We start from the raw sequence: 72089 nt of genomic DNA on the forward strand, positions 1-72089 counted from the left end.
TCTAATGTGCACTTTGTGGTGAAGGGTTTCTGTTACCATGTGTTAAGATGAGAATGAGTTGTAAGTTAGGATTTCCAAAAGCCTCAAGGACTAGCTAAGAGGATTTTCTGTTTTAGCCTCTGACCAACTGTCACAAATAGTCCGTCACATGTGTGTGTGTGTGTGTGTGTGTGTGTGTGTGTGTGTGTGTGTGTGTGTGTGGAGGGAAATTGTTTTTTTTTTACAAAAGCAGAAGTCTCCCAAAAAACAACAACAAATGATCATTTCCAGTTTCATACATTGTATGCATCCCATGAAATGAGTTGAGTTTCTCCCTCCCCTGAGTAAACAGAACAAATTTGACTAGATGTGACGAAAGTTCTTGCAACCATGTGGGATATTATTTTTTGTGAACAAAATTTTTCAGAAACCATTTAGAGAGTTTGTGTAACACTCACACTTTGATGCAACATTTTCTCTGCAGTGCCAAAGCACAAATACAAATGGATGTGAGGGGCTGAATTTAGGTCTGGACATGCTGCGTGCTCACTGGCACAAATAAACAGAGTGATGATGGTTGAGTTAAGTCTGTAAATGTGTGCTGCTCTCTTTGCAGAGCTTGTTCTGTCTAGTGCTGTTCATTCTAATACTGAAATCCTCTTTGTGCAAATGACGTGGTGCCACCGATAGAAAGCAGGATTAACCCATGCATAGGGAGCAAGACATAAAGAGAGCTTCATGGTGCACTCAGCAGGACTGTACCACTTACTCTATTCAGCTCATATTCAGTCCTCTGGGCAAAGAGTCCCTTATCCCACCTGTGAGCAGTTCACAAAAACATTTCCTCCAAGATTTCAGAGACATCAGCACAACAACTTCTCCAAAACAACACTTTGCTGCTGGCACCATTACCACGGTGACACCCCCTCAGTGGGAGAATCTCCTAGGTTACGCCCTCTGTACATACGCCTTAAGGTGGCTGGTGTCCTTTCTGCAGGTGCATCCTGTGCACAGGCAGAAGGCTTTGTCTGACGCAGGTTTTTTCTGTTTTCCAGCTTTACTACTAGTTTTGACAGCAGCAGAAGAGTCAACAGAGCACACGCTGCTTTTCAGATTAGAATGTTTGAAAACAAAGGCAGAGTTTACAATTTGCAAAGCAAATGTCAATAGTGCAAAGCAAATTGTAAACTCCCTAACTTTTACTGAACATGAGTTATGACTTTCACATGGATTCAAGCTCTCAAGAAGTCAGTCTCTGTTTATTTTTTCCCCTAAGGTAACCTTCAGCTTTTGGATATCGTAAGTTATTTTATAAACTTAGTCTAAAGACACATTCCTGTTGCTGTGACTGGCTGCACAACAAGGCTGAGGGGCCACTGGCTTCAGTCTGACTCTGGGCAGACGATGGAAGGATTTGGATATGAACACTTCGGAGATGGAGCAAGAGAGAGCCAGCAGGTGGACTATAGAAGGGTTGTAGGGGACACGCAGCCATCACATACAAATGTCTCATCCAAGGAAGGGCAACATTATGTCCGGCAAACCTCTCACAGCCATGGTCATGAAACTGCAGCCCAGCGCTACAGTGCTACACGGATTCAGGCAGGTTTTGGCCCAGAGAGGTGAGTTACTGGAACATTAAACGTACAATACCTTTAGGTACTGGATGAAAAAAATCAATTTATTACACTTTCAAGGTGTGTACAAGAAAAATTTTAAATCCGCATAAACCTGCTCCAGAATTAAAGATAGAGTTTGGTTATAAATAGCAAAACTGAAAATCCTCTGTGTGATTGTGAGATAAAGCATTTATGTGAGCTCAGTTCTCTGACTGTCGTGCTTTTACTGGGTGTCCCTCTATATAGTCACACACGTAAATTAACTCCCTTATGCCTGATCGGTTTGCATGCCCGCACACTTAAAGATCAGTTTACAAATCCACTGCTTTAACTTTAGCACATGATGTAAAGGTAGACTGAAGTCCATGCACATGAAATTTCTGACTTAGGAGGGGCATTCACACAACAAAAAATGGCTTATCTTTTGTTGACAGATGTTATTTTTAACCTAACCCCTCTGGCTCTCATGCATGCTGCCTGCTCTGTGGTGCACCATCAAGAAAAGAGTGAGCAGCAAGCTGTAGGGAGGCCAAACAAGGGTGATCAAGTGTTCAGAATAGCTACAGTGCATAAAGCAACCACTGACCCATATCTGCAATGACCCACATTTAATATCACACAAACGCGGAGTGGGACACAGATCCCCCTGAGTCACCTTGGCAGACATCTACCAACGCCAACCTAATATCAATAAAGCAGTTGTATCGGGTTATAGGGAAGTCCATGTTTGTGGTTAACATTTGAAACATTTACAAAAAAAAAAGTAGTTTCTGAATGTTATCAAGAAAAATTGTTTAAAGTAGTTCCAGCTGAATTGTACGGATTAAATCTAATAATCAGAGCACAGGACAAAGCTGTGATTGGCAGTAAAACGTTTGATCGCGCCCTGTCTGAGCTGTGACATAGTGATAATGTCATGCCAACTCTTAAGGCTACCAGCTGTTTGATGACAACAGGAGTGTGTGAAGTAAGACGAATGGGCATGTGGGTGTACTTGATGATGGAAACACTCCTCTCCTGCAGTCATAACGGGGTTCTCACCGAGCAGTTTTTGAATTTATCCTCCTCACTGGATTATCCTTTAACTAGTTAAATACCCTTTAATTTGTGCTCTTATCACCTAAAATTGAAATGTCCTTTCTCTCAGACTGAATAAACTACTACGACTCTTGTAAATGGCTAAAGCGCACAACATTTATGCAACATTAATTTATTTCACATAAGGTAGCCTTTTAGGAAAAAAGATGGAAATGTCTTTGATCGTAATTGGGATTCTACATTCCTACCAATAGAAAAATACAGGATCAGAAGTGAGTAGCTAGAACATAAGACCCTTCTTTATGTCTGCATAGCCAACCTTAGCTACCGTACAGTCCATTATAGTGCATGCTGCTTCTTAGCACAATTTGTCCAACTGTTATCATGTGAATAAAATGTGGTTGGTGGTGACCTCTGTGTATATTTAATCCAGTTAAGATAATTTACATGTGACTAAAATTCAGACAGTGTTGCTTAACTTCAGGATGTTTCACGAAGTTAAAAGAAATTAGTTTGAGCATGACAGTTTGAACTTTAGGAAGCAATCAAAAGACTCATTTGTGCTTGATAATACATCTGAGAGAAGTGTTCAGCCATGTGATTTTCCCCGTTCAAGATCACTTTAACATTCATGCCGGTTTGACTGGTTCACTCTACCTTTCACTGCATCTGAAACTAGGTATTTGTAACTGACAAAAACTCAAGTGAAAACAGAGAAGAAATGCAGATATAACACTCAAACAAAAAGTAACTAAAAATAGTAAAAGGCTACAGGCTACAGGTTTTTTAAAAAGTTTTAATTTTTGTCAAATAAAAGACTTATTATTTTGAACTCTTAACGCTTATCTCAATGACAATAAACACACTACAAGAAAGAAAATATTACACATATTTACAACCATGACATTCGATTCAATTAAAAAATTGAGGCCAGAGAAATTGAGGAAAAAGACAACACTTGGAGAACTGGAAACTATATCACTTATTAGGCCAATAATAATCATCATTACCATATCTGACCTGCTATGAGGAGATAAATTCACTAAATAAAAACTAGTATGGAAGCATACCAGGGAAACTGAAACTAAGCCAGTTTTTGTTGCTCAGTAACCCTTGTTGCTATTGGTTCATCAGGATGCAGGGGGTTAACGCGTTTTTCCGGGGGTGTGGGGGGGCTATGTGACGCTGCTGCTAGTACATAACACCAACACTGTGCTGAAAGCGACAGGCAATCATTCCTGATTCACCTCACTACAGACCAGCATTTTCACATCTTGGAGCCGCAAACTACAAGTGCTTTCATCTTGTTTTTTTTTTCTACGAGGTAATGGGGATTTGTGCATCGGTGGTGGCTTTCGGAGTGTTATGGTTTGGCTCACAGCAGGAAAGTTGCTCCCTTTTAGTCAACGTGGGCATCCCCTCTCTGGGGTTGCTAGCTCACGTTACTCAGGAAAATATGCTAAACTTTGCTCTGGGGGAAAAGTCACACAGGTCGAAACGCTTCTGGGTCTGTGAAACAATATAAAAGCTTACCTTAAAGTTTCAGGAGCCTTAAATGTTGGCGAACCAAGCTGCTAATGCTAAATGCTAACTATCGCTCCGCACATGTCTGCAAGGAGTCTGGACGCTGCTCCAGTATGGTTTACCACAAGTTCATTCTTATTATGACATTGGTACATGACATTTTTGTTGTATCGTTAACAGCATAGACTTACTAATAATTTATTTTGAACGTTTTAACGAGTTATCGTTGAATGTATTTCATAACGTTAGCTCCATCACGTCTCAAAGCTGAAAACTACTCGTGAAAACAGTTATTTTTGTTAAACATTGACCCACGATGAAAACGAGGTCTTCGTTAACTTTCATGTTAATTTGTTACTAATATCAATGGACGATAGTTGGATCAAGTGCCAGCAGTATTGCTTGCTGGTGCTGATAACGTTACATATAATCCTCTGGATGGGTAACTGATGATATCAGAAATGATTACTCTAAGCTAATAACGTTAATGATTGAACCAGCTAACCTCGTTATTGTGGTGACAGCAAATGTATTTATGCAGTTTTTCTTGTTTTTAAGTTCAATCTATTCGCATGAATTTAAAAGTAGCTTGGGTGAGTGACTTAATTTGTATATTGTTAACGAGGAACGACATTATGTATGTACCCGGTTTTCAGTTCGGCACTGCTTAAACACCTAAGCTACAACTTGTCGTTGTAAGGTTTCCACATTTACAGTTTGTTCACCTGTTATACCCACATTATTCCCATAAATCATTCTCGATAACGTTTGCTAAACCCCAATTGAGTGCTCAAACCAACTCAAAAACAAAACAAGCAGGAGACAGAAAGTGCTTTTAGGTTTGTGGTTGATATCCTGGTTCCCAAAACGCAGTGATAAGAGATAACAGGACATGAGCTTCTGAAAATAAGATAGGCTAGCATGGACACTGTAACACCGATCACAGCGGCACGGATGCTGCGTTTCAGCGTCTCTGCAGAAACAACAAAGACAGGTCTGAAGTACCATATTTATTTATAGATTTTTTTTAATCAACGAGTTCGCAGTCCAAGCAGCTAATGTTTGCTAGCTTTGATAATTTAATCTAGGTCAGAAGGGCAGTTAATGTTACAGCTCAGGGGGAGATACAAGGCAGTTTTGGTTTGTAGCTTTTGGCGTGCAGTGTTTAATTTGACGTACTTTCATCCGGCGTTTTGAAACGGAAGGCACCATTATTTACAGCGGTGCGGTTATTATGTGTTAGTGGGTCACTCGGCCATGTTTTGCTTCACACGCGTTCGTCTGGGGCCAGCCTACCGTTGTCATTTTAGCCATTTCGCGGTTCTTAATTTTTCTGGTTTTAACAGCGGACTAATTTTTTTTTTTTTTTTATGCAGAGGGAGGAAAATTGCCCCCCGTCCCACTCACCAAGCTTAAAATCACGGTAGGGTTGACAGCGGTTTGTTTTTGTTTTAACTGCTCTGGTCTGTTAGTTTTGTTCGACTATTCTTTGGTCTTATTGTGGGGTTTTTAATCGAGAATAATCAGAATTTAGAAGGGACTTTTTGTTCAATGAGTACAGCAAGGTTTCACGTTTTATGAGGAAGCTTTATTTATGGAGGAAGCGGATGCATTTCGCAAAGAACACGCAGGCGCACTGACCTGAAACTGACGGGGGATGTTGATGTTGCCATGGTTATGTCTTCCTGTGAAAAGGTCATCAGCGCTGCCTGCAAAGTGGATGTTTGGTGTTCTTGCAGAGCATCATTACACCGTGTGCAGATAAACATCTTTATGTTGAGTGTTAGGCAGCACAGTTGATTGAAGTTGCCTTTTTATCATTTGGCAGCATGGCGGATTACTTAATCAGTGGTGGCACAGGCTACGTCCCCGATGATGGACTCTCAGCACAGCAGCTCTTCTCAATCGGTGACGGCCTTACGTACAAGTAAGTTTCTCAGCATTACCAACTTTGATTTGTTTCCGAAAATCTACGTAAATGAATAACAGTATATCAAAGTAAGGTAACCTGATTTTTAAAGCCTCACTTGGGTGGGTGAAGAATGGTGGGTGAAGTTTACACACTAGTACTTTGTAATGGCCAACACATTTTGAACCAGCAGATCTGACCAACAGTGTGTTGTCTCGGATGGTCAAACGGCTGAAGAGCTATGCTCTAAAGGAGATGGGTTGACTTACAAGTGAGTAAACCAGTCATCTTCAAATTATTAAAAATCCTCTGTCTCTCCAAATAGCGAATTCAAAAGGGGGAAGCAAATGATAACCTCTTTAAAACAACTCTACGTTGATTAGAAAACCTCAGTTATTGTCATGTAGTGAAGTGCATGAATGCAGGAGGTAAATATAGGCCTGGTTTGAATGATTAACTTGATCTTGGTCATGGGAATTAAATTTGCTTCCACTGGACATAACTTCATTGTTAACTCTAACCAATCAGCAAAGTGCACGACTTGTCCTGAAAACACTAAATGCATGACATTACATCTCGTGGCCTTTCTCACATATGCTTTGACTACAAATTAGGCCAGATTTCTCACGCTCCTCTCCTCTTATCATGCTGATGGTGCACGCTTTTTAGATCGGCTCATCATAAACTTTGAAAGAACCTACCTGTAATATGTAATCGCCCTTTTATTTTGATTACCGTGAATAAAAATCTAATCATTGCACAACTCGGATGGTGTAATCTGGCATTAGGCTGCATGTATGTCTTCTTTCTTTGCATTTGCACAAATAAAAATGCTCCTAAATCCTTCCCAGTGTTTTACCTTTTGAAAACATTTGCCACAGGCCCTAACAGCCACTACACTCATTCACTACACTTCTAACAGCAATGCCTAAGATGCCTTCAAAGCCTCTAAAGGGTCTCTACTCATCAGCTGAAAGTCCTTGAATTCTGCTTGGCAGCAGCTAATTGAGGAGAAAACATTTCTGTGTTTTAGTGTGTCTGCGTGGTTTTTAATCAAGTACATCACGACTGAAGCAAAAGTTTGCACGTGGCCACCTCAACTGGCATCGTGTGGTAGCGGAGGGCTTGAGGTGAATGGGGTTGGTTTGAGGATGGGGAAAGCCATCCCTTTATTATATATATTTTTTTCTTCATCCTGTTCACGGTCGGTCGGGGGTTTACACCCCAGACAGGTCGCCAGTGCATCACAGGGCCAACATAGAGACATGAAAGGCAAATAACTATGCATGCTCTCACTCATCCCTGTGGTCAGTTTTGAAGAGGATGAAGAAACTGATCTAATCTCTGCCTTCTGTTTCATGTTATTTTTCATTTTTATTTAAACATTTCAAATATGTAATTGTGAAATTTCTTCATTTGTTATTTTGCTCTCAATGGATGTCAGACAAACAAAAGTGTTAGGCAGACACAGGAAAACAGAAACGGCTTTGTGAGCATAGCGACTTCCTGCCCTGTCGTGACCTTGGAAAACCACGTGTACAAAATTTGCACTCCACATTTCTGTTTGTACTCGTGGTGCACTAGCACATTTGCCCAATTTTTAGACTGTCTGTCTACTCTGTTAAAAGCACACAACACTGCAAAGTAGGTTTCAAATTAAGACGCTGCTCCTCATTCAAGACAGAGAATTTAGACTTTAAATTTTGATTATTGAAGTAAAATACTTCAAAGCTAAATACCTTGTAGGTAATCTGTGTTGCACTGTTGAAAGCTGCACACCCATTACAAATTGTAATTACCACAGTGTCTTTAGTTATGCTTTTTAAAGCCTTCCTGCTAGATTCTGGATGCAGCTACTTTGCACTCCACCAGCACCCTGGTTGCAAGAGTGTATTGCAAGCACTCAAGACATTACTTGCGATTTTACACACGGCATATTTTTTTGGGGGTGAAGATCACAGAAATGCGTTATTTTGCGCTAATGAATCTATCATTTACAGTAGCGCAGACAAAAACATCGACTTTTAAAATGCTGCTGGTGTCATGTGCCGCCATGTGGAGGATTGAACTAAGCCACGTCGCTTAGGACACAACGTAGAGCAGCTCCCTGTGGAATGCCTGCCTTAGGATCAAATTACATAGCAGAAGCAGTTCCTGTAAATCATAAAAAGTGGAGTAACAGGGGTCACAGGTAATTACCTCAGGCATTGGGTTGACAGGTTAAAAGCATAGCTTTGTGATTGGCAGGTTGACTGATGATTTTAGTTAGTTTGGAATGTCGACTCTTGGATTCTTTGGCACCCAAACTAAAAAATTGAGCTTGATGTCTGGGGTCTGTTCTCCCAGCTGCTTTGGTGTTTTCTTTTATTTTTATAAAGTGTTTGTACAACGCTGCAGATTCCCTTTATGCCTAAGACAGAAATCGGCTGGTGAACGTGAGTTGTGGCCTTTGGTTTTACTTCGAAACACTCCCACTTAGCATAATACATTTGTCTATATTTAAAATTCAAATTTAAACCAAAATCAGGTCATGAGGGAGCCACTGTTTTTCTTAAGGATTGAAAGCCAGTACAGCAGGCTGTCGTCCTCTGCTCACTCTGAGTCACTTTAGCCTGTGAGCTGCAGCTGAGGTTTGGGGCTCCTGCTAAATGCTAGCAGATGTATATTCTTGCTTTATGTTTGTGGGTGTTTGCGCTCTAAATAAGGGGACGCAAACACGACTCCTCCCTTGTTGTGTCCCATCCAGTGCATCTATTTTGGACCTTTAATTTATTTATTTATTTTGTCCCCACCCAGACTGAAGCAGAGAAGATGGGGATAATCTGCCTGCAGATCAGATCTCTCTTCTTACCTCATTTTGATTCTTGTTTAGACTAGTCCTATATGCCAGTGGAGCTCATTTAGCTTTATTCAGACCGTGGAGTTTCCTAAACCATCCACTTCGAATATAAAGCCCTCCTTATTCCTGTGTCTTTCCATCCATCCTCTGCTTGTTTTCACACCCATCTGCAGAAACCACTAAATACATACAGACTCTGCCAGAAAAACAAACACACCATTCTTGTGTCTAGCTCTTTCTCCCCAACTTATCTCATTCTACCTCATGTTGTGTTTATTCAGGCCGAGAGCTGAAAGAGGTCAACTGTAGTTTTTAACTAGGTACTGGCGGAAGCCGGCTGCCCTCAGCTGTGCTCAGCCTCTACGCCGCTTTTTATATTTTCTGGAAAACTATGAGCAGACATGTATACGAGAATTGAATCCAATTGTGGGTTCTGAGCTACAGCATTTCTGTGGGCTCTTTAAAAACATTAGTCAGAAAAGTCATCCGCTGAAAACAAAGTCTGGCAAATTTTAGTATGGTTGGAAAATGGCTCATGACCTCAGAAGTTCATTCACACCGAGTGATCATTTAGTAAGTTTTACATGCCAGATTCGGATCTGTATCTGTCCATCAGTAACACTTCTTGACATTTTTAAGTTTAAGTTTTTGACCTTATTTTTGCCATGACCCATCAGTGGCATGTTTATCATTGCTGTGTTCATGTTTTAGACATCAGTGATGCAAAGTCGTGATCAACTTTTCCCTTTGTTTGTCTTTCAGTGACTTCCTGATTTTACCTGGCTTCATCGACTTCACCTCAGATGATGTGGTGAGTACACACGGACGTGTGAGGGTCATATTTGGGAGCACAAAAGGGCATGCAAGGTCTTCTTTTTTTTTTTTAAACTGTTGCAACTAAGTGTAACATTTGAGTAGAAAGTTTCTCTCTCTTATGCAAGCCAATCATTTCTTCAGCGCGGTCTACTCCCCTCACGATGACAAATGTGTTATGTGGCCCACACAGCAGACGGACTGTTCTTGGCAGAGCATCTCCAAAACCATAAACTTTGTTACAGTGAAGACTTTTATATTTCTTAGACAAGCCTCTTGACTCCAGACCTCGGCTCAATTTTATAATTACAGCTGTTACAAAAATAGTGTTTTTCTCCATTTCCCGTCTGCATAGTTCCTGCTATTTATATATACCTGACGCGCTCACCCACTGGTTGCTCCCACACCCTTGTGTTTGCGTCTGCTCATCCGTCTCTCACTGTGGATGAGTCCATGTCTGGGCGTTAGATGAAATCCCCCTGTTCTGTTCAGTCCCATCTCTGAGAGTTTTCATTTGATTTATCTGGGATCTCTTTCTGTCTTCTTCAGAGATAGGGAGAGGCTGATTTGTAGTGTAAGAGTTTTGCTTGGTATGTTTTCAGGAGTTGGTTGTCTTCTGAGAGTTGTGGACTTCCCTGGTTTTTCCCACCGATTAGAAAGCAGAGTCAAACAGAAAATTAAAAAAAAACCAAAATAAACACAGTTGGCCACAGTCACAATTTTTGAAATGTAAAAAAAGTTGGGATACTTTTGGGGGACGGTGTTAGAAACATGACATATGTGCACTGTGCTATTGTAGTTCATTCTTCAGGGTCACAATGTTCCCGGCATGTTTCTGTAGCGCTCAGTTGAATTTGGCAGGTTGGTGTGGTGTCACTCTTTGGACAAAGACCTGGGGCTAGGTGTTTTTTTTTTTTTTCCATTGCATTCACCATGACCCCCTGAGAAACACAGTAAGCAGAGTCCGTAGTTTATATCTGTGCCTGATAAAGAGTAAATCTTAGACGATAGTAGGTCTAAGTTTCTGGTTTCCCATGTGCAAAGAATGTCGTTATTTTCTTTGAACCATTGGAAGAAAACAAAACATGCCAGCTCTTGTGGGAATCTGTGATAAGTGAAAGAAATGTTTGGACAAATGGAAATGAGCTCTGTTGCAGTTTCTAAAGACAGTGCCAGGTTTTTGCCTCTGAGGAAGATGTTTTTTTTTATTTTATTTACAGGTCTCTCAGATCCCATACGGCCACTTAGTAACACAATGGAAGTGAAAGTTCTTCTGTTTTTAAAGAGCTCTCAACATGTCACTCCTCTGCAAGGCTGCTTTAAGCGGCTTCATTGTCTTCCTCTCATTTGAGGTCAGGATCTTTGTGTTGTTAGATTTAGAAACCTCAATCATAAAAAGACACAGCAGTATGGTGTCATATAGCTGTTAGTGCATTCTGCCCCCTGGTGGATTATGTGTGAATCGTAAAAGATCCCTCTCTTTTTTTTTTTTTGTCTCTCAGGACCTGACATCGGCACTAACGAGGAAGATCACCCTGAAGACACCTCTCATCTCCTCCCCCATGGACACCGTCACAGAGTCAGCCATGGCAATTGCTATGGCGGTGAGAGACTGCAGATATTTTTTATACAGAGCACTGATTGTTATTTTGCCCCCTAATGTGCTTCATTTTAAAGTTGAAATTCTTTCCTTTGTCAATTTGGTAGCTAATGGGAGGAATCGGTATTATTCATCATAACTGCACACCGGAATTCCAAGCTAATGAAGCCCGGAAGGTCAAGGTAATCCATGATTTACAAATGTATTTCCCAGCGTTTTCTAGTTGACACATTTGTTGATAGTAGAGGTGAATGTAGTGCTGCCTGCATGTAAGATGTTTGTCGGTTGTTGCTGGCAATGTCACATCAAGGCAAATCAAAGGGACTATAATACTTATCTTGAGCGACTTAGTTAAATTCTTATGACCGCAGTCTTGACTATTCTTATTTTGTCTCATCTTGTCCATATATAGGATATGGTAATTGTCTTGCTTGTGTGTTTGTTGCTTTTTATTTGTTATTGTTCTAGTTGTTTTCTTGTTATGTGTGTATTGGTGTTTATTTGCTGTGTTAATCCTCTGTGTGGAGTTTGGGTTTGTGGTGTTTATGCTGCCTAACACACACACACACACACACACAAAAAACTCTTATGTTTTTATGTTAATCACATTTATCGTTGTTGTTGTCGTCTTCTGATTTTCAGAGGTTTGAGCAGGGTTTTATCACAGATCCAGTGGTAATGAGTCCACGCCACACAGTCGGGGATGTGATTGAGGCCAAAGTAAGACACGGTTTCTCTGGTATCCCTGTCACAGAGACAGGAAAAATGGGCAGCAAACTGGTGGGCATCGTCACCTCCAGAGATATTGACTTCTTCTCTGAGAAGGACCATACCAAACCTCTGGAGGAGGTATGTTGTTCTGTCCACATACTGTACATTCATCAGTTTAAAAACAATCCATTTAGTTTAATTTTGAACATGCTGCGATGTTCCAGGCTATGACTAAGAGGGAGGAGCTGGTGGTGGCTCCAGCTGGTGTTACACTGAAAGAAGCCAATGATATTCTGCAGCGCAGCAAAAAAGGTCAATAAGAGTTTGTTTGTGTAACGGCTTTTATTTCTGACTGGATTTTCATGTGATATAATGGCAAGATTGAAATAAATTAATACTTTTTCTTTTTTTTTTTTTTTACTCTTTCGAACCAGGCAAGCTTCCCATCGTAAATGATAATGACGAGCTCGTGGCCATTATTGCAAGGACGGATCTAAAGAAGAACAGAGACTACCCTTTAGCCTCAAAAGATTCACGCAAACAGCTTTTGTGTGGTGCCGCCATCGGCACAAGGGAGGACGACAAGTACAGACTGGACCTGCTGGTGCAAGCTGGAGTGGATGTCGTCGTACTGGTGGGTGTTTTCAATTGTTTGATTACTTCATAGTTGAGTTCCTGTGTTCCTAAAAGGAAAGTGGGAGAGTGCGGGATGACAGTACATTACAGGTGATTCTCTGCGACTGTGCTAAATTATTCGGAGCATTTTGACCAGGCAGTTTAAAGGACTCCTGACAGACAACCGCCGTGGACCCAGAAGTTTCAAACAAACTTCTTTACACCGTCTAAATTGCAACAAAGGCACAAGATTGTCACATGACTAAAAGAGCTTTTTTTTTTTTTTTTTTTTTGCAAGTTGGAGTGTGGAAGTCTGATTCCAACTTTGGATCTTTCAGCACATGTCCCCTGAAATAAAAGCAGTGCTCCCATGTTGTGACCACAGTTAGTGCCTCACAGAGTCGATAATCTGTATTAATTCTCGAGATCAGTTATTAAACCATGTATTTCACCATGAGACTAAGTCTGTGTGCACTGTGCCTATGCAATTCTGCATTGTCCAATGTTGTTTTCCTGACTCGTATGTTTTTATCTTGTAGTGACATTTTACCTCAACCATAAATGTTTTGTATTTCTAGGACTCTTCACAAGGCAACTCAGTATATCAGATCAGCATGATAAATTATATCAAACAGAAGTATCCAGACTTACAAGTTGTTGGAGGAAATGGTGAGTTTGTTGCAGTAAGAAACATTTGAGCATAAAGGTGAACTGAAGCACCAATCCCCTGATAGGCTTTGCTGCAATTTCTCCAAAATCTGACACTGATTTTTGAGACATTAACTGAGACTTTTTTTCGTGTTTTCTCATCCCTTTTCCTTTTCAGTGGTAACTGCAGCCCAGGCAAAGAATCTGATCGATGCTGGTGTCGACGCTCTGAGAGTTGGAATGGGCTGCGGCTCCATCTGCATCACACAGGAAGGTACATGACTTAATGAATTAATTAAGGAATAATGTGACCAACTGACAGATGGCTGAAAACATTTAGACGTAAGAGAAAGACTAAATTGGAATAAAGAAACAAATCCTTGCAGTTTAGCACACCCTTGCTTACTACATCTAATCTGTATCTGGCAACAATGAGAAGTAAAGGCTATCAGCCTCTACTGGTAACATACCCTGAGACCACTCCTAGTTGTCATGGTGATTTACCAAGGCCTCTATTCTCTGTTGCCATGGAGACGTGTATCTTGCTCACACTGGGTCACAGTTACTAACTAGAATAGAAGACAGGAGTTGTAGCAGAACCCAGAATATCACCCACGATCATTTCTGACCCTGTTTCTACCCTGCATTACCCGAGTTTGTTTCTCTTCCATGACGGTTACATCAGATATGTTTTCTGCCTTCTAGTGATGGCGTGTGGGCGACCCCAGGGAACCTCTGTGTACAAGGTAGCAGAGTACGCCAGACGTTTCGGTGTGCCAGTCATCGCTGACGGTGGCATTCAGACTGTAGGCCATGTAGTGAAGGCTCTGTCTTTGGGAGCATCGACGGGTGAGACCTGCGACGTTAAAACTGCGTAACACGTTTGGAAAAAGCCTCATCTGATTCTTAACATTTCACACGGCTTGTTAAACAAACTTGAGAACAACAAATCTGTTCATCACAGCGGCGATGGAGTTGGGTTATGTAACACAAGAACACAGTTAACCCTATACCATCTCCTTCTTCAGTTATGATGGGCTCGTTGCTAGCGGCAACCACTGAGGCTCCCGGAGAGTACTTCTTCTCAGATGGTGTGAGGCTGAAAAAATATCGGGGCATGGGCTCCCTGGACGCTATGGAGAAAAGCACCAGCAGTCAGAAACGCTACTTTAGGTATGTAGGAGCTCACCAGTCTCCAAAACCAATGTTTTGATTAAACAGAACGAATATTAAGTGGTTGATGTCTCATCCACAGTGAGGGTGACAATGTGAAGGTAGCCCAGGGTGTGTCGGGCTCAGTCCAGGACAAGGGCTCCATCCACAAGTTTGTACCTTACCTTATAGCAGGTATCCAACATGGCTGCCAAGACATCGGGGCAAAGAGTCTCTCTGTCCTCCGGTGAGTTGTGTGTGTGTGTATAAATGTTTACTTATATGTGCATCATATTTGACTGTGTTGCCATGTGTTTCAGTTCAATGATGTACTCTGGGGAGTTGAAGTTTGAGAAGCGCACAATGTCTGCACAGGTTGAAGGAGGTGTTCATGGACTTCATTCGTAAGTACAAGAAGCCACACGGAAGATGTCTTTGCTGCTTTAAATCGTCCAAATGAAATCATATTTGGATCCCTCTGAAATAACAAATTTTAGACCTCTAAAACTATTCACTTTCTTTGACTCGCTTCTACAAAACAGTTTCCCAAAAAATGTAAAATTAAATTAGAATGCATAGATTTCCAAATAAATCCACCCCTAAAGTTCTTGTGTTAAACTGGCTAACAGTTGGTTTCTAAAGGGGCAAATGCTGATCTCTTGTTTCTTTGCCTCCACAGTTTTGAGAAGCGACTCTACTGAGTGGGACGTGCAGATCAAACCCAATCTATCAGTGACCAAATGTAAATTCACCACCTCTGCCAAAATGTGCACCACCCACAACCCCCTTGTATCCACACTCTCTCTCTCTGATCCCAACCGGCTGATTTGGGGAGAAGTGGAACATCGTAGCGAAGTGAGACTCTTCAAACTAACACCCGACTCTCTGAACACCTTAGACTTTGCACTCAAGAAGTGGCACATCAGGGTCTTTTGGAATGACATACACACCTGTATCTTAAGTATGCAGCCCTGTCCTAGTTGCGTGTGTTGATAGCAGCGAGAGAATGAACAATGTGAGTTGAGGGTTGTGTGTGTGATACAGTATAGTTGAGTCAAAGTGAGCGTGGGCCTGAGTCGATTTGTCCTGTCCGAAATGGCCATAGTGCAGATCAGCAGCTTCTCTTCTCTTTTTTTGCTCCCAGTTCAACACACTAGTGCATATGTGCAGAATATAAGACATAATGCCTGTCTCTCTATGTGCAGTGTGCCAGTATGCCACAGCAAACTTTAGTTTTTTTACTTTTGGTCATCACAGGTGTATGCGACTTGAGACGTAGCTGCTTAGAATACTGAATATTGTTTATTAGATCTAGTCTGCGTTCTTAGGTATGAGACACTCGCCATCTTTGTTCATCATGTCAACTTGAATGTCACCTGCAGTCAGCGGACACAACCCAGACCCACAGTTCGTACCACAGTGGACTTTGATTAACCCTTCAGACACAAAGAGCCAAATAATCAGTGTCCCATTTTGGATCTCAGTGTGCGATTGTTATGTATAGCATGGGAGGGACCAAAAGCAGAAGGATCATGTTTAAGACAATTAAAAAAGTACAACTAAAATATAGTTTAAGAAAACAAACAAGAACGACTTGTTTGCCCATAATTTGAATACTTTTAGATAAAACCTCTTTATATTTAACCTGTTCAGTCAAGGGGGGCTTTGAATTGAGTATGAAGGTTTTTTTTGATATGCATGTTTGTTTTTTCACGAAGCCAAAAGTGGCTATATTTATATTCTGCTTTAATTGCGTACATACTGCCAAGTGTATTTACACCTCTTTGGACTCTTTTTTTTTTGTAACCTAAAACCAAAACTGGTGCAACTAGTCGCTTGTTATCTGGTCTCCTGTTACTTCCTTTGCTTTCACGGTGCGGCATAAGTTCTCTGTAGAAAGTTTTATTTTTTTTCACCAGAGATATGCCTTGAAATGGAGATGGATAAAAGCTACACACAACAGCTCAGTGAAAATGCGTTCAAATGCATACAGGCTTTCCTGCCTCCTTTTTTTTTTTTTTACTTCAGTATCAGTGTTTATCTTTCAGCTTATGTAGGAGTAGGCTTTTCTAATATTTTCATTTGGACCTTCTTGCCATGTATGTTTTTTTTTCCTTTCTTTTCTCTCTCTATCCTGCTAGTGTAACACTTCATTCTGCACAGGGTTCACTTGACTAACAGGTCTTGCAGCTGGACTGAATTGCAAGAGAACGTACATGAAAATATATGGAGAAATGTATACCTATATTCAGTCATAAGTGACTGCTGCTTATGTTCAGTTCCCGACTTAAAGAGGTTATTCAGGTTTTAAAATGTCTTAATTGTTTAGCCCTGAGTCCTGTTTGTTCATCCTGAAAGCACAACTGTAGTGACATTAACCCCACCCCAACCCCTTCAAGTGTTGCTCTTGTATGATTTCAGCCTCTCAACAGTTGCCGTTACATTGGGAGGTTCTGCAATCAACAACCAAAACCTTAAAAAAATAAAAATAAAAAATCCCTTTTTCTAGATGGATGGGGAAAAGACTCAGTATTTAGTGAATCCTTGAGGGGTTTTTTGAGGAATATAATTTCAAACCATGTTTACAGTGAAACACTCATCAAAGGAAAGTTGCATTTTTTTTTTCCTGTTTAATATGTCAAAGATGAATAAATGCATAATACTGTGTTTGGACTGCTGTCTGTTTTTGGCACGAGCTGCAAACTCATGTCACCCCATGTCTCTTGGAATCGTAAGGTAAATAAGCCAAATACTATAAAACAAACTTTATTAAGCAGTGTGTAGAGGAAAGTTATATTCAAACATAAATAAATTAGTATGCCTGTCATAGAAGATGCTGTCTGGTCCATTTTAAACGAAGCAGATGATAAATATAATGTGCCTTTTACCAGTAGAGGGCACTGCTGCACAATAACTGAAAAAGATGTTGATAATGGGGCAGAGTTTATATTTTTGACAAACTGTCAACCCCATTCAATCAACATTAGATTTGATAACCATGTGATTGGAAAGGTTATGACTTCAGTAGTATTTAAGTACTTGATTCAGTCACAGTAGTATCTGTTGGAATGTTGAAATGCAGTAAAAACATTTACACAAATCAGCTCTTGTTATATCACCACTCAGTAAAATGTTACTCTTAATTTGACTTTTACAAACTTAACCTGCTTTTATCAAACATGTAAAATTTACAAACCTTGGCATTTGACAGTCTTGGCACTTGAGACCCGCAGTGACATCCACTAACCACACATAGAAATCTCATCAAACTTCCAAAATCCTTTAGGCAGTTTTAGGTTATTTATGGTGTATGTTAAGCTGACATGCACCATCAAATACTCTGGATTTCTACAGTCAACTTGCAGCACAAAGCAGACACTCGCTTTGGGTCCTCAGTGTGATCACAAGTTTCTTTATAAATCAATAGTCTCACTACAGACACTTAAAGCGTCGATTTGTCTGCAAACACTGATGAATTCTTCCTGCACTGATCGATCCGTCTCAATCGACAAGTCCAGGCTCTCCTGTGAGGCAGCTCCCAGAGTTTGGTATTGCCTCTGTGGGTCAGAGGACACCACTTGGCCTGTGCCTCTTTCCTGAAGACGCTGCCTCGCGTGTCTTTCTGGGCTCGGACAGAGGACCAATGAAGAGCCTCCAAGAGATTCTCGGTAGAGGGAGCATGATGAGGAGCTTCCTCTCCAACGTTCAGGTGAGGAGCAGCTTGAGGATGAGCCCATGGAGGAAGATGCTGGTGCACCTTCAGTGGCATCACCATGAGACTGGGAACAAGGAGGCTGGAGTTGTGAGGCCATCTCCATGCAGGAAGATGTCCGATAAAGACCGGGGTCAGTTGAGATGGGATCACAGAGGCCTTTGCTGGGAAGAGTCCAGTGATTGTTTACAGACATGTCACTGCAGCAGATAGGGCTGAAGAGGCTCATGGGAAACAAGGCCTCACTGAAGAGGGCTTCATCTATGCTGCGACGCAGGTTTATAGGTGAAGGTGGCCGCAGATCTGCAGTGGAGTCACTGGTAAATGAGGATCCACCCGAGGTCTCTCTGCCTCCCCCATCCTCAGGTTTTTCAGAACCTCGTAAATCCATATCCAAGTCTAGGTCTCGGTATGCTAAGGCGCGGTTGCTGTGGTAGAGCAGATCCAGGCCGTTCAGGCTGCTACCAAGCCTCTCATCCATTAGCGTGTACAGAGGAAGATTCTCTGCCTCTCCAAGCCCAACAGTGTCGACAATAGCAAGCTTCTCTTGTTGGCTTAGCGTCCACTGGTAGCTCCCAGGCAGGATAGGCGACTTGGATGCTAGGAGTTCAGTCCAGCAACTTCCGGCATCAGGAAGCTGGTCGGAACAATAAACAGGTTGTGCAACCACCAAGCCTAAGGTGAAACAAACCCCAAGCTCACACAATCTGCAGCTAAACTGAAAAGCCCACCAGGGCCATGGGTGGAAGACCTCTTCTCCACCTGCAAGACCCATAGCATTGAGCATTGCATATAACTGAAGTCCTGCACATGCCAAAGAAAACAATGCTGAAAGACAAACGGTTACAGCTGCACGGTTCCAGTCCCGGCTCTCAGCAAAGGGACAGCGGTTGTATCGCTCAGCTGGAGTTGGAGATGTGTTATTCAGGTGGTAGATGTGCTTTGAGTCTGCTCGAACATAGATGTAGAACACAAAATAGGCAGCAGATAGAAATGTCGCCAGCCCCACAAAGGCTCCACGGGAGATCAGTGACAGGGAGAGGCACAGGGGAGGCTTTAGCTTGTAGAACTTCAGTAATGTTATTGGACCGAAGGCAGCAGCAAAGTGCAAGAACACCAGACAGGCCAGGAAACACGGTCTCTGGAAGGCTGAGTAGGAGAGCTGCATTCTTGAGCGCATTGAGAGGAGAAGGAAAACCAGACCGAAAGCTGCAGTGAGGCAAGGAAAAGGTGCTTCATACAGCATCAGTGAGGCTTCTGTGGAGGGTATGCGGTCCTGGTGGCCGTAGGCATCATACAGGAGTGAGAAGGACCTGGTGCAACCAGCAGCAAGGAGGAACATGCTGACCAGAGCGAAGTAGCCACAGCCTGAAGGGCATCGCAGAGGCAAGCAGAGCAGATTGAGTGCAGAGGCCAGTGTCAGCATCGCAAAACCACAGCCAGCACCATAGACATGTGCCTCCCAGGCCAAGCCCCAGGCTGCCATGGCACTGTTCCAGTCTGTGTACAAGGGCACCAACATGGGTGGAGCTGGGATCATGAAAAGGTTGTTGGACTGGTTTGTGGCACTGATGTTTTGTGTGGGCTTGATGTCCAAGACAGTTGTGGCATCCCACGTGTAGGAGAAATTGCAGATTCCAGAGAGTTCTTTATTGCAGTCTGGAAGTAAGGTCACATCACTGTTTGCCTGGTTAGACATCCAGTCGTCAGTATATGCAAGTACAGATAGGGTTTCAGGGGGGATTCCTGCAAAGAGAGAACATGATTTTGATGAAATTTACACAGCATAACTCGTAGGATAAACAAGATTACTACCTGACTAAACATGGAGAAGCAGCATTTAGCTGTTATGCTGCAAACAATTGGAACAAACTGCCAATGGAGATTAAACTTTCACCAAATGTAGACATTTTTAAATCCAGGTTAAAGACATTTCTTTTCTCATGTTACTATGCATGAAATCTGCACGCTTGTTTTTAAATTCATTTATATTATTTTATTTGTTTCTCTTTATATTCTTTTATGTATTTTAATGCTTCTTCCACTCCCTGCTGCAATGCTTTTATTCTATGTAAAGCACTTTGAATTGTTTTGTACATGAAATGTGCTATACAAATAAATTTGATTTGATCAGAATAAGTCAGGGAAGACAGAAAACAAGAAAATGTCCCCACTTCAAGACTTGAATAGCTGTAAAATATTATTTTTTAACCACTTAAAAGCATGTATAGTGTTTAACTACCTGAGCTGGAAACAAATTGGCTTTGATCCAAGATACTGAAAGAGTGTTGTTCCTCTAATGGGCTAATCCTCTGTAAAGCTGGGCCCAAAGAGGAGGCATTTGTGTGTGTGTGTGTGTGTGTGTGTGTTCGTGTGTGTGTGTAAGATCAACCCACTCAGAACCACAGAGCTAGCTGTTCTTGCATTACGTAAGCCATCTGGAGTTTCCATGCAAGTTCCTTATGATTGTGTTTGACATGTTTTAGCTCTAGAAAGGAAGTGTTTCAGTTTAGAGAATTAAGGCGTAACCTTATGTTTTTGTGTAATTCACAGAGAAGCCTGCAAAGCTCATTTTAGCTGTACATGTTAATCTAGTTAAATAAGTGGACACAGAAAAGTCACTTCACACAGCATAATGCATCACAGATGGGGTAAAAAGACAAACTCTCTTTGCCTCCTGGTGCTTGTTCTTTGTCATAAAACAAAACCACTATCGTGTGCATGCAAGCAAAAAAACCAAAAAACATATTTTACAGACAGTGGCAGCTTAAAAAAAGTTGTTCTTACAAAGACGAGCTATGCCAATGCAAAAGAAAGGAGAGAAGCAGCCTCTGATTTGCACACACAAGTTCATTGGTCATTCTTCTGCAGGCTTATCAGAGACAATAACTCCTCCATAACAAGTCTGAAGCTATAGTGACAGGGACAAATGGCCAGGATATACTGACAACACTATACTGACATCACACAACAGGCAGGTTTAGTGATGTGTAGCCTAAATGCATTTTCTGTAACACAATCAATGACTTCTTTCTGATTAGAAATATAGCCAAGCATGAGCAAAGTGCACTGCCATGAGTTTGTTTGAAACGGTGTCAAACGGTGGTTAAACTGCATCTAGCAATACCTGGAAAGTACATTAAATCTGGTGGCGATTTTATGCGCCGGTTTTAGACCATAAATGTGCAGACACGAGTACCACAAAACCCCCAAATCTTTGCGTATAAGTTGAATATGTCTAATTGACTTCCTACACAAGTCGAAAAGCAGAATTTGTGTGGTTGTGCCTTTTTGTTTAAGTCCTCCTCGCTTGTCTTTTATGGGCTTTATTCTTGTATTTTCCATCCCACCCTGTCCTGGTCTCCTAGTTGGCACTTTTGTTGGTGATTTCTCTTTAACACATGCCTTCAAAAATGGGAAACTCCCATAGGTGGGTTCTGTTATTTTTAAACGGGCAGTTTTCTTTAGCAAACGTCACTACTCTGTCTGACTGCCCTGAAATTTAATGGTCTCTTCCCATGCTGTATGTTTCTACTTTTGCCAGTCGTTGCCTCTTTTTAAGTGTCGGTAACCAATGTATGCCAGCTGCTATTTCTGTTAGGCTTATGTCTGGTTCTGCAGCTGGAGTGGGGAGATAGAACAGTAAGTTTTTGTTTTCATTTTGATGTTGCTTACATGAAAACTCCCCCTGCCAAAAATGTAGTTTCACATGTTTTCTATAATGTCTTTGTAGTATTTTTGGGGGGTATGTATATATTAGTGTATTTACATGAACCCCCTGTAAAGAAAACTAAGTTTTGCTTTTGCTACAGATCTTCACAGATACGGACAACATTCAAAAGTGCTTGAGCATCTCTTTGCCGTCTGCTTGCTGTTTTTTCTTCATCATTTCCCTCGTGCGTCTTTTGACCTCAGCGTTAAGTCACAGTGCCAGGCTGTGATGAAAACGACAAGCTTGAGGAAATATGAGCCCATGCTCGTGCATTTCTCAGTGTGACGCAGCAGTTCAGCTTCATCATGTCCCCAGGAGGAGCAAAAACAACTATCCACCTTTTTGTTAGGCTTTGTGTTTGAGCTGCTGCACTGCTTTCTGTTTTTTTTTTCTTCTCATTAAAGCCTCATGATTCGTTACCAGCAAAATGCGGTCTTGATTGCTCCCTTGCCTGCTTCTCTCTCATAATGATCAGTTTTGCTTAGCGCTGTATTGTTAAGTCAGACGGGGTGTGTATCAGTCAGAGCAGTTGTGTGTCTCACTTTCATCCCATTCAGCTCAGACAGGAAAGTATGAACGGTACAGCCATTAAGTCAGCAAGGCGAATGGACCAAACATCCTGTTTCACGCTGACATATGATTTGCAAGGAGGGTGTGAGAAAAATGTAAACACTATCCTGGCATGTGTGGTACACCCAGAACATTACTTTTCATATTCTAAACAGTCCCCAAACTATTTATTTGTATAAATCAATGAACAGTTAAAGAAAATTAACCACAGTCTGAAGCCTGTTTGGTAGCATTTTGATGCAAAAGATGTGGATTTGCATTCCTAGATATTATTAACATGATTTATAGGCAAAAGACAGACCCAACCAGTAGACAAGAAATCCAGCCTATAGCAACGCTTCAAATGTAGCCAGATTCTATATAAATAGACAAACTGGAAACCCTGACATGCTCATGCTAATACTCTGTCAAGCAGGTGATATCTGCTCACTATTAGCATGCCAATTAGCACTAAAAATGTCATTGTATGTGGCCAGAAAGTTCTTGATGAATAACCTAAAACTTTGTCTCAGACTGCAAGTTGATCCATCAAGCAATTAGAATAAAGCCAAAATCCAACATTTCATTGTAATCCACCCAGCAGTGACTAATATTTTTGTCTGGAGCAAAACGGTGGATTGATCAAACAATCAGCGATAAATCCCTGATGCTTTACAGATGAACAGATAAATCAGTGACTGTAATCAGTATTCAGTGCACTACGCTGAAATAATAAATCCGCATTCAAATTTACAACTAAATAGGAGCTTGAAATCTATAATCTCACAGATACCAAAGTAAGAACATAAAAATGAATAAGGTCTGTTTTTAATCTTGTTAAAAGCTTTAAATGATGACTAAATATATGTTACCTTCATATATGATTGTTCCAGTAATGTTATCTCAACCTAACAGACAACTCTGTCGGGGAAATGTGGCTCGAGTGTAAAACAAACACGGAGCTGCGGGCATAAACTGCGGGATAGAATAGGTGGGGTTGAGCACAGTGTCAGGTCAGTGACTTGTCTGTCCATTTGTTTACTTTCCAGGGCGATCACTTGGATGCCAGTGAGTCAGGCTGAGTGGAAAACATGATGGGTGTTGAATTAGTGCCGTGTTTTTTGCCTCGCTCATGTCAGTTTGCGTCCCATCTGAGCTGTCAGGCCGACTGAGCGGCCTTGCACAGGGATTGGTATGTGCTGGTGGCTACAGTATAATGATGGATGAGAGTGTTACTTTCCACTGCGTGCTGTCTGGTCATCTGACAAATTCCTGTGTGAACAAGTCCCTCGTGCTAAGATGTAGGCAGAAAACAAAATCTTCTGTGCAAACCGACCGAGAAGCTATAAATAGAAGGACTGACTTAATTAAATATTTTAAAGACTTGGTTTAAAATCTACAATTTTACAACATTTTTGTTCCCCTATTTACATCTTTCTGAGGCAGCTGGTGCAAGCTTGGAACAGCAAGAGGGACATTTTTTGTTTTCCTGTCAGGCAACCATTGAAGGTCTTGGAAAAAAAAGCAGCAGCTAAATATGTCAGTTGTGGACTTGGTTAAGTTGCACGTTTAAAGTTCTTTTCAGCAGCTTTGCTTTCTTTATTAGTTTAAAAAAAAAAACCTGAGTTGAGATTTCATACCCTTATTGAAATAAATTGTGGTTTCAACGGGTCTTTGTATCCGTCAAAAATTAATGTGCCAATATGCTCTGTAAAAATTAAAAAATGATACAGTCCTGATGTTTGGTTTGCTCAACCAACTGCCCATCAAAATGACTGTGCTTTTGTGCAGTTGTTAGAGGTAGGGTAAGTTTGCAGATAGCCTGTTACTCTTGGTCGGGTCTGCCATCACAGCTACTGATTCAATAAGAGCATGTGGCAGACATGTGTCTGCAAAGAGCTTCACACACACCCCCTGATGATGACGTCCAAATAAATGTTCATGACGTCCGCAGTTGTCAGCAAGCACCTCTGCAAGCCAGTACAACTGGGCCCTGGTTGGGCATGTGCACTTAATAGAGAATGCTGCGGATGCTGTGGCAGCCATCATCAGGTGTTTGATTGCACTGCCTCTCACAGCCTACTTATGCGTTTAGACTATCGCAGCCTCAGCAAACTGAATTTCTCTGTTTCACTTACTATACGTTTTCTGTCTATTTTGAATTTTGTTAAAGTTCAATAACTGTGATGTCCTCACAAAACGTCCTGGGGATCACCAGGTCCATAGGATTCAGTCTCTGTGGAGTACAGATATTGTCATTTAATATCAAACCCGACGATTCAACCTGAACCATATTGTAGGGCTGACCAATGTGAATAATGTTCCTACTCAATCAGTTTGGTCAAATTTCGGGTCTAAATATCTGCAGCACTTTCAGATGGTTAACTTCAAGCTGCCTCAAGACAATTTAGTCCATCATTAATGGAGGGTGATGGCAGATTGAGTGATGAGAATCCCCAGTAGAAACACTTTTAGTGAGCAGGGCTACATTTATGTCTTCATTTCTTTCAATTTCACTAGTAAATCTTCAAAGGTCTCACTCGAGGCACCTAACCAGAGAGCAGCTGAGTTAATAAAGCAACTGAAGCAACCCCACATCGATCCTTAATTGGCTGCAAGTTCCTTCTGCATCATGGACCTGAGGGCTTCGAGCAGTTTTGATCTGATTGCCTTCGTTTTCAATTAGGCTCACCTTAGAAAAAGCAATTTTGTAGGAGCTCTGTGAAATCCCGCATTTTGAGGAGGAGACAGTTGTGCGTGTGGGGAATAATTAAACCGCTTCTTGAACAGTTGGTGTGATGTAAAAAGAAAAGTCAAAGGGTTTGTTTAATAGCTGTAAGTGTTTGCTTTAGGAGAGCTCAAACATTTGGCAGATGCAAAGAGTAATAACATTGTTGCTTCACTGCCTTGATTTTAACACACAGAACTACATAGACCTGCAGCGTTCCATCATTAGTGCATGGCACATTTGACAAGTCTACTTTTGAAAATCATTTGACATCACCTGCTATTCTTGGCGAGGTAATGTGGGTTACATCTGCTCCTGTGAACTGGGCCAAAATCTTTTTATAAACACATCCGACCAGAAATCAGCCTCATGAGGAATATTCACAATCCACTAATGTGTAAGAGGGGCATTATGAGAATCTCATTGATTTTACAATATGTAAACATAACTTACACTGTTGCATAGAGGGAGATGCTCTTTTCTTGCAGGTTTGATTTCATGGTCTTTTCGTTTGTGTATTTTGGTTTCTGGATATTTCTATGTTTTGCTTTTGTTGGATTATCTATAGGTTGCTTATGTTCTTTACCTTAGTTCAGCTGCCCTTGTATATTTAGTTAGTATCCACTTAAGTTCTTGTCGATTCTGTCTGGCTTTTAGTCATTGTTCTGGTCAGTTTAACAGTTTGGTTTTCTCTGCTGTTACCCACCACTATCCCCAGATGTCCTCAGCTGCCTCTTGTCTCTTCATCACAGTGTTACCATCTGTTCCCTGTTTTTGTTTCTCACCTGCATCCACCCACCAAATCACCCACCCCAGTATATATGCTCCTTGGTTTTCTTTGATCAGTGCCAGATCCTTATCATTTTCTTGTCAGGCTGTTATGGGCTGTCATTATTTTCTTGTCACAGCTTTTGCCCATCAGTCAGTCAGTCAGTCAGTCTGTCATGTTGTCTCCTAAGTTTTTGTTTCTCATTAGTTTTCAGTTCGTTGCTTTTCCAGCCTCGGCAGCTCCTTTTGTTGTACAAGTAAAGTCGTTGTTGATCGTGCCGTAAGTCCTTCATTTGGGGTCATTGTCATGATGGGCTTTTTCTCGTTGGCCTCCGTAACACAACAAGCCAACTGTGCATTAATATATAGATGGATTTTAGCCCCTCTAAATAATTTTTGAGCTACTTGCACAAAATTAAACTTTAAACTTTAGCGATCCATATCATTGATGAAAGTCAAGGAGGTTTGGACGTTTACGTCGAATGTCTTGTACTTCTTTTCATTTTTGCAGCATCATTTTCTAATTTGCCTGAGTTGGGACCACTTTGAGAAAGTCTTTTTCATTTCAGTTTGCAGAACCTTTTATCTAGTACAGCTCTCTTCTAGTACCTCTGCGCTTCTGTGTTTATACGGAAAGCCTGGGGCAGAAAGAACAGCGAAGACTCCCTTTTTTCTGGAGCAGAGGAAAGCAGGCATCAGTTGGTTCATGACATGATTTTAGCAAAAATATAATTATTGTGTTAATCTGAATAAAACCAGCCTTTGAAATGCATGTAAGCATTTAGACCCATTTAAGAACAATTCAAAATTAAATTTTTCAAAGTCAGACTGACATTAGTGGGACAAGGCTCCATCTTTCATACGTGCTCCACAGTTCCTGTCCCAGCCTTTGACCTGGAGGCAACATAACAAGCAAGAAGTGGAGTCTAACTAAATGTAGCTGAGCTGTAACCATAGCTTGACTTAACTATGCATGAAAACGTACTGATTGACAACAAACATGGCATTGATACACGTCACACACAGCTTGACAAGGAAGAGGGGGAAAGGGGTGGATCACAGTGGCTTGAAGGGGAGCCGGCAAGTTTAGTCTAACTAAAACAGATTAAATAGTGCACCCTGTTTAAAATTTGCCAAAAGATGACTCAAAAGAGAAACAGCGGATTTAGACTGGCATAAAAAGCACCTGCAACCAGCTAATTTTCTTGGATAATGGTGGCCTGCCTGAACTAAAGTTATTCTCAGTTTGCAGATACATTATCTTTGCAGACGTTTCTATGCCAGCCAACCAAAATTCTTTGGTGTAAAGTGTAAACTGATCTGACTGACCAACTGAGGAACTTATAATTTATAACTTGTGTGTGTTTTCTGTTCTTTAAAGGAAGCTGCGGTCATTGGACCAGTAATTACTAATCTGAGAGACAGTGCAGAGACAAATTTGTTCGGTGGGTGGGCACCGTTCACTATCTTTTCTGCTCTCAGGAGTTCTCTAAAAGAACAGCTTCAATGAGCAGTTTTTTCTCTCCCGCTTGTAGCAATTAGGAGCTTCAGGCAAAGTATGCAGGGTAATTGTTTCTCTTTGTCTAATAACAGATTTGGAGGTATCAAAACAGCAACAGTATAGCTTATGAAGCAAGCAATATGCAGTCTTTTTATAATTGTCCCCATAACATTATAAAAGTGCACACTCATGCTTCATATGGATTGGATCTTAACTACAGTGACTTGTTTACATGTTTGCTCACCTGTGCTCTGTGGCGGAGATGTTGTAAGCAGTTTAGCGAATGGTGTGGAACCGTCTGCCAAACTTGTGTCAGAATCCCAATCTGCAGCAGAAGTAACCACACCTTCCTCTTCCTCTTTATCCTCTTTGCCTGGCAGCTCTGGGAAGACACATGCAGTTTCACCTCTGAGTGATCTCAAAGCAAGCAGGAATATAATTCAATTTGCAGAGCACTGCATCTCCAAAATGGTCTGAGTTAAACAGATTAGTAAACCTGGAGCTTGCCAAAGGACAGTTTAACCCTCTCTGTTCACTGCTCACAGCACATCTGAGACTCAACTCTGTAGGAAATGAAAGAACTATATTTCTTAACCCAGTTCTGTCAGAGATGGGCCCATCATCCACTTAGTTGTAGCCAGTCATCCATAGTGCTGTGTCTCTGTGGTCTAATTACATTGACATGCTTATGCGTATTTGGATGGGTGCGTACACTCTGCTCCATCACAAATAGACAAGTGCAACAAAGTAGAGTAAAAGAAAAAACATCTCATAAGAAGTACAAAAAGAAAAAGTAAATCAGAGTCCAAGAAAAATTACAAGAGCTAGAAAAACACATTACCATTACCTTTTGTTTGAATTCAAGTCAATCACAAAATATGTTTTCACATTAGATTAAGTTAATCATTGTTTCTGGATGTTGCCTCAAATGTTGTCATTAATGGCTGTTGTAATCATGCTGATTAAGATACAAAAATATTCAATAAGATCTTGACATAGAAAAAAAAAAATCTAAATTCCTATAAAATGCTGCAAGCCACAGGCAATAATCTTTATTCATCCTCATGGCATTTAAATAATTATGAGTCTTTTACAACTCTAAAGGCAAATGAGCTCAATAATTAACTTCATCGTTGGCTTCCACACATCATGAGGAATGAGAAATACTGCATATGTATACACCTGAACATAGTTATTGGTCATAATGCCTTTCAAAAAAGTTGTTCTGCTCATTGTTTATCATTCTGATTACAACTTGAACAATTAAAAACTCGAGGCATAAGGTTCAGCTCTAATTTCACAAACTGTGTGTAGAGTTTCTGTCGAGGTGTGTGTACAAGACAAGATCAGTGCTGCCTAGATCTGCGGTAAAGACAGAAATACACAGGCCTGTGACAGTAGATTCAATTACGCCTAATAAAATCGGCCACAAATGGTTTAATAAGAGTAAACATGCGCTCCAACTCACTCACTCACTTACATAAGAACAGTGGTAACCATCTTTTTAGCACATCAGAAGCAACATTTCTGACGATCAGCTATTTGTAAAGAATGCTGAAAGAGCAAAATTAAAAACAAAAAGGGATGTGAAGGAGGCAGGCACGAGTTAAATCTCCATTTTACTTACTGAGCAGCTAAACCCACATGAGTGCTGAATTATCATTTTAGCTTCTACCTAATCAGTACACACATAATGCCCTTTCATGATGTCCTTGTGGCCTCAAAGAGGTCATACGATGCTTTTGGGAATTTGGGAGAAGACACTACTCCTGAACTGACTGAAATATCTAAATTGTAGCCTAGGCCCTCACTTTCTCTAATGTAATACAGGACATGAGAAGGTATGCAGGCCTAACTCAATTATTTTTTAGTCAGAAACAAGCATACCCACTTCTAAATCCCCTCTGATTTGAATCACATCATGTTTTAGGCATCACACTTAGGCATGATGCTTGATAATCAGATAGTTGGTCTAAGATAATCACAGACAGTGTAGGTCATGCCCTACTCAAGTCACCTACTGATTACCTGTTGTATTATTTTGTATGTAATATTGCAACGAATAAGTCTCATGGTCCATTTTTTTGTGTGTGTGTGTGTTTTGTTTTTCTGTCTTTTGGTTTCTTTATCCTTCTCTGCTCTTGTTTAGTTATTTACTTAGTGTGGTGGTTTAGTCTGTGTTTTGTGTTCATGTTTGCGTTTTGGCATTTTGAGCTTTATTTCTTTTTATTCCCTTTTCAATCCTCAGTGTTAGAATCTGTTCCTTGTCTTTACCCCTAGAGGTCCTCAGTTTTCTTGGTCTTGTCCCTCTGGTCTCATTCACCTGCCTTTTGCCAGATCATTGTTGTTTGTTAGCCTGTGAATTTACGTCGTCGTTCATGGTGTCAGTCAATAAGTCAGTAAGTCGGTCCATCTGTCCATCTGTCTTTGCACCTTTTTAGCTCTGCTCTTGCAGTTTTCTGAAATTCTGAAATGTATATATTTTTTGTTTTGTTTTACACCATTTTAGATAAAACAACTGACCAGCCAGAGCAGACTGGACCTTTCAGTACATGAACTGTAGAAAAACAGGGGCTAAGATTAAGGTGACAAGAGGCGCTGCTACAGCTTTGAAGCCTGATATGAAATCCACTGTTTCTCAGGCAATGGCAAAGGTTTTTGTGTTTTGCTTATTTACCACGCAATGCGAAATGATGAATCAGTTTCTTCACAGGCACCACCACATAGTAAGGGCATCAGATATTCATGTCACAAGTTCTCTGTGTTAAGTAAATCCATTTCCATAATCAATCTAGTCGTTACCGGCTACGCTTTATCTGTTTAGTGCTCGGATCGCAGAGGCCATATATTCTTGCAGGTATTAATGGAGTGTGCTAAGGGTCTTGTCTCGCCACTGCCTGTTAGTACATGGAAATGGTGGGAGGAGGGGAACAAGTACAGGATGAAGAAAAGCTTTTCAGGGGAAAATTTACAGCATTGGATCCACATTTCCAACCTACGGGTCTCTTCACCTTCATTTTTCTCCCTTGCTTCTTAAAATTGCCCGTGCTATCTTATGTTGCATGGTCTCTTAATAGATGATCTGACACAGATGCAGGGCATTGCTGTTTCTTTTATACCTGACAGCCTCCTCAAGGGTAAGGCCACATAGCAAATGCTCTCCAGATCCATAATAAGTCCTCTGCTTTTTTGCACCAATGATGTTCACCACCTCCAGGGGAAATTATTCACTTTGTGCAGATATTGCAAGTTCATATTAGGGATAATGTATGATAATACAAGGATGCCCTGCTTACATTTTCATATTGTTCTCCACCTGTGTCCTTTGGCAAGAATAAAATCATTTAAGTACTGCAAGACTCCAGTTCAATAAGCACAAGCACCCAGGGAAAAAGAAAAGCAATATTTGTTACCATTTCTAATTCATTACCAGAAGCATCTGTCAGCCCTGTCTCGATGTTTTCAACCGTCAAAAAAGCCAGACCTGACATGTGTGTCCACAGACAAAGTGACAGGGATTTGTGTGGGTACAGAAGACAAAAAATATTGTAGAGAGGGAGGGAGGATAGGGGGGGGGGGGGGCTTAATGGCAAATGGCAAGAAGTCTGTTCACCATCCAAAACTGCGAGTGGTGACCGGGGGGTCCCACAGGAGAGCTGGGTTTCGCTGAGTGTGCGCTTAGAATACTGATACATGAACACAGCAGCCCTCCCCTCACCTGTGACCCCCCCTCTCCTCTGTTTGCCACCGGTGTACAGCTGAAAACAAGAGCAACACTAATCGCCCCCAGACAAAACATCCACCAGATTCAGTACAGACTGGGAGATTAGAGCCTGGAATGGTTGAATTCCAACACAGATAATGTAAAAGCAAAAAACGTTCACTTTTAAATGAATGAAAGAAGCGTAAAAAAAATCAACATATTTAGACTTAAAATCCATTCTTCAATTTGTAGCTGATTTTGACCTTATGGCTTTGAACATAGAGCTAAGAAAAATTGAACTATAGACACAATTATGAGCCAAATTCTAGAAGAACCTGTCTAACAGTTAAGAAAGCTTCAGAACTGCAAATAAAGTAACCTTGAGTGGTGTTTCTGTCCAAAATCCAAAAGTTGTTGAAAGCCAAAACTTATTTGCCATAAATGTTTTATTTGATCTTATATTATTTTTTATTAGGCAGCAAAAATATGAAAACAAACTTCTCTAAATGATTTGGTATTTGTAAAATTAAAATATTGTGATTCTTCATACTGTAATTTTCTAATGGCAGATGTTTTTATGTAGTATCATCCTTCCATCCAGCTGTAACGGCTTTGTCTTCTTCAGGGTCGAGGGGTGGCCAAAGCCTCTCCCAAATGCCACTGGCCAGCAGATCGGTTCCGCAATGAACAGGTCAGCAGTCTGTTGCAAGGCAAACTCACAGTCATACCTAAAGCTTAAATTGCTTGTTTAAAGTGATCTTTTCAAATAAGAAGCATGATTTTGGACTACGGGAGGAAACGCTTACAGGCACAGTGAGGGAAAAGGGAAACAGGAGCCTTTGAGCTGTGAGGTGGCAGCGTAAACCACAGTAGCAACATGCTGACTATCATATATTGTAAAAAAGAAGGAAAAAGATGTTATGTTAGATAATGTTATGTTTTATGTTCTGAAGACAATATTGTAAAGACAATATTAATGGACATTTGGTGGAATGAAAGATTGGAAAATCATCTGTCATGATTTTATCAGATGGATTCCTAACCCTCCCCCTGCCGGAGAATAATCAACTAATCATTTTCTGGCCCAACCTTTGACCCTACATGATGAATGTGTCTGTACCTGGAGGAGTATCTCCTTCTGAAAGCTCATTAGACATACAGACACCAGACTACCATCGCTGTTGGGGGATGGGTCGGTTGAATAGGGGTATTGGTTCAATGTCACCTTAGGATCTGCTGAAACATACAGCCTACCAGTTGTTTGTTTTAGTTGATAATCTTTCACATTCCATGCAACTGGAAAGCATGCACATTAAATTTCAATCAAACTGTCTTTCCGTCCATTCTCAAAGGTAATGGCTCATGCAGTGTTGAAGTATTATCACTGCTAATAAACTCATTATAGATGGTTCAAAGGGTGGTTAGAGGGATGGATAGATTTCTAAAAAAAGGGTGGTGTAAATCATTTTTTGGTAGCGATTGTGCAAAATTAGCTGATGATATACAGTCAATGGTGCGAGTAAATAACATAACACTGAGTCTTTTTAATCACCTACAACATGTTGCTCAAGGGATTCCGATGTTTTATTCTCAGAGATGGGTGCATTGGAAATTTAATAATGATGTGTCATTCAACTGCTGCGCTTGTGCAGCCTCCCATTCCCTTACTGAGAGCAGCCGTATTGCTGGCAGTCATATCGTCACAGGTTTAGCAGCCTGATGCTTTTGCTTTTTGACTACTGAAGATCACCATGTCACACTACAAAATCTTCCCTGCCTTTTCAAGATACCCTGCTTATTTAAAGAGTCAAAGATCTCATTGCATTACTCATCCCTGTATAATTGAAGTTCGATTCTTCAGTTTTACTTTCAGCAGGAACTGGTTTTCATGCAAATCTCAGGCCTTTCACCACTCTCTGTGGCAGAAATGTTATTGATCAAAGCCGAACTGTCTGCAGCCTTTGACAGGCCTTTATTGAATTCTAAAAACCTGCCTGCACATGATTGATCACATCTATTGACTCAATCCAGCCTTTATTGATTTTCTTAACTTTGCTTACCTTCTGCTATTTGGACGTTAGCCCTTTGGCTCTGAGTTGTGCTTGTTATGGATTCGAGGACTAGTTTATGATCGATCCTGGAGGGAGTGGAGATGACCCCTAGCTGTTCCTCTCCAATCCCAGTTCTGTTCTCTGAGAAATCCATGTCTGCCTGGCTTTGAGTGGGCTGAGTCTCTGATATCTTAGCTTCTACTGTAAGAAGGGCAACACTGACAGTTGAATCTCCTGGTCCTCTAACAAATGTGCTGTCTGAAGGGGTAGGATGAGTAACAGACCTCAGAACATGTGTGCTGGTCAGTCCTGGGTTTGATGTTGTTGTTTGGGCTGCCGCCCATGTCAGAGTGGTGGGAGCTGTAGTTTGTAGCGGTATTGTTGAAGAAATCCTTTCTAGAGACTCACCAGTCTCTGCATAAACACTGTGTTCCTTTAGAAGGTGAGGAGTAGTGGCCCCCATGCTGGGTTCAGTTACTGCGGTGCCCCATGGTGGGTGGATATGTGTTGCATTTTGTTCAGGAGTGTTAGTGCTGGTGGGACTGTTGGTGAACAGAGCGTTTCTGATAAAGCTGCTGGTGGGAGAAACAAGAGCATCTTTGTCGCTCTGAGCTATGCGGCTGTGTGGAGAATCTGATGTCCCTGTGGGAAGCGATTCAGTTCTTATCTTTGTCACGCTTGTAAGGAGCTCCTGAGTTAACGTGGTCGGCTGTTGAGATTCTTCAGAAATGCTCCCTTCTCCTGATCCTGTGTGGTATTGTAAGTGTTCGATTGGTTCTGTCAGCCCTTTGGCGGGTGTGGTCAGAGTAACGGCAGCGACATCATCATCTGAGCTCCCATAAAAAGGGATCCTGAACGGAAGAGAGGGGATGGAGGGAAGCTTTGGCAGGGATGGGGTCCACCAATAAGTACTGGGTTTTTTCTCAAGAGGGTTTTTATTTGATGCTGTAGGTCCCCAGAGGGCCTCTTCATCAGCAAGAGCCTGCCTCTGGAGTATCAAAAAATACCAGAAGAAAAGAGCTAAGGTCCGGTGGAGGCAAAGCATGCTGTCGACAGTGTTGCACGGATCGTCACATGTTGTTCTCCATTCTCCTGCTCCCAGGCGGGTTTGTCTGGCTCGCCTATGAAATGGCCTAGAAGACAAGAACACACAGGACACTTGGTGACACACTTTTCCTCTTTTGGTGGACAGCTACATTTGGGATGATGTAAACTTGATAGAATTAACATCTGTTCGTTTTTCTTTCTATCAAACATTTCTGGAAGGCAGAGTTTTAGTAAACCAAGCATAGAAATTATGACACCCATAATGAGCGACAGCCAATGTTACCAGGTTACAAAATATGTTACCTACCACAAATCACAACAAGAGCTTAAGTAATATGGGCACCCTGCAGTTAGTGGTGTTCTGTTAGATGTGGTCAGTCAGTATTCATGTCATGCTGTTGCTGACATGCATACTGTCGTAATGGTTTGGCTGCTTCACTGACTGACTGAGGAGAGAAAAAAACTTCCGTCCACATGTGTCCCATTCAGTTAGGAGTGGTCAAAAAATAATGTCCGAGAGTTCAATAGGAGCAGGCTAGTAAAGAATTGGGGTCCGGCTTTCCAGCAAAAGAATAGAGGGACCTCTTATTCTTTTGTGGGGCACCAAATGGTTGAAAGTCACAAGCCTGTTGCCTCAGTGAAAAGACTGGAGCACCAAAGGAATTCCCCCTGCGAGAACAACAACCTGTATACTTTAGCTGTACTTAGCTCCCCCTCAATAACCCCCAGCTTTGGCCTTGCTCTCCTTCCGTCTCAGATTTATTTGTTCTTTAAAGCAGATGGAGAAAGATGTATGTGTGGGAGTGAAAAAAAAACATAGATATTCACAGAAAGCTACTATCAGACTGAAGCTTTTCCAAGCTTCTTTGTTATGTTCTCACTCCCTTTCTGAACATTTCTGCTTCACTGTCAACCTCTGTTCTGTTATATTTACAACTCACTTTTCTCCAAATCCATGCCAGAGCTCTCTACTTTCTTGAGTTCTTACTATTTCCCCTCACAAATTCACAGTGTAGATCAACAAGCCACAGCCTTAGGAGTCTCACTGATCATGAGGGAAGGGATTTGACCAGCCATCTGCCCCTGTGTTCATGTCTGGGGGGGCTGAAGCCAGCCTGGATACAGTCAGATATTCACTTTAAGAACAGAGTGTGACTACCAAGGGGTCAAACATAGAGCTTCCCACACACTCCCCAGTTTTAGCACTTTGACTGAGTAGCATGAAAATAAATTCCCAAGGAGGTGTGTGTTTTTAGACACCTTTGTGTTCTAGCCTGCACCAACCAACCTGCATACAATGACATTTCATGCATGCAGAGGTATGACTGTGGGTGAATTCAGATCAGAGTCTGCACGCTAGCACAGTTAGCAGCTGTTCACCAACATGTACGGTTCTTCAGTAGGTACAAACACCCACGCGTGCACTTTTTATTGGTTTCTTATTGACATCTTGCCAGTAAGTTCGAAAAGCAATAAACTTGCTGAAGCTTGCAGCAAATTATCTTTCATCCACAGTTTCCCTGATGTTGATTTGATGCATAAAATATCTATTATTTAAACAGCAGGAACTATGTATAATTTATTTTGGCTGACGTTCTCACATTTCACTCCAATATCACTTTCATCCAGTGTCATGTAGTGTTGGTGAAGGGAAAATCACGTAGAGCGAAAACAGTTGCGTTTTTTTGTTTGATTAAATAATTCAGTAATATCTATTACTACTAAATAACCTTTTGTTTGAAAACAGAGTTTAGTACACACTTTCTAGATAGAAGTTCTTTAGATTTAAGTCTTACCATAGATTTAAGGAGCAGTTTAATGTTAGGTGACATAAAGTAGTGAGGACCACCTCTTTGGAAGAAATATATATATATTTTTTTATATGAGAGTACAAAATACAACAAAAATACAATACCCCAAGCTCTACTTTGGGCTCTTCAAGCACTTATATCTAATTTGGGGAAAACTGCTTCTCTTGATGACCCTTGTAAATTTGTCTGGGAAAGTTTTGATGTGGTGTGAGTACCATTGCCTTCTCCAGAAATTGGGAGCTGAACTAAAATACAGATAAAAGCAAATATTTTATTAAAGTTACTGTAACTGTAGCTTTAAACATTAGAACATTGGAAAACTCTAGCTTGGACCCAAGTAAAACCAGACTACCAATGATAATATCATCACTTATTTTTGCTTCATGTCCCTGTCACTCACTTGGTTTTAGTTTACTGATTACCACACACCTGCACTGTGTCTGTTGTGACTTCCTTCTGAATATATATGTCTGAACTTTGTTCCTTGTGTCTTGAGCATTTGAACTCCTTGTTCCCCTTGGATTGTGTTAGTTTTCCTGTTCCTGCTCTGACAATTTATTTGTCTTGTTCGATAAGAGATTAAAGTTTATTTGTCTCCTTCACATGCCCACGCTGCCTAAGTCTGCACTTGGGTCCAATTTTATCTGCAACTGTGACAAGCAAGGTCCAGTTAATTGATCACTTTGTTCTAAGTCTTGAATATATGGTGCAAATGAAGAGTCTAACTGCTCACGGCCAGCTGTACCATCTAACTGAAGCCTACTGCCGCAGTATGCCATCCTACAGGCCCCATCTGTTCAGAATTTTGATGGTGGTTGTGGGGAAAAGAATTAAAATGGTGATTAAAAATAATTAGTTAGTTAGAACATCAAAGTTCCACAGTTCCAAGACAATAACGCATATCATTAGAGCTAAGAGGAACTGCAGCTTTAACCACTATGAGTAAATACTGAAGTTGAAACAAACAACTCAAGCTAACTTACTGGTTAGATCCTCCCCAGCATTTAATTAAACTCTCTTGCCATCACACATCAGATACATGCCTGCTTAGAGCACGGCTGGTTTGACAGACAGTAGTGCAAATGGAACAAAACTATAAAAAGTGTCCATGGGGAATTTACAACTCCCTTCTATTATTTTGCTGGCGTTTTGTCTCGCTGCTCCTGACAATGACGGGGCCCCGTCACTTTACTGCGCTCAATGGAGCAGTGTTGGAGAGAGACAGGGACGGGAAGACAGCAAAAGACAAGGGCAGTAGAGGAGAGAGAAAGAGACAAACCAAGCATATTGACGTTCTGTTGTGGCGTTATTCGTCCAAGAGAGGAAACTCTGCAGCAGTCTCCTTGATGCTCTTGTCAGTTTGTTGGCTACAGCCTCTGTGTGTGTTCTGGAGGTGCCCCCATGTTATCTCTCCTTTCAGCGCAATCAGCCATCTTGATCTCAATCTGCCTTCAACTTGCTGTAGTGTATTTCTCTATGGAAATTTCCTACTTTTACATCAACATGACGTTGGAAACATAGCACTGCAAGCCCCTCCGGGCTCATAATAACCCCACTGTAGTGAGGCTTACATTATTAAAAGAACAGAAATACTCTGAGAAGGAAGGAAGGGGAAGAGGATAGCTATTGAGGGGTAGGTGAAAAAGACACATAGTGGCTGAATTAGGGGTGTGTGTCCCTGCTGATTGACTGAAATTGAGAGGCTTTACACCACAGGGAGTCACAAATGAAGAAGAACCGGCTGCCGGCAGTACCATTACAATATAACAAACCCTCTGTAAGCATAGCAAGGTCTGCACATCAGTGAAACAGTCCAGGATAATGGAGTAATTTACCTCCCTGCAAATGGTTACTGTTGTGTTGGGTTTTTTTTTTCTGTGTCTGATATGTGGGTGTGCATATTTACAAGTATTACTTTTACTTTTAGTGTTATCTCCATGGTTATATGAAAGTGCCATAGCATGTGAGAGCATATGATTCCACCCATATGTTTCTATGTTTTGGTTTCTTTTTCAGCTCTTTAACTTTGCAAGATCCAATCTGAAGGGTTTCCAGTGGCTGCAGGATGGCAGCAAAGATTTATTTTACATGAAGTAACATAGGTCAAGTGTTCTGTTAAGTGTTTGACAGCTTAATATAGCCAGCAGGAACCCATATATAAACTCTGGTTTAAAATTTTTTTCTTTTAGTTGGATCATTTTTCTTTTTGAGGTAATGGTACAATGTATTATATTTGTCAGCAGTAACCATAAACATTGATTAGATTTAACATTCCTCGTGAGTGGTACTGCAAATGAAAAGGAATCATTGTGTTTACTGGAGAGTGAAATCCTTAGAGGAGGATCATGTTTTCATACTGTACTTGTTAACATATTTTGTACAGAGACATTTCCTTTGCCCTGATTTGCCCGCTGTACTTTGTTAGAATGAGAAACCTCAAGAAAACAAGAAGACTCCTGGAGATTGCTGCTTCTGGCCAATAGGTGTGGTTTTTATGATTTGTTTTTGTAGAGATTAAATAAACAAGATGTAATGAATTCATTTGTGTGCTTTAGAGTTGATTCTATGCTGATTTTTGGCCTTGCGTGGTCCCAAGCAAGCCAACTGTTCCCCCTATTTCTGGTTCTTATGCCATGTTAGGCTAACTGCCTGTTAGCTGCAGTCTTGTGTTTCAGAGGCCAGACATTTTCCCCAAATATTCAAGTTGCAACTGCAATACCACTTTGTTGAATGCTTATAAGAAAGTATTACTTCACAGATGCATTTACAAATATATGTATATGAGCTTGACTGCTATACTGGCCAACCAACGTTATTGGCTGATTATCACGGTCTGTGGGTTTTGTCTTGTTCCTAGTTTAATTGTTTTAGTAATGTTTTTGTCATTCATATTCCTATGTTTGTGAACTAATTGACCTCATTTTGTCATCAGTTATCCCTCTGTAGCTTGGTTAACTTTTCCTCATGTTCTATTTGTACACATACACATACTGAAAAGATTACTTTCTGATCTTAATTCATACTGGGTCCTAGTTTGCTGATGCCTCACCTGCATTGTGTTTGCTTTAATGTCCCTCAGTATGTCGAGTTTCAGATTCTCATCATGACGTTTGTATGAGCTGGTTAACATGCTTGTTCTGGTCTTGCCACGCTTGTCTTTATGTTTTAGATTTCTGAATTTGGACACCCTGCCAATACAGCACCTTTTTGGCTTACGATTATATTGATATTGTTCTCTGATCATTGGTTATTTGAACAATCTAGATATTATTGAATCCCATAGTTTGCCTAGCAGAGCACAAGACAGTGAAAACCATGTTTGACAATGAATAACACAAGTCAATCTGTGATCATATCATCTCAAGTTCTACTTTCTTAAACTCCACATTTACTTCAGCCAGCCCCCAAATCATTTTCAAATTTATCTTTTTCATGTGACATCCATAACTAAGACAGGAGTTGAAGCAAATTCACAGATGGAATTATGCAACCAGTTACCGTCAATAGTCCCTGGACAGCATTGACCATAATAGAAGCTGTTCTCATGTCTAAGAATAGCTACAGCCATTGTTGTGTATTCACAAGAGCTCAATCACTAGAAGGATCCCAGCAGGTGACGTATGTCCAGTTGGCTTTACAACCAAACAAGATCCTGAGTCATTCTATTTACAAATGAGAGTAATTCCCCAATCATTTAATCTGTAGCATGTGTTCTTTCAGGCCCCGTTTCACATCTTATATATGTCACACTTGTGTATTTGTTCCTTCACCTTCTCTTCATTTTAGTTCCACTGTATTCCAGTGCATCTTGCACTCCACCTCTTTAAAACCCCACTTCAATCCCTCTGAAATGACATTAATTGTTCTGGGGTTAATACTTGTGTTAGCCCTGGAGCTGATGAATGTAGTGGACCTGCTTATTTCAATGGGCGCTCTCAAACACAGGCGTTCCACTGGCTGCCTTTGCCATGGTGACAGCTGAAGCCGAAGTCGTCGTGCTAATCCCACGGATTTGAGCACGTTTTGGATTCTGCTGTTCCGTTTGTAGAAGTGTGCTTCACTCACATGCAAATGGGTCTCACACACACATTTGCTGATTTGATCTCATCAAAACAGACGCACATGCCCGCGTATATTCTCTGCGTCCTTGATCTACAATGGAATGTTCAAACATGGATATAATCATGTGTTCTAAGCCAGAAAAATAATGCAAGTTAAAGATGCTACCAGCTTTCTACATGAGGTTTGTCCCAGATGTCCTACTGACAGACACGCACTCTCACACTGTTTATGCATTGCTTGTTTGCCTATAGATTTACCAATGAATCGTTTGCTCTTATCTCAGTCATGATGTCAAAAGTATCAACATAGCAACATTAATCACCAGCCCTCTCATGTGTGTTTGATGAAATAAAGCGTGTTATAGGTGTCAGTGTGTTTACCAACAGTATGACTGCAGCTACAGTGGGTTCCTCAGTGTGTAACAGCACGCATATAGGAGTCAGAGCCACGCATCCCCTATTTTTGGAAACCAGCTTATTAGAACACAGTCGGATAGAGAGACAGAGACAGGTAGATTAAAGAATGTCAGTTGCTTACCTGCAAATGTATGGAATAAGATGGAGAATCCACAGCCAGCGGTGTGTGTGAGAGAGAGAGCGTGTGCTGCAGACGAGTCGGTTTTTGCGAGCCTATGTGGGTTTGACTGTGTGGAACTGAGTTCCAGTCTCCCTCCCTCCCACTTGCTCTCTCTCTCTCTCTCTCTCTCTCTCTCTCTCTCTCTCTATGTCTGCCTCTATCTCTCTCACCCACTGCATCAGTAGTCCGTTGCGTGGCTCCCGTCACAATGCCTGTGGTCACACCTCACTGAGCAAATTGTTCATTAGCGGAGATCACACACAGCCGAGGACACCAGGAAACACGGTTGCTCCAAAGACAATGGCTTACGCAAACATACATTCTGAAAATGAAATGCAAAGCCTTCCCATACACAGCCTGAAAGCTGCTGACCTTTGAGTGCTGCTGGTTCTAAGCACTGAATTTAGACCTAATGTAACACATGCTGATGTGGACCTTTTGACTATGCAAACCAGACATCCACCTCATCCACCTCTACATGAATACAAGCCCATATTAAGATCATGAAAAGTTGTTGATTCCTTCCTAAACTGGGCAAAACCATCATCTAATCAAACATCAGTGTTCAATGTGTAAAGGTTTAAGCAGCAGAAAATGTAACATGTAACAAACAGTGCTGTCTTTTTGGTGCACTCTTAGCCCAAACAGCATCCCTGACCTTCTATGTAGCATCACACTACTTTCTTTTTTACAACATAGACCAGCCTGACAGAAATGAATTAGACGGGTCTTAACACATCAATCCCTCTTTGAGCAGGCTGTGTGAAAAGGGCCCAATGAGAAAAAGACTACTTCTCCCTTGATTTATCATTTTAGTCAACATCTTGAGGAAGCTGTTTTTTGGGGAAGAACTCAGGGCTCATATCTTCCCCAAAACAGCTTGATGTTCATCTTGTGAATACTATTTCCATTTAGACTAAATTTAGACCTCTCACTCATAGCCAATATATAAGAGATGGGTGTAGCCACCATGATGTCACCTAGGTTGCCATCTTGTACTTTTTGAAGCCTGAAGTCTTTTTACAAAAGAGTGGACCTGTGGAGGAATAGTTGCAACCTCATTGGGAAAAGAAATCCTATCTTTAAGACCTAAAAACCATTTCAATTTGAAATAAAAATTTTTTTAAAAAGGACTACCAGAACACAGATTGGAAAAAAAGAATCGAGCTAAAGATACCTTAAGGACTAGTGTGAAAAATCTTGACTTGGGATTTCACAAGAGAATTTTAATGCCTTTCTTTATGGTAACGAAGAAGCTGGATGCGAGTTGCCATCAGTGGCATTGCAATATAAAGCACTGATGTTAAGGATTAATGTCTGACATTGAGGCTTTGGACATTTGGAGAAGTCTATGTATTGCCTTTCTGAAAATAAGCATTCCAAATTTCTTTTATTCACACAACCATATCAGGTTCTTATTAAAACACTGGTTCCGTTTCAGAACATCTGTCTCATTAGTTTCGATGAATATCCTTTCATAGAACAATTAGGATAACATCCAGTTTCTAAACAAGTTCACATGACAGAAGGACAAACTTACCTTTAACACAGTTTGGAGTATTGTTTTCTCAACCGGCGTCACTGCCTATCTCTGATGACATCTAAAGTGTCTGGTGAGGGGGTGTTACTATTGTACATTAACTTTTGCATAGCATTCCCTAGATCTCTGGCTTGATGATCCCCAGGAATTCCAAATTTAGGACAATAAGCAACATAAGGAAGCATAATTTCTTCAACAGTGTCTGAGCACTCTTGCGTGTGATGGAGCCCCCTGCCAAGCTCAGCTCGGCCCCACCGACTCAGGGAAGATCGACTTGATTATATTTTCACCTTGACTCTCGTTTCTATTCTTAGCATCTTCACTTTGCCCCAGTAATATATAAAGACCAGTTTCCATGTATTTGTACTTATAGTTTGATTAAATTGTTTTGGTTCTTTATCAAATAATGTCAATATAAGCTGATCTTTAAACTTTTAAACTTTTTAAGGACAGATTTAACAACAGACGTATATGTGTGTCATAAATGTATTTATTTGTACACTTGTTCTGTTGTTATTTTCCAAATTTCTTTCATTTTTCATTTGAATTTTTGCATTTATACAAATTACAGTTACATTTGATGGCAAACAACTTTAAGGATTATTTCTAAATATTCAATTAAATCCTTACATAGCATGGTGAACTATAAGTGGTTGTTGATTACGGATAAAAAGGATAAAACTAGAGATATTACAAGTATATAACATACTGAAGTCGGGGAAACTTGTATGTATTTCTCAAATTTGAATTTAGTACATTTAGTTTCTAAGAAATTGTGATGGGATGTAATGAAGTTACTAAGCATCTATTCCAGATGTTCAAAGCTGCACTGAAAACCCTCTTCCTCTTCCAATCTACAATAACCTCTCTTTATAGCATCATGCACTTTCACACATATTCCTGTGTTATCACTGTGACTAATGGCAGTGGACTTCAGTGTGCGTTTCGTGACTTCCAGGCCTCGCCTGCGTCTTGAGGACAGTAAGAACACAGCATGTGTGTGTGACTGTCCTCTCCTTGAACAGGCCGCTGGCTCCAGCACGCAGACAGTGCCAGACAATGGTTATTTGTGCGGGTCAAAGAAAGTTTCCTTGTCTAAAAAAGGGGAAAACAATGGGCTCTGCCATCTATACAGACCCTGCCTGGGTTCCTGTCACTGTGTTTTTATAACTGTGGCAAGATCAAGATCTCACAATTTCCAAAGCAATTACTTTTCTTAGCAGGGTTTTGAACATGTGCATACTTTATTGAGTGTAGTCAGATGTCTTCATACCACCACATGTTAACAATTGTTAAAAATTGTGTTTCATGTTTCCAAACAAAAAAGACAGCCTAAGATATTATCTATTGAGCTCGTAATATATGCAGTGGCATGAATCATGGTGTAAATTTGACCTTTGGAAAAATCCATACAACAAGCCTGACCAGGGGAAAAATCCATATACAGTTGGTAACTTTTAACATGCAGCACAACATCTCCATATAAGCTGTATGTGCTCGAGAAAAATGGAGACTGTGCCTGTGTTTAGGATCTTGTTTGTTCTTGGAAATGTATTCTCAGACAGCTTTCCCCTCTGATATAATGTGGGTCATAAAAGTTATTCGATATTAGATCACTCTCAGTAGTAAATTTTGAGTATGCTGTGGATATTTAATGGAGCATATTATGTGACCACGAGAGCTGAGGTTAAAGGTGTTTATCAGCTGACTTTATTTGCTCATGGTAGATTCTTCTTGTAACAGTTGCTGCTTTGAATGTGCTGGATCTAAAAAATTATTGCAGTGCCACCTGTGGGACTGAATGATGATTGTCGTTCAACGGCTTTTCTCTATTAGATCCTTTAAAAATAGAGAAACAGTGAATGCATAGCATCAAACTTGTGGCCTCGGTTAGAGTTGTTAAATTAATTTAAATGTTGCTGTCGATATAATTGAAAAAGCATGCCTCAATAAACTGACCTCTGGAAGTTGAATATCATGTGATATTTTAAGCCAGTCACCTGCCAGCTAATTTTTGTATAAATGAGATGACCTCTAATTTTTCATGCCCGAATGAAGGCCTCACAGTCGAAACTTCTGCATGTACAGTATGTTGACAATTAATTGGTGAAATTAAGATTAATCGACATTGTCCTGAAGCTTTAAGTGTGCGCTTTTGCATATTCCAGGCTAGACTTCACTGTTTAGTATGTATGTCCATGCATGTATCCTATGGTACGTGTCTTTCTCCATCTATTTTCCGAACTTACACTCCTTGAAAAATGCGGCAGCATTCACTCCCTTTTAAACTCTGTTTTGGTACACCTAAGAATAACCAATGCTCCTCATTTCCACTAAAATGTCAAGAGAATTTTGACTGAATCTTCAGGAAATCAGCAAGATAAGATTTTTGTGCCCCCACATATTCTACCTCTGTGTTGGTTTAGGATTGGTTTGTGGTGTTGAATGGTACGTTGAGCTAATTATTCAGCGTGACTGCAGAATAATAAGGCGCAACAAGATTATGTAATTAAAGTGCGGCGATTAATTCAGAAACAAAGGAAGAAAAGATTGAAAAGAAATTAAAGTAATGGAGAGCCTAGTGACATACAACATAGTGGACAATGGAAACTGAGGCTTTTGAACAAATGATATAGGGGTATTGTGCTCTTGGAAAAGTTATGGTAACAGCCATGTGTACTCTCATAGTCATGTAATGGCTGCAGATCTTTAATATTTGCTCCACCTGTTTTCATTGCAATGGGACACATTTACAATCTCAAGTGTTTCTTGATAGTTTTGTTTTGCTTTATTTTTCTGCCAGGTCTTGATATAATTAAAAATTTTATTTTTCCATTCAGCCTCTCATTAAAAAAGTGAATAAAAACGGCTGGATGGAAATGCATTTCGTCTCTGTTGGCTTCCAGTTATTTCAACTGGTTCACTAATTAGTGGATATCATGTTGTATGTGTAGTCATGACATACTGTAAATTTGAAAAAAATTGAAATATATTTGCGATGAGAAAAGCTTTAATTTGGGGTAATATGCAAAAACAACCTACACAAAGGCAAAAAATAACAACAAATAATGTTTCATAGTAAATGTGTTATTTTTGAGAAGATAGTTCAGGAATTGTCACATGTTAATTGTTACCAGAATTATCTGCAATTCAATATAACTTCCAACCAGTCAGAAAGAATTCCTTGTGCCCATGATGTGACACTTTTAAAATATAAAGAAGCTTAATATAAGATTTTTGTTCTTGTGTTTGTGTCCTATGACATGGACTGCCATCTGTAATCAGTATCTGTATGTTTAATGCCCCAGCTCTCCACTGGGAATTTCACATGGTTTCCACACCAATAACGGAGACTGATGGGATAAATCAACCTCCTCCCTCAGACGACAGGTGTCACACATCCACTGCAACAGCCTATAATGGCGTTATGAATGCAAATTACAGCCCTCAAAAAGGGCTGGGTGGGAGCATCAAGTTGAAAAGAGAGTCAAAGGGTGGAGAAGATGATGCCTAGTTTTTTGTCATGCTTAAAACTTAAAAAAATAAGAATAAAAAAAACAGTAAAATGTTTACGATTGATGCCAGTCTGTATGTTTAAGCTAACATGTTGGATTGCATGTGCGCTGAGGCATCTGTGAAATGAAATGATGGTCCATTTAAACTTCCCAGCACTTTCTACTTTGCAGCAGAAATACTAGTTAACTATTTCATCATTTCACAGTGCTATTAGTTTTAGGGTCTGATGTCTTTTGCAGAAGACTGTTGTTGCTAGCACTGCCAACCTTTACAACTCTCTACAAGCCAAGAAATAAGATGTTGTTCACCTGTTGTCTTTGTCTTCCTTCAATATTGACTGTTAAGATCTTTCTTTTTAGACTAGACAAATTAGTTCCCTTTTCCTCCTTGTTTAATGTATGAACAAATTAGTTGACAAAAGAGCATGGGAATTAGTCGTTTTCATGATTTCTTTTGTCAATCCCCAATGATAAATTTGAATTGGGGAAATGGGCATTTAAATATGCTGCTCTCTCTACTTGGAATGAGCTGCAAAATTACATGAATTTTAACATGCTGGTCTCACAAAACAAATCAAAGCTAATTTTGAATATTGTGAAGGCAAATTTGTCTGGCTGGAATTGCTATAATTGCTGGTGATCCCGGAGTCCTGACAAAACTGCAGAATGTGAACCCATCATAGTGACAAGATCTTGTTAATGCCACTGAGGAATACACACACCAAAGGAAGAAAGAAAGAAAAAAAAACTATTGGCCAAAAGCACAGACCCAGACAGTTTGTCTCATGGTACATTATAATTTTGATATGCCCTCTGAGCTTGAGTGGCCATAAAGAATGCTAATTTCCATATATCCTATCGCTGGATCTGGTTATATATTTGCTCCTCATTCTGCAGTTTGTATTTGGTTACTATAGCTTTAAAAAAAAGTTGCTAAGTGTTTTGACACCTCAGATACTCTCTTTATAAATTTGATCACGTCACATGATGCCATGAGAAAATATGATAGAGAGGACTGGGTGAGAAAAGTGAAAGGAAAAGACTGGGGGGAAAAGCAGGAAGCTGCAACGGAATTTCCACACCCTGATGTGGGTGGACCGCTCTGCTGATAGAACAGAGAGGGCCCATTTTTCCCTCTCTGCATTTCCCTCCCTCCCAACTTTCTGTCTTTGCTCAGACAATAGAGTCCATGGTGAAACAATGCAAAAAGGAAAGGCCTGGGGTCTATGCACCAGCAATAGGGGGGTGGTCCCTGCAGCCTCTTTTCTTTAGATGAAGAGTTTTTGAGGAGGGAAATGTATAGAAAATCAGCAGGGATGAGGGGGGCTGTTCAAGAGGATGACGTAAGATGAGAATGAGAGGGTAGGGGTGAGGGTCAGTTGGTGTTGAGGGTACCACAGATAGATGAGAGGCGAGGGACATGTTACTGGGGACTTGAACCTTTTCTGGCTGACTGAGCCTGAAAGTGATCATGCTGAGCCAGGCAAAGCAATTCAGGCTCTTTCTGTTGCACAAAGACACATGTTACAAAGATAAAATTAAAGCTGCACTCATAAATATTCTAATTTCAACCATAAATCAAGCGACCACGTTTAGAGTAAAACGAGCCATTCCAGTTTTTAGAGCATGGGATTATTATTCAGCTTTGCAGGTTCCTTCAACTCCACTGGGTTTTTGCATATTTTTCTCATTTGTCGCCATTTCAATCAACCTGTATTTACCTTCACAGCAGCCCCAAAATGTGTGCTGACAAAGTTATTTACTCTTTTTTAGTTAAAGATGCAGTAAACCACGCTTATCCAATAGGCTCTTTGTCAAATTTAGGTAATATCTCCTCTCTCTGGAAAAAAAGTGGCTTGGACAGATCCACAAGCATTAATGCAGCCACTCAGTAACAAGGGGTGCTTATCCATGTCCATAGGACAGATGTTCCAAGCTGCACTCCTTTGACATTGTTAGCATAACTGAACTGGCAGTGTGCAACCAGTTTTCTCCAGAATATTGTACATCAAATTTTTATAAGGCATATTATACTGGGCTTTCTGCTTTTCTTGTGTTTACAATATAGCATTTCTTTTCTATTTTCGTCCACGTTAAAGTAAGTTTAAAGTTATCAAGTTTGAGTACATCACCAAAATAAAATTGACTATCTGTCAATGAGCATAATGTGGGTTCTGTGAAGAGCTACATATTTTCTCCAGGAGCTGGTGGAGACAAAATAGAGCTAAAAGACTTTGAATCTTGAACATTAATCAAAAACATTGCTTAAAATGAATGCTTATGTTGCACAATGTCTACCGGATCAGTAGTTTAGTGACTGTTTACCAAAAATCTGACTCACATTAGCCTCGTTTCCACTATGCAATCCGGTACGGGTCGGTTCAGAATGGTACGGTACGGGTGGGGTCGCTTTGGGGTCAGCTTTGCGTTCCCACTGTACAAATGCCCTTTTTCCACTGAACATTTTCGTAACGGTACGGCTCGTAACGGTACGGCTCAGAACGGTACGACTCTACCCTGATTGGGAGCTTTTCCATTGCGGGTTGAAGGTGGGACCCGTTACGATTTTTAGTATCTGCTAGTACCTGCTTCAGAAGTGGGTCTAGTCGGGCCGAGCCGACACCAAAACTTCACGTGATCAGTGCTGTCCACTGATTGGTCAGGTGAAATTACGTCATACATGCGACGAAGCTCGGGGAGCTTTAAATAATCACCTGCCATGTATGAAAACACACCTGCGAGAGCAACAGAGAAGTATTACCTGAGAGAATAAACAGAATTGCGAAGATTGAAGACCAGAGAAGGAAAGCCAACCCATGGACGATGAGCGAGGTGCAGACCCATATCAAAATTCAAAGTGCAGGTGGGCAACATCTGAGTGCTTACAGGTGTAATTTCTTTGACAATAGGAGAATGTGAATGTGAACATTAGCCATTCACTACTAACCATTAACTGACATACAAACTATTGTGTCCAGATGTAGTGCAGGTGGCCAACGTCCTGGGGGCTATTAACCTGTACCACGTTTACATAATAGCCAGATGTGCTGTGATGTAAATGGAAGCTTAAAATATACCGGGTCAGAAAGATGCAGAAAAATATATATCACAGGTGCTTTATTCAGAGCTTAAGTGATACAAGGAGAAGGGGATGTCTGCATTGTAATTATCAACATAAACATTTACTCGTTTGACAACAAGTAACGCATCAAACCATCACGTACATCACTGCCCTCCTCTTCAGCCTCCTGTGCCACTGGCACCCCTGGTTCAACTGCTGTTGCTGCAGCTGCATCCCACTCTGTCTCATATCTCTCACCATGACTTTCACAAAGGTTATGAAGAGCACAACACGTCACCATCATTGACTTCACCAGTGGGAGATCACTGTCATTCCTTTTCAGGAGGCAACGCCATCTTCCCTTCAGTCTGCCAAAAGCATTTTCGACAACATCGCGTCCTCTGCTGAACTTTCTGTTGAATGTCTGCTGTTCTGCAGTGAGTCGTCTTGTGTCCTGGAATGGCTTCAGGAGCCAGTTCTGCAAGTGACTACATGCCACAGAACAATCAACAACAGCAGTAATGCTTCGATGTCATCCAGTGCCTCCATCGTTGTGTTTACTTTTGACTACCAGGCGTGACACTTTGTAGTCGCCTGAAACCCACGTCACGTTAGTGGTGACCGGGTCGACTCCGCCCACTTCCAGGTCACGGTTTGTGTGGAAAAGGAAATGGTACTGGTGCCATGCCGTGCCGTGCCGTGCAGTGTCGCGCTATACAGAACCGAGTAGAGCAGGGCTAGCTCGGCAATGGAGAAGAGCCAAAATGGGACCCTCAGGGGTGGGTGGAGTGTGTGCCAAAGCGTAAATAGCAAATAACAGAAAATAACAAATAACATCCATAATTTCGAACCTCCTCCAAGCTTCTTCAGCTTAATGCGACACTGGCTCGCGGTCCGGTTGAAACCACTCTCTGCCATTTTTGCAGCAATCAGCTGGAAAACATTTTTGTTTCGCACAGCGCCATCGAGCTCCCGCTGCACAGCCTCCTCACCAACAACGGAGGGCAGAGCCTGGAACCGGTACTGTGTGCTAGGTACCCCAAGCAGAAGGGTTACAAAAATGATAGCAGGTTCCATGGGACCAGTACGCTTTCATGGTAGTGGAAACACTTAAATAAGCGAACCGTTCTGAAGCGACCCGTATCGGACTGCATAGTGGAAATGAGGCTATAGTTGTACCACCAAATGAGGGTCATTGTAAGCAACTGGACACATGGAAGTGCATCATAAATTAAGATTAGGTTGGTGTCTTTTTGCCTGCATTTACCACTCTGGGTAATTAATGAGGCACTCTGCTGTGCCTTTTGACTACTTGCTTCTGTTAAGGTTTGAACAGGCAAGTCCACAGATAGAAAGCAGTCACTGAAAACCTGGATACAGTGTTTCTACACCACAATATCCCTGTTTCTATGATCAAAACTAGGTTAAAACCTTGCACAGGTTTCCAAAAAATGAGCATTACAATGATTATCAAAACATTACTCAAAAAACAGATCATGATTGCTTAGAACAGTAATGTGCATGTTAATGCACCCAAAAATAGATGCACTCACTGCGAAGGCCAAGCATTTAACAGAAAATATAAGGAAAAGTGTGTTCATGTGTCCCTGTGTGTGGTCGTATGTGTGCCAGTGGGAGAAGGTGCAAGTGAGTGTGGAAAATGGATCAAAGGAATGACAAAATAGGAACAGGCGAGGATCTGATGACCTAAAACTTCCTCTGCTGCCATAAATGGAAAGATTTGATCACAACGGTGGCTGCCTTCACACAGCACTGTTCTGACAACCACGGCTACATTAAAATGAAGATCCAAGTAAACACAGTTAAAAAACGTTTTTAGTGAGTCTTTAACTTGACAGTCTGTAATTTTGTGTTATTCGGCCATGACAAATCCAAACCATTTTAAATTCTTGAAGAAATCCCAGAGTCAGTGATACAATAAAAAGCATTTGTCACAGACTTTGGGCCTTTTTATGTTCTTGGTTTGTTTTGGTGTTAAAAAAAAAACTGCAGACGGAGAGAGGTTGAACCGTTGAGTTTCTGTTCATGTTGTCCACAGATAGAGTTCACTCTGTCAGGGTTGGTGGGTGAGAGAAGGACACGGATGCGGATATTCAAAAAAGCAAACTTGATTTATTTAACAAAAACAAAGTACCAACAGAAAGCGCTGCTGAGACGGATTCAAAAACCTAAACTGTGGAAAAATATTTAACAAAACAAAACACTTGGCATAGCATGGAAAAACCACTTAACTGGGTCGTGGCATGGCATGGAGGGTGTTGACGGGGAAGGATCTCACAAAGCAATGAGGGGACCTGGAAACTAAAATACTGTGGAGGGTGATTAGGGATTGAGTGCAGCTGATGGGGAAAACACAGGTGAGGGACGTGAGGCTGATGGCAGGGCAGGAGAGGGTGGCATGACATGAAAAAAACTAAACACAAGACCTGAACCTAAAACATGAGAAAACTAAGAACTAAACTAAGACATGATCTAAAAACCAAACATGATCTAAAACATAGTCCCATGACACACTCGCGTTATTTTAGGTGCTTTTTTCTCTCTCTATGCCAAGTCTATTGCACAAGACGTCTATCAATCAGAACATACAATCCAGAATTTAAAATTAGGTAATGATACAATAATGAGACTAAAATAAATTAGATTAAATTAAAAAAAAATACTTTCTTTATCCTAAAGGGAAATTGTACAATAATAGGCAATACAGGGATGTGCAAAGTTTCGACAACTACGCTCCGACTATCAAACGCAAGCTGTAAATACTGAAAAGCCTCAGCAGGAGTGTGTGCTGCGCAGTACATGGCAGTGTCATCAGCGTAGAAATGAAAATTTGAGTTTGGAATGTTCAGTCCAAAATTATTTATGTAAATAGTGAGTAATAATGGGCCCAGTACAGAACCATGAGGAATGCCCTTTTTCACTTGCAATACCTCAGAGGAAAAGCCCTCTATCTGAGCAGCCTGTTCTGCTTTCGAGATCATTTGAAAACCACCCGACTGCTTGTTGAGGAGAAACAATAACTGCAAGACGTTTGATTAAAGCATTATGATCAACAGTGTGAAATGCCTTAAAAAAATCCACAAAGTGGGACAGACTGCATTTCTTCTTGTCAAAATATTCTAATCTAATTTATGGTAATAGTATTTAACAGTAATAGTACTGTGACTTTATTAAAAAAAAATTGACTGAAATGGTGACAAACTAGTGTTGGTGGCCAGAAATTCTTTTACCTGTTCACTGACCAGAAATTCAAGCACCTTTGCCAGAACAGAGATATACTAAAATACTAGGATCGGGGGGGATAACAAGGGCAGATTCCCAGTCTACACACAATTCCTTTGAAGTCAAGGTGGGGTTAAAAAAAGGTGACACAGTGGTTCAGCTATAATTTCAGCTGCCAAATTTAGGAAGAGTAGCTCCAAGTTATCCAGGTCAGCTGGTTTTCTAAGAATTAAGAGGCCTCATGACCTCTGTTGTGGTAAAGGGAATAAAGTTAAAAACTTGAGTATTGCCAATGGTTCTTGTAGGAGTTAGTAATACTTCAGTAGAATTGTCAGGATTGTATAGAAAACCAGAGAAAATTAAATTATTATTGAAATGATTTAGCATTTCTCTCCTATCACTTACTTGTTGAGTCCATCAACAAGTATTCTAAATGGAAGATTGAAAAAAAAAGGGTCTCAAGTACATTTATTCAAAAACTGCTGTGATATAATTTACCTTGGCTAAAATTTGTAATTCCTATTGGTACTCCACTATGTGTAATTTGACAGCTGTAACTAAAAATTAAAACAATTTATCAGCCACCAAAAATGCTACAACAATTTGAGCAAATGTAGAGAGATTAAAGTCAGTAAATTTACTACAGATTTGAAATAACTCTTAACAGGTTTGTGGTAATATGAAAATCAGCTCACATAAAGATAAAGATTCCTTTATTCTCGCTATACGTAGGCATTGTACAGTAAAATTTAAATAAAAACTAAAAGGAGAGTGACAAGGAATAGTAGGTAGCTTATAATTAAGCAATTGCCTGGATGTACAGTTGTGTTATTTACCAAATCACTTTATTAATTCAATTCAAATCAATAATACTTTATTCATCTCCGAAGAAAAAATATTTTGCTGCAGCATTGATTAGAATGAAAGATATGCCATTGTTATACATCAAAATAAGATATAAAACAGCTGACAAACAAGTAGAAATGAAGTTGAAGTGTAGCAGAGAGGAAGGTGTGGTAGATATCTCCAGTTCATTTACCCCTCTTTCACCTTTTTTTGTGTGTTTTATTCCTGCTCTGCATCTGAGACTTCTCCTCTTCAACTCATCTTGATTTAGGATCTTATTCCAGGCATCACTTGGGCTTTGGAAAACTCAAACCAGAACAGAATAACATTTAGGAAATCTGTGATTTCACAAAAAATTGCTCAGTAGAACACTCAAGAAAATGCAAAGAAAGACAGAAAGGCATGACTAGCGCTACTGCAGGAAGCAGCTTGTCTCTTCAGTTAGCTTATTTCATAAAATAGATCTACACTGGTTCCAAATTCAACTTTACATTACAATGATTGCCTCCATGGGAGATTGGATCCTCTGACATGTATAAAGAAAACACAAGTATGAAGTAGGCCAAACTGGGAAATTGGGCACTTTCCTGAAAGTTATTATAAAGTAATCTGGCTCCATCTTGTGGCACTAAAACGTCTTTCAGTTAGATGGTTGAAAGGCCAGAGCAAATTGGGACAGTGTGACCTTCCAATGTTTCCCTATTTAGCCACTTGAGTGCTCAGTGTGACTTGAATGCATTACCACAGAAAAAGCTGCGTGTTAAGTATCAATATGAAACTCAGACATGGGCTCAGTCCAAAATTTTATATATATATATGTACATATATATATTACATATTTATATATTAATATATATACATACACATTTTGGACATAATTTAGCCAACATGTTATTTTGGCCACGGCTGATAGCTGCGGTTGTGTCCTTCCGTCAGATTTCTTGGACGATGACCGCCCGGGTTATTTCAGTTCATGTGCCGGGAGCGAGCACCGCGTCCGGCTGCAGCAGGAGAGTGCGCGTTCAAGGTAGACTGCGCTAGTTTAAAAGGGGCGGTGGGTGAGAGCCGGTGTAGCGGTGTCTGGTGCGCGGTGGTCAGTTACATTCGGAGATTGTTGCCACTTAACACTGGCACTGTGGCAGATCTGAGCAACGGTTCCGAAGTAATTTCCCACACAACCAGGAGGACAAGCGCACTTTGCCGTCTCTCAGCATGGGAAACCTGCCGCTCTCCACTGGGTAACATATTATAACGCATTGCTTTGATATAGCGTAATATGCTTTGCTGAGCTAGTATGAAAATGATTAGAAATAAAAGATAAGCTAAGGATGGGCTGTGTCCTACCTAAACCCGGTAGGAATGCACTGAAAGTGATCAGAGTCCGCCACCTTCATCTGGCCTTCATGTAAAAGAGGCTAAAAGAGGCTTCAAAGATCTGCTGCCTTCTTGGAAGGATTTATCCCTATACGGAAATAAGTCATTCAGTGGTGCTCTGTATGTTGATGTACCTGTATGAACGACCAAAATCACACTTAGTAGCCCAGCTTAGAAAAATGTCAGAAAAGGTGCTTTAGGTAGTTTGATTAGACACGAGATTAGTTTTAGTGAGATGCAAATGCGAAGTTTACAATGGGAAAATAATATGGCCTTGAAAAGTTCTGGATTGGTTTGATATCAGTGAATCTCTGTTATGTTTATCGGCTAAATGATTGATAAGTATGCCTAGAACTTGTTGCTCTCCCTGGCTTAAACTGACAGAATCTTTTCCAAAAAAGCACAGAAGCTGTGCAAAATGCAAAACATTTTAAATCACGTAACCCTGTAAAAATGTGACAAACAACAAATAAAGGGTTGAAACTGAGAGAGTTCTGTTCACTGAAGAATGTGTGCTAACATTGAACACCAGCGATCTATTTAACAAATATTTGAACAGAAGGACACTGTGTTCGATCACCTTGTAGTTTCAACATAAGGTTATGTGGAAAAAAGAACTGCTGCAAATGTGTCATTCAGCATCAATAGTGCGTTCACAAGCCTGCAAGTTACTGGCACTGTGTGCAATGAATACATTCACAAGTGCCAGCTTTAAAACTGATTTCCATAGAAGAATTTGGCATTTTGATGCATGAGACCAAAGAACTATAGCACAGAGGATGTGCGCGAGCTCAGAGATGATAGCAGCATTTCTTGGTCTTGTTTTATGTGGTACGTCTTTCCATGGAAAAGTTTTTGATTGAATTCAGTTCAATTTTATTTATTTAGCGCCAAAACTTATCTTCGTTGCCATCCCCCATGAGCGTGCACAAGGCGATGGTGAAAAGAAAAATCTCCCTTTTGACAGGAAGAAACCTTTGGCAGAACCGGGCTCAGGAAGCGTGGCCACCTGCCCCGAGAGGACAGGGAGGAGGGGACAACAAGCACCATAACAGCAAGCCAGGGATACCTGCTGAGAAAGAGAAACACGAGTTAATGACAACAATAATGTCATATGTCCCATTCTGCTTTTAGAAGCATACGAACCACAAGTAAACTTGCTGTCTGAGAGCAAAGTGCTTTGTTGGGAAATTATTGCACTATGAGATCTTTAAGATATGATGGAGCTTGGTCAGTGAGAGTTTAATATGTGAAGAGCAGAATTTTCCATTCTGAATTCCATTCTGCATTTAACGGAGCCGAGAGAGAAGGCCTCAGTAAGACAAGATGAAAAAGGAGAAGAAGGATCTCTCCTGCTAGTTCTCATCAGAACTTTGGCTGCAGCACTTTGGATCAGCTGGAGGCTTTTCGGAGATGTTTTGGCTCAGCCCAGTAATAAAGAATTGCAGTCGTCCAATCTTGAAGTAACAAATGCATGGAGCAGTTTTTCCACATGACTTTGAGACAGGACGTTCACAGTTCCTTTAATCCCAATAACACGTTCAAGCCTCTGTAATAGATGGCTGTGATCGATCGTGTCAAATGCAGCACTTTAGCCTGGATTTCTGATTGCGGCGATAAACTGTGTTCCCTGAAAATAGTGAGCAGAAGTGTTCAGTCCCCAGCAACCAGTATTGATTCTCAAGACGGAACCATGTTTGTTTTTAATGCAGGGCTGTCTTAAGACCCAGTGATCACCACCATTCAACACTGGGATTCAACCCTGTCACTTCCATGCAGATATTTTTCTTTATTCTGAATCTTTTAGCTATATGTATGTTGTTTGCAATCTCACATTGAAAGTGTTCTTCTCAAATTGTTGAACTGTTTGCTTAGACACTCTATGGTGAACTCCTTTCCATCGTTATTTGTGACACATGTTCTTGGATGCTCTTTTTATACCCAGTCATGCCATTGACCTGTTACCAATGAACCGTTTTAGTGGTGAGAAGCTCCGCTTATTTTTTTGTCTTACCAAAATTGAGAATGCAATTTTCAACAATAGAACTTCTCAGTTTCAATGTCTTGTCTTTGTGTTATTTCCAAGTAAACAGTATGTTTCAATCTCTTTTATTTAGAAATACATGATCAGAATTACGAAGAGAAAAAATGGACCCTCAGCTATGCGTATTTAAAGTCATTCAAACAGCTGACAGGATGCCCAAAATAGATGTGTTAAACAGGTATCCAAGATTTATTATTAGCCTTGGATCACACTGCCCTGGAACACGGATTATGACTAGAGTGTTTATTGGATCCAAAAAGAATGACTCGCTGTGTATAAAAACAACTGCAGTGCACAATCTTTAATTCGTCCCTATCTCAGAGGGATGTGTATGGACAACCCACATGTTTTATGATTTTGACATTTTAGTCTCCTCGGTTAGACGATGGGAATGCTTCATTTTTTTTTAATCTGATTTGTCTCTTTTTCTAGTCTCTTCAAGACTGAGGAAACCACATCCAAACAAGTCAGCAAAGGGAAGTATGTAGCCAAAAGGATCTGCAATGGTGTAATTTATTATTACACACCGTTCACAGCTGCGGAGCACCAGACTGTATGCCCTGCCAAAGACTCTCAGACCTCCGTAGCTCTTTGCCCAGTCTCATCCATTTCACCCTCAGCTATGCCTCTCAGTGACTCCAACTCTGCAGATACCTCTTCTTCTCCATTGCTCTCAGAAACACCTTCACAAATGGCCGTCTCTTTCCAAAACCAGTCATGTTCTGGCTCCACTTCCCGCCCGCTTCTCCTTTTCTTCTCCTGGCTCGGGGCCCTGCCAGGGGCTTTTGCCAAGTACAGGGATCTCTACCTGGACCGTGGCATGGATGTCCTCCTGGTCCAGAGCAGCGTAATGCACTTCCTGTGGCCTCGATGGGGACTCAACTATGGGTTGGAGGTTTTGAATATTCTGCAGGAGCCTCCGTTCTCAGAGAGGTCCATCCTGGTCCATGCCTCCTCCATCGGTGGCTACACTTTTACCCAGGTGCTCACCCACGTTGCTCAGGAACCAAAAAAACACGCCGGCCTGCCAGAAAGGGTCATAGGACACATCTATGACAGCCTTGTGGCTGGCTCGCTGGAGCAAATGGCAACAGGTAAGAGTAATCCACGGTCATGCTGGAGCTCAGGTTACTTTGTGTTGGATATGTGTGTCAGAACTTGAATAATTTATTAGACCACTGACCTACTGCCCGAGTTTGTCAGAGGTACTGGATTTTTTTGGGGTAGATTTTTTCTTATCAGATTTAGGATGCATTTATACAGAGCATGTAACTTAAGTATTGTGTTAGTATTGATTTAAAATGACAGAGTACAAATTCACAAAATGGCTAGTTTCCCACGGTATTCAACCAAGAATAACTATTTTTTAATCAACAATGTTGCTGCAGCTCCTTCACTCTGTTAATCAAACAAAAGATTTATTAGCACACATAAGCACCATATCTTCACTCTGCCCTATTCTGTTCTGCATTGTGTGTATATCTATACATCCCTGCTTCCAAAAAAGTATGGCCACATTGTAAATTGTTATCAAAAACAGAATGCCATGATTTGTAAATGATTTAAACCCTATATTTAACTGAATTTAGCACAAAGACAGAAAATCAAATGGTCGAACAAAGAAATTGCACCTTTTTTAAAGGTGGCGGACAATCCATCAATCCATTTTATTATACGCACTTAATCCAACTTTAAAGTCACAGAAGGGCTGGAGTCTATCCCAGCTGCCATTGGGTGAGAGTCAGAGTACACTCTGGACCGGTCACCAGTCCATCACAGGGCAGTAGTGGATCATCTAACAACTAATTTGGTTACTTGGCAACATGTCAGTAATATGATCTAGTGTATTAGGGTTGAGTCCAAGAGCTTTTCAGAAATAAATGCGATTCAATGGTTTACTCATAACAGCATTAATTCACAACTAAAGTAATCTTAGGGCACTTTACAGAGAAAAATAGCAAGTTCAATCTAAGTTCAGTTTAATCCAGCTCAGTCCAGTTCATTACGATCCAATCAGATTCAGGCAAATTGATTATGATGTAATTTTTAAAAATAATGCCACTTTGTAAAAAGTCATCAATGTGTAAGACTGAGGATGCTTTCACTACTCTTGTTCAGCGATTCAAGAATGTGATTTTTCAATACAAAAGGCAAAGTAAAAGAAATGCATCATCTGCAGTACAACATACCATCAGAGATGAAGAGAATCTGGAGAAATGTCTTTACGCAAGGCACAAGGTCAAGTATCATAATATTTAATATATATATATATATATATACTGTATATATATGTGTCTTTATTGACACAAGCAAAGTACCACTGTCCACAAGTACAGTTCATCACAAATTGCATCCACAAATAAAAGTCAACACTCAACCGCACATAGAAAAAAAAACGTAAATCACTGAGATCCAGAAACACTTCAGTCTTCTACCAGTCCGAACTCAAGTAAAGTGGAAAACTGTCCTGTGGTTTGTCAAATCCTTTGGGAGCCGAGGTTTGTCCATTTCTATTTGATATGGGATATTCATAGATTTTTCTTATGATTCAAATCTAGATAATCCCTTTCATTTACTTGCTGTTATATAATTTCAAACTGCGACTACATGTTATTCTGGATCTTTACATATTTGGTATTTTCACAGTTGTGCTTTGTTGAGCAAGAGAAGAAAACCTGGAAGGGCTCTAGTTTGATTATTCTTTAGATAAAGGCGCTTGTGACATCATATGTGTGACATTGCGTTAAATTGAGCATTTAGCCTAATTCTTGTAAAATGCCAGTATATATATATTGTATATCACCACTTAGCCTGAAAACACTGGGATATTTTAGTACCTATCACCCAGCCTTACTCTGGGCTAAATGTATTACATGTTTTGTAGCAACATATGCCTCCATCCCTCCAAAAATAATGCTGACGGGAATAACCTTAATCCTATATCAAGCAAGAGCAGAAAAATACTCCACTTTCAAAACTAAAGCCGTTACTCAATGCTTACAGAGGTCTGTAAGAGGTGATGCAACAGAGTGTTACACATGCTGCTGTTCTAAGTTTGTCGAAATGTGATGATGGCATCAAATTCCTAACAGAATAAGATTTCTCAGTTTTATTTGACACATCGTCGTAGGATTAAATACAGGGTTTAAATGATGTGCAAATCATTGCACCATTATTTATCTGCAATCCGGATAGCATCTTAACTTCTTTGGGAAAAGGGTTGCATATACTGTAGATGTACTCTTGATTTTAGAATATTAAATCTCTTAATTATACATTGTCACCACTTGTCTTCCAGGCCTTGGCAAGACTCTGGTGCCACGTTTAGAAGGCTTCATCAAGAACACCGCCATGCTCTACTTCTGGCTTTTCAAGTCCCACACGGCAGACCTCTACGAGAACAGCATCCAAGTTTTCTACAACAGCCCCATTACTTCTCCAGCCCTCTTCTTCTTCTGTGAAAACGACACCATGTGCAACCCCACTGTCATGGAAAAGGTGATTGACTTGTGGAGGCGGAGGGGCGTTGCCGTGGACAGCCGGAAGTGGAAGGAGTCCACACATGCAGCCCACCTGCGATGCCACCCGGAAGAGTATCTCTCCTCGCTGCAATATTTCTTGAACTCGCTGCACACTTCCTCCCTTAAAGCTAAATTGTGAATAAAAGTGAAAGTTTGGCACGTTTGAAGTTTTGAAACCACAACATGGTCTGTGATTTTAAACTGAAGGCACTTTGATTATGTTGTCTTGTAGCTCTGACATTGTTATTAGTGTAAAATAATTTGAAAAATACATTTTTCTCTCCCATAAAACATTCTCTCTTATTCCATTTTGACACTTTGACTTTCACCAATGTCACATTTGAAGTTCTTTAGTTTGTTACTGCTGCACTGATGTCTCTTTTTTGCACCTTTACCGTTTCATTTGCCAGTGTTGTCGCCCAGAAGAGATCTGGTTTCTGTACAGTATGACAAATGAAAATAAAACTTAGGAGCTCACAAGTGAATTCCATTTGCACAAAAATGATATCCGTTTATTCTTGTGTTTTTATTTCAGACTAAAACAACTAACATGTATGCAATTTAGATATTTGATGTAGAAAAATAGAAGTCAAAACCTATCTTTTTTTTTTTTTAATTAGTGGCTCACACAGAAACTGTTTAGAAAGGGTGTGACATAAAGCTGTTAAGGTCAATAAGGGATTATAGATAAGTATTTGGTTTCGCAACATTGCATTGGGTGTTGTGTTCTATAATGCAGCCTATTGTGTAGTTTGTCAACATGTTAGTATCATCTGAGGATACACTACAAATGTCCCATGAGAGGCGAAGGCTACGGTCTACTGATTTGGCAGTAGAGAAAGAGGAGGGTGGCTGGAAGCCAAAGGCCCATCCAGTAAAAGTTGACTAAAGGGGTTTTGTTGCAATTTACTGAACTGGGTATAAGAGGGTGGAGCCTTAAGCAGTTATAAAACAGGTCATATTTTGCAACCAGTTGGAGTGAATGGTTATGGCTTAGAATTATGAAACAACAGGTCATTGGGCACAGACATGTACATGGCCCCCCACCTGTCCTACTGTGGAGAAAAACCACCCATTGACAAAAGAAAAAAAAATGCACATACAAACAAAAAAACTATGTGTATTATTGTTTGAAGTCATTCTACATCTATAACTGTATTTTTTCCCTGTATCTCATTGTTTGGGGACACTGATTATTTTGGATCTTTTTGTACTGGTTTGCATCTACTTTGAATCATTTGATATTTATTTGGGTTAATTCTATATCACTTTGCAGTTATACAGTTCTTCTAGGATGTTTTATATCTCATTCTGGCTTTTAGTGTCTCTTTCTGGCGCCTCTTCTTCATCAGTCTGTGGGCCCATGTCACGTTGGCCCTTTCAGTATTAGTTATGGTGTACTTTTTTTGCTAGCTTTTTTAGCTTGAATGAAAGATAGAAAGATGAAACATGGCTATCTTTCATGGATTTCACATAATGACTGTGTGTCTCATCTGTTGAGGCTGTAAACTTTTCCAGCACAAAAGATGACATAACTGAAGAGAAGTCATTTAGCCTGTTAGGTTTATCACTGGTAGTCAGTCTTGTGTACTCAGATGGTGACATCCAGCCACATTAAGCAGTCATGTTGTAAATATTCTGCAAGGGTAGGTCATGTTGCTGACCTGCTCTGTTTGTGAATCGGTTTCCTTTAAGGTGCATTTGGACAGTGGAAGGCACTATTTCAAGATGAGTGGAGCTATTCTTTTTGTAACAACTTATGGGAGAAGTTTGTAAAGATACATCTAAAATGTTCAGTGAACATGTTGTTAAATGATATAAATAGGAATCTTACATAAATCCTAAACAAGGTTTATCAGGGAAAACTCCTCCTTGAATGCCTGTGATTGACCTATTTTCACATAAGATGTTGATGTTTGGGTTTTTGTATAATTTTCTTTATAACAGGTGTGTCCTACATTGATATATGCTTTTTTGGCAACGGGTGGACATAATATTAAAACCTGTCTAATCTTGGTCAAACCAGCTCTAACTCACTGGGGCATGGACACAGCACCTGTGGACATTGGCAGTGGATCCTTTGGGTGCTAGGGCTGGTGAATGGGACCTCTGTTGATCAGCTTGCTTTGGTGCATCGTATATAGAGCTTAAGGGAGGGACGAGTCAACGTGCTTTGTGTTTCTTTAGATTCTCATGAGTGATGATTTGTTGCGTATAGCGCCTGGTCCTGCAGGTTAGGCAGCTGCTGTCATGTTTTGGCACTCCTGCGGAAGGGTGTGTGCTTAGCCTGCAACAATCTTCAGCCGTTGTTGACTGTTAAATGCCAAGATTTCTCAGCAGAACACTGCACTGTAACAATATGATAAATGTAACAATGTTAAATGTAATGTTTATGTCATGTGTTTAATGTTGTCCCTGATTGTTGTGTTAAGCATACGTTCATCATTTTTATTCATTCTTTATTTTGTTCTTTTCCTTCTATTTACTGGCATGTCAGTGTCCATGTTGAGATTATCGTTAAATTTTGATAAGGGTCAAGATTCATATAGAAAAAAAAAGGGCTGTTTTTCTTTTAGAGGAAAATAGGGGCCGCAAGGGCAGCAGCAGTGGTTTGACCAAAACATCAACACTCAAGATAAAAAAGGCAGTTCACCCTCTTTGAATTCTGAGGTTTGATATATCAAGGTACAAGTTAAAAAAGAAAAAATGAAGAAGAAGGTCATTTTACTACCTATTTCTTGCAAGATCTTAAAATGAGGTAAATGAAACCCCAGATGACTAAAAAATGTCAAATTATACCATGACATTCTTTAACAAATGCTAAGCCAAAATGCAGAATACAAACTGATTCTTTGAAAAACTAAGTCCACTCTCACTGCTTCCATGGAAATTCGGTAGATAAGTAGCAGCCAGGTGCTGCTTATCAAATTCACTTGATCATCAGTAAGCATGAGCACCTCTATAATAGCAGAGGTTTTATCTGTTTTATCTGTATGCCGAGGTTGAAAGACATTAGCAATGTTCTTAGATCTTAGCAAGTGTTGCCCACCAGGAGGGTTATAAGACCATTTCCAAACAATTTGAATTCATTCTAAAGAGAGATTATTCACAGGTGGAAAACATTCAAGACAGTTGACACTCTTACCAGGAGTGTGTGTCTTAAGAAGTTCCCTCTTTGATCAGATTGTGCAATGCTCACAGAAACTGCAAAAACCCCAAGAGCTTTATCTAGAATTTCTGCGGCATAAGTTAGCATGTTAAAAGTTAAAGTTCATGACAGTGCAGGCTGAAAAAACGACTGAACTTGTTTGGAACTAAATACAGTGTCTGGACACGTGTTGCTTCCCTGTTAAATGCTGAATTAACAAAGTTAGTAACCTACAGCAGGAGATTTATCAGAATCACACAGATTATTTAAGTATTTTTAGTGTGTGTTTGTTTATTCCATCACAATCACACACTAAAAATACTAATTAGATTAGACAGTGATTGTCTATAGATTAAACTAGATCCAGAATTCACACCATTATTTTAATAAACATTTTCCAGCCAAGCATGTGTTACAGATACACAGCTTCACCACTTAACTCCAAAGACTTCTAGATTGCCGTGTACTGAAGTATAAATGAGTACAAGCAAAGTAATTAAATATTGAAGCAGAAACCACTTATTCACCCCAGTAGAGTATAACTTTAGTAATGCAACACTGCCCTCTACTGCTCAACAAATTACTTGCAAGCTATTGCTAGGGGCAGTCCATGTTGCTAAACCAGACGTATGTGTGCCTGCTCATGTGTGGTTAAATAGCTAAATGATCCACAAAATGTGATGCCAAAGTAACACAAGCTGCAACATAATAACATGTCACTAAACTCTTACCAACATAGAACAATGGTCAAGCATGGCGAGCAGGGGTGATGATTTGGGTTTGTTTTGCAGCCACAGGGCATGGCTAATTTACGGTAATTGAGTCAACTATGGACCTCTACCAAAAAATTTCCAGAGTTAAATGTGAGGCCAGAGATAGTTATTTCAGCCCAGTAATTTTATAAAACCATTTTAGATACTACAATATTCAATGAATAACAGCAAAAACATGATGCTTGTTTGTTTTTTTTGTCATTGAACCGTTTTTTGTTCTCATGGAAGACAAAAGGCAAATCTACATTTAAATCTTTTCATGTCTGTATGAAGTTTCCAAGTATCTTTTAATTGGTCGCCTACATATAAACAGGCACTTGATTTAAAATACATTTGACCCAAACTAAAAGGAAAAGGTTTTGTATGTTATTAATAGTTGTAAATGTGGATGCTTGACAGCTGTAATCCTGTTTGTTAGGTAAAAGCAGCACTTTTATTTAGCTTTTTGTCTACAACTTATGACACTTACAAAACAGATCTTTAGTATAATCCTTGATATTTGACATACAGTTATTTTCCTTGCTGCTTTAAATTACTTTTTTAAAAGATCTGTATCGGAACGAAACTGTGGCATACAATAAATTATTCAGTGTAGAGTTATCTTGCTTTTAGCTGGGCCTTGTGACTGACTGGTGACTCATCCAGGGTCTAACGCGTCTTTCACCCAATGGCAGCTGGATATGCTCCAGCACCCCACCCCCACCCAATCCGGAATTGAATTAAGCGGATGTAGAAAATGCATGGATGGATGGATGGATGGATGGAAAAAATGGATGTTTTTAGCTACACATGTCTACAAAAAGCTACTATTAGGCTGTGTAAATGGAAATTCTGACTCGGAAAATTCCAAGGATTATAATAGGCAAGGCAAGGCATTTTTATTTATATAGCGCATTTCATACCACAGGCAACTCAATGTGCTTTACATAAAGACAAGGCATTTAAAAGAACAGCATAAAGCAGCATAAAAACAAGCAATTTAAAGAGAATAAATAAAATAGAATAAAAATTAAAACACACAGTTAAAAGCAATCAAAGAAAAGGGGAAAAAAGAAAAATCTAATACAATTAAGAGGATTTATAGCATTATACCTTAAAATCATTTAAAGGAACTCAAGCACACCGAAAGAGAAATGTTTTTAATGGATTTAAAAGTGTATTATTTGTCCAATGATTTATGCACACCTGTGAGAGATTGGCTATTATGGCCTGCCTTCATTCAGTGTCCACTTTGACTCTGATGAAGACACAATAGTGTCAAACCATTATTCTGTTTGCGCTATTAATACTGCGTTCGACTCAGGGAGCTCCAGTCTCTTTTCTCTTTTGAAAGCTGATTGTCCTTTAGCTGAAAAGTACTGGAGTCACTAGCATACTGTTGAAAGATGTTTTTTTTGTTTTGAAAATACCAGTTTGTATAAATGTGCTCCCCCAAGTACACTTCAGATGATACTTTGTATCTTGCAGAGACTTTTCATTTACAAAACCTGAGTTGTCGAGGGGAAACGCTTGAATAACAATACAATATGTTTCTCAAACAGGGGTGTCAGAGAGAGAATGCTCCCCAGACAAGAGATTCCAACATTAGAGATACTCTGTTTGACAGCACTGCTTTTCCCTGTTTGTCAGTCAGACACATCCTAACCAGGGAATGTCTCTGCAAAGGTTCAATATGACACCTGCTGATCTGCACTTATTCACATATTTATGTTGTTTTCTTCCTATTGCATTTAAGATAGGGACAAAAAGGAGTAACTTTAAAAAAAAAAAAATGCATGCACACACTGTATATGCATATATATTTTTTCTTTTTAATTATATTCTATGGGTATTGATTGGCCAGAAGAAAGGGCTAGTGCTTAGCTGGTATTATCTTAAAATTTCTTTCTCGGCAGGTTAGTTTCCGGCATAGGTTGCCGTGCTGAAATGTCCCCGTTAAAAAGTGAACCAGCTTTATGACATTGAAACACAGTCAAACCTGAAGTTACCCACCAACTTACGTCACTAATCCTGCTTAAGAGAACAGGCCCTATGCCTCCAGTCGTGCAGATTCTGGCACACAGCAACGATGGAAATGAGGCATTATTACTAGTATTAATACTTCCTACACTTTGTCTGTTATAGTACATCATTATGTATACCTTGAAGAGCTACTGTTACAGTGAGAGTTATGGTCAACATATTTCAGGACAGAGTTCTGCAGTGTAATTTGTCAGGTATGGATAAAATCAAGGTTTTGATACGCCCTGTCCTGAAGAAAACCAGGAAAACTACATTTGATGTTCTGAACCTGAAAAACTGAAGAATGCATAATACAGTCTGACAAACGTAACAGAGTTTTGGAAAAGGTGCCCACTGTAAGATAACTCTGACATAATTGTCATAATTCTGGGTGTCATAAGTTAAGCACAATCCTGTGCTGTAAACTCATTTTGATCTTTTGCTGTTGAATTACATTTCACTGACTCCTTTTCTGTGCTGTGATTTGGACTAAACATCTAATGATACAGCGATAACCATATGCTTGGTAAAGAGACACTTCTGGAAACCCATATATCTGGACCAGTAGACTTTCTTGAATCCTTTTTGGTGTTCTCTTCGTTGATCAGAAAGAAGTAAAAAAAAAAACTGAAAAATGTCTTAGTCGGTCCTCTAAGTAGCACAAATGACTGGAAGATTCATTAATTAGTCATTTCAAATCACCTCCATCATGGGTCGGCATTTGACGCTAAAATTTAATCACATAATCGAGTAAAAACCAAATACCTCAGTCAGCACTGGGCAAGAGTGCAAAGCCTATTAAGTTGGAGATCCTGGAAATTCCCCCCAAAAATCAGTAAATAAGCATTATGGGGCATATTTTGTCAGGCCAAAGAAGGTACAGGATTGTTGATATTTGCCACTTTTACTTTACTTTACAGAAACATTTGAGTTTTTCCATTTCTGTCTCGGTTGCAGTTTGTAAAACATCCTCTGGAGGGCTATAGTCACCCAGAGATTTAACAGAAGCACAGCTTTTGCACTCGTGTCTCTGTATGTCTCAGCGCTGTACGGCACTCCTCCTTTTTCCTTTCAAGCCTTTAAGGATCTCAAAACGAGGCATCTTTTGACTTTAACACCTTGAAATTATAAGGAGTTTAATTTGAATTTGACTGCATCTCAAGCACGTTCGTGAGTCTCCCAGAGGTTCTTTGTGAGTTTTCACTCTAGTATTCTCTATCATATTGTGAACACAAAAAACTAGGCTTGATTGTTGTTTTCATTACAGCATCTGTTGGGTGACATGCATCATAACTGGACTAAACATTTTTAAGTAGATACACTGAGTAGATACTGATGGATATGTATTTATGATGAGGAAATTCCTGTATGTTTATCTTATTTTTCAAATATTAATTTTCTTAAACAATGAGGTCATTACCATCAAAACTAGATTCTCCACAAATACAAGACCAACTTTCCACTACCCTTTGCCCGTGGTCATCAAATCAATTTACTCCATTACAAGTGAAAGAAGAGCAAAAGTGCATCCACCACCCCACATCCCTATCTGATGACATGGATGAGGCACTGCCCTATTTCCCAGGGCAATGTGTGACACACAAATTGTGGGCCACTGTTTAGCTGGGAATATGTAGCTCTGATCTGAATGTCAGTCAGAGAACGTGCTTGGTCGATTAATGGATGCAGGGGCCCAGTCATGCTGAAAAACATTCTGCTCATATTAGTCTGTCTCATATCACATGCAAGAGAGGAAGAGTGAACGATTTTACGTGGGATTTGGTGCTGTTGTTCATATGGACCAAATAACACAGTAGACATTAATCAAATAAGTTAAAGGTGTGTATGTAGTTCATCTTATAGGTGGTGACAGTAAATATGTCTGATATTCCAATGTTTTTGGTCATAAAGCAATTTAGTAATAGTAATGAGTTTTTCCACAAATACACACGCAGTTGTGTAAATGTGCTGAAATAATCGCTGCTACATATTTGTTATACTATATTTGATAGCCAAAAAAACAGAGCAAAAGTTCATTTTGAGCTAATTTCACTTTTATTTAACATGGAGTGACACATTAAAGGAAAATTACAGCTTTAAATCAATGAACCTGCAAATGAATAAGCTGGGGGGGGGGCAAACTTGAATGAAATTAAATAACAACTAAACATTCATGACAGCACAAGCACAGAAGCAGTCAGGAGAGGGGGTACTCATGTGAAACCACAGCGAAGACAGAAAGAAAATTGTAAAACTACACCAATATGGAAAGAGACAATCGCTGCCTTTACAGTGACGGGCACACTCATTTGCATGATATAACAGAACATGTGTTTCTAATGGTATTTGCCCACAAAACTGGAAATAATGCCGCAAGTACTCATGTGCACAGTTTGTACGTTGCATATAAACTCTCCCTAAGCGATGACGTCTTACAGTCTTCGTCAGAGCACTAAAGGGCCTCTGGTTTTGATGTACATGAACCACATTGTGGAGGCTCATGGGTTTGGATAAATAATCACATTTATGTAACATAGTACATCAAAGGCTTTGAGCTACACGTCCATTTTCCCTCGGATTATTCATTCCCAGTGTGTATCCTGGTTGAGCCGTGTGCTTCAGTGAATGTCTGGACATGTACTTTTGATTGTTGTCTATAATTCACAAATATAATGCTGTTTACAGTGGCATCTTTATCTAAAATAAATTGAGAATATGCTGAAAGTGTACACAAGATACAAACTTGTGCAAATCTGTAGAGACAACCTATTAGTGACAGATTTTTTAATAACATTCAAGCACATTTACTTGTAAGACAAAGAGAAATATTTGCTTCATGTTAGAAAAAAATAAAAGCAGACGTCTCACTTGTTAGAAATCTCACTGACAACTTGACCAATGAAATCTCTCTAAAATATGCAATTAAATTTTCATAAATCTGCAGAAATATCCATGGCTTTTTCCTGGATTTTAATATAGTATTTTCTTTCATGTGTGTCTGTGTGTGTATCCGCTCAAGTGACACTATTCCTGTGTTCTACAGATGAAATTCTATCTGCACTGCCATGCACATTTTCTTGAAATAAAAATTTGTTGCTGAGGTTGGCTTCAGGAAGTTTAGCTTTGCATTTTTCAATTTAGAAGCGAGGTGATTAAAGCTGGTGTCTGTTTCTTACTGTTTCCATCTGTAATAAGATCCCCTCCAATCGGATTTTTCTCAGATGACCTGGTCTGGATAAGACAAAAACTGCGCCACTTCCTGGATCAAACCTCTCAAATGTTTCCTATTTAAAAATCATCTTCTTGTGTTTCACGGCTGACCAATCTTCCTAGGCCCATCCTTTCACTAACTTGTGAAGAATCCATCAGTGAGAAAGAGAAATGGCACCGGTTGAGATGCCAGAATCCAATGCAGATACTTTTTGGGGTAAGGGCTTCCTGGCTACTGCCTTTGGAACAGCAAGCCCAGACCGCAAAAAGACCCACAAAGGACAAAAAGTTTGACTCGTGTCTTCCTGTTCTGTGGTGATGTCTTCAGCACCTGGAGAAAGAAGGGGAATTTTCAGCATATCTGCAATCACTTTATAAAGAAGGTGGAGTCAAATACAGAAGAAATCAACATCATGTCCCTCTTTTAAATGTGCACTCTCTGCATGTTGATAGAAAATGTGTTTCTCTTTAGTTCTTTATTGGCAATTCAGTTCAACCGTTAATCATTATTGCTGAAATACACCGTGCAGAAATCCCTCAAAGTCACACTTGAACGTTGACTGTTGCAAAGAACATTTTTGTCCACCTTGAGAATAGATTATGAATTTGATATGTCAGAGCACCAATTAAGATGAAAATAAATTTGATACTCCTGAAACCAAATCAAGTCTGGATGAGCAAACAATCCAGAAATATGTTGTGATCCGGAAGAACTTTCGTCTTCCTGCTTTATGACTCCTGGTGAAAATGAGCTGTTGCCTCAAAATTCTAATGTCTAATGTCTAACTTCATGTCGGGAATATGTGACTCTTTTGTGTATGATTCTGTTTGGTTGATGGGAGAAGAACCCTGACTGCACACAGTCACAGTGGAGGTAAAGAGCAACAAAAAAGAAAGAGAAAAAAAGGTGACACATAGGATGAAACTGAATTCGGGACACTTATATTACTAATTAAGATAATGATAACAGCTTCATCATTTTCATTGTTAATTAGACTTGCTTGGATAATAGCATGCGGTTGAATTTGACCACTGGTGCTTCCTGCCCGCAGTGTGCAGCCAAATTCTTTAGATTTCCAGCATGCTTATGGTCTGTTCTGTGACTGCATCATACTTGATTTGAATGACTTGTTCAAGTTGATCAGAAGGCTGATCAGGGGTTTTGTTTGCCTACCAGATCTGAGTTCGAACTTCACCACAGACTCTCACTAAATGACCATCATCTTGTATTTTTTTCCCCAAAACCTGATGAATGAGTTTGTCTGTTGGTTTAAAGATTAATTGTAACATCGCACATATAGAGGGTTTACTTGTTTAAACCCGCCAAACCGAATTTCTTCAAAAAAGCTACTCCCTGTTACCAATTCAAAATATGCTAGTTATTAGATTTCATTATGAACATGAAAGCCTCTAATCACACACTAAAACTGTTTGATACACTTTTGGAATTCCTGTGTCAATTCAAGTGTCCCTGAATTTGACTTTTTTTTGTTTGTTTTACATAGGTGTCATCATCTTGTGTGTGTCTGTGACAAGAAACCGGATTCAGCTAGTGGACTGAAACATGCATGAGATGACAATAAAGGAGCACAGGGCTTTGAGATTCTGATGTACTGAAGCAAACAGTCTTTTTCTTGTTCCATCACCAAAAGAGCAAAAAGCAGAGGCTGCCATCTTCCTTTAGAAGCTGATGGCATCTAGAGGAAGCTTTTCTGAAGACTGAGTATGAAAGATTCAAATTTTGCTTGGAAAAAAAAAGGTTAAATGGGTTTATCATATCCCCACACCACCGTCATTTCAACAGTTTGTGCAACATGGAGCCCTGATGCATGAAAATTAAGATCATCCATACCTACAGTATCCTACAGTATCGGTCCTGACTTGGTCTTTGACATAAGCTTTGTCATAAGAATCTAGTGTGTAACCATCTTCCACTCCACCAAGTTTTAAGTCATCAGGATAAAATTTCTCTTAGTCCTTTCACCTAAATGTCTTCTCTGACCAATGCAACACCGACAAGCTTTCGTTTCACGTCACTGAGCATGTGCAGTCTGGTCCACGTAGGAAAAAGGGATATTTTTGCTTCACTTCATAACCATACATCTCCACATTCAAGAGCTGCAGCTTTGCAACAGTGTGACAGGAGATAATCCTAATCAGAATAGCACTGTGGTTTGAACTGTCACTGGTTTTCCTTAGATTTACATTTATCTTCTGAATTCTGTGTCTTAAAGGGAAGGTCAACACTTGCATAACCACCCACTAACAGGACATCCAAAATGAACATGGTTATGTGGCATATTTACTGATATTAAAGACATTGTTGTAGATATTTGGAACGGATTCATCAGCTTATTGGGCCATTGTGGTCGAGTCAAAATCACTTTTACCTGAAAAACCTTGCATATGTTTTTCTCCCCCCATCTGTTCAACTGTAGATGAAACATTGCATTAAAGCACAAAATCCTATTCAAATCATTGTCACCTTTCATAATGTTCTGAATGTTATAGTGATATATATATATATATATAGTGATATGACTGAACTTTTGCAATGCACCACAACAATTGGGCAAACCATTTTTACAATTCTAGCTGTTCCTTTTTCTACCCTCACACACAGAAATTGACATGAAAGTATATAGACATTCGAGATCCCTGAAAACTCCACTTGATCAGCTTCAAATATGTTTGACCTCAAAGATCATGCTAAAACCACAAATCTACATAAAAACTTTAAAAGGTTCCATAAAACAATCAAACCGTAAACATTGAAAAACATCCCTGAACACTCTCAATCAAGTCACGTCTTTAATTAGAATTGAATCTATACCTGGTGCAGCACAAGTGTCTTTAAGTAAAAGCCATTCTGATATCTGACTTCTCCAACCAAAATCCTTAAGAGGATATAAGGACGAAAAAATTAAATTGCCTCAGTCAGTGTGACCATCAGGATCCAGCAACCATACATGCAAGTGCATCATAATGTATGAAAAGCCCAATAGAAGACATATGTAGCTGCATCTTTCATTATGTATGAATTAAATTGCACTCATTGTTCCCCCAAACAGCATTCTGTACCACACCCTAATAAAAATAATTGGCTGCAAAGCCACAACCTGCTGAAGCTCCAACCTGCTGTTTCT

At 40.1% G+C, this 72089-nt stretch overlaps 3 protein-coding genes across 8 annotated transcripts; 2 read left to right on the plus strand and 1 right to left on the minus strand.

Moving 5' to 3' along the window:
- Positions 1–1484: 1484 nt before the first annotated feature.
- impdh1b (IMP (inosine 5'-monophosphate) dehydrogenase 1b) lies at positions 1485–17114 on the plus strand. Of its 6 annotated transcripts, XM_075471698.1 has the most exons (17): positions 3821–3960; positions 5537–5583; positions 5989–6087; positions 6260–6340; positions 9671–9719; positions 11224–11325; positions 11429–11503; positions 11964–12170; positions 12257–12344; positions 12467–12666; positions 13226–13316; positions 13474–13569; positions 14001–14144; positions 14324–14468; positions 14551–14694; positions 14768–14851; positions 15127–17114. In XM_075471698.1, the coding sequence occupies exons 3-17, from the start codon at positions 5990–5992 to the stop codon at positions 15146–15148; spliced, it is 1626 nt and encodes a 541-aa protein (XP_075327813.1). In that variant the 5' UTR covers positions 3821–3960; positions 5537–5583; position 5989; the 3' UTR covers positions 15149–17114. The 6 variants fall into 6 exon arrangements, with proteins under 6 accessions (XP_075327809.1, XP_075327810.1, XP_075327811.1 ...); XM_075471694.1 differs by lacking the exons at positions 3821–3960; positions 5537–5583 and adding an exon at positions 1485–1601; XM_075471695.1 differs by lacking the exons at positions 3821–3960; positions 5537–5583 and adding an exon at positions 1487–1601 and having other exon boundaries at positions 6263–6340.
- prrt4b (proline rich transmembrane protein 4b) lies at positions 17081–40721 on the minus strand. The gene is made up of 4 exons (XM_075471692.1): positions 40629–40721; positions 33181–34304; positions 27662–27799; positions 17081–19905 (listed from the first exon to the last, which is right to left on the minus strand). The coding sequence occupies exons 2-4, from the start codon at positions 34214–34216 to the stop codon at positions 17861–17863; spliced, it is 3219 nt and encodes a 1072-aa protein (XP_075327807.1). The 5' UTR covers positions 34217–34304; positions 40629–40721; the 3' UTR covers positions 17081–17860.
- A 13186-nt stretch (positions 40722–53907) lies between these two features.
- On the plus strand, positions 53908–60316 carry LOC142385793 (uncharacterized). The gene is made up of 3 exons (XM_075472510.1): positions 53908–54110; positions 56723–57384; positions 59589–60316. Exons 1-3 carry the CDS (start codon positions 54085–54087, stop codon positions 59948–59950), a joined length of 1050 nt encoding a protein of 349 aa, XP_075328625.1. The 5' UTR covers positions 53908–54084; the 3' UTR covers positions 59951–60316.
- Positions 60317–72089: the final 11773 nt, after the last annotated feature.

The sequence above is a fragment of the Odontesthes bonariensis genome, chromosome 8 (genome assembly GCF_027942865.1).
Source record: "Odontesthes bonariensis isolate fOdoBon6 chromosome 8, fOdoBon6.hap1, whole genome shotgun sequence".
NCBI lineage: Eukaryota > Metazoa > Chordata > Actinopteri > Atheriniformes > Atherinopsidae > Odontesthes > Odontesthes bonariensis.

Excerpts from the sequence above, each read along its gene's own strand:
- impdh1b (XM_075471694.1), top strand. The coding sequence starts at position 5,990 with ATGGCGGATTACTTAATCAGTGGTGGCACAGGCTACGTCCCCGATGAT. Across the intron at positions 6,088-6,259 it reads GGTGACGGCCTTACGTACAA|CAGATCTGACCAACAGTGTG; the intron begins GTAAGTTTCTCA and ends ATTTTGAACCAG. Across the intron at positions 9,720-11,223 it reads ACTTCACCTCAGATGATGTG|GACCTGACATCGGCACTAAC; the intron begins GTGAGTACACAC and ends TTTGTCTCTCAG.
- prrt4b (XM_075471692.1), bottom strand. The coding sequence starts at position 34,216 with ATGCTTTGCCTCCACCGGACCTTAGCTCTTTTCTTCTGGTATTTTTTG. Across the intron at positions 27,800-33,180 it reads TAACGTCCAAATAGCAGAAG|AGCTGCCAGGCAAAGAGGAT; the intron begins GTAAGCAAAGTT and ends GTGTCTTCCCAG. Across the intron at positions 19,906-27,661 it reads ATCTCCGCCACAGAGCACAG|GAATCCCCCCTGAAACCCTA; the intron begins GTGAGCAAACAT and ends CTCTCTTTGCAG.
- LOC142385793 (XM_075472510.1), top strand. The coding sequence starts at position 54,085 with ATGGGAAACCTGCCGCTCTCCACTGG. Across the intron at positions 54,111-56,722 it reads AACCTGCCGCTCTCCACTGG|TCTCTTCAAGACTGAGGAAA; the intron begins GTAACATATTAT and ends CTCTTTTTCTAG. Across the intron at positions 57,385-59,588 it reads GCTGGAGCAAATGGCAACAG|GCCTTGGCAAGACTCTGGTG; the intron begins GTAAGAGTAATC and ends CTTGTCTTCCAG.